The sequence below is a fragment of the Nicotiana tabacum genome, chromosome 16 (assembly GCF_000715075.1).
Source record: "Nicotiana tabacum cultivar K326 chromosome 16, ASM71507v2, whole genome shotgun sequence".
In the NCBI taxonomy this organism is placed as follows: Eukaryota; Viridiplantae; Streptophyta; class Magnoliopsida; order Solanales; family Solanaceae; genus Nicotiana; species Nicotiana tabacum.
Genome location: NC_134095.1, coordinates 70,887,023 through 70,959,111, shown reverse-complemented (window position 1 = coordinate 70,959,111; position 72,089 = coordinate 70,887,023). Strand labels below are relative to the sequence as shown.

The window sequence follows — 72,089 nt, the reverse complement described above, 5'->3', positions numbered from 1 at the left end:
GCATGTAGGGAGTTGCTCTGATTGATGTGCAAACTGTAGTGCGGTATCCCAACAAAGTGAATGGTAACTTCTCATGCCATTGTTTGTGGTTCTCTACCATTTGACTTAGTATCTTCTTGATGTTTTTGTTGGTGACTTCTATGGCTTCATTCATCCGAGGTTTGTAGGTTGTGGAATTCTTGTTCTTGATTTTAAAAGCTCACATATAGCTTTCATTAGATCACTATTAAGATTGGCGGCGTTGTTAGTAATAATGGACTCCGGAACTCCGATGGCTACCAGAATAAACCTGTGTCCATTTGAAGCAGTTGGACCAATAACATCCATTCCCTAGGCGGCGAATGGACAAGGTGAGCTTGTTGCATTGAGCTCATTTGGAGGCACTTTTATCATTTCGGCATGCATTTGACATTGAAAGCATTTGCGGACATACTGAATGTAATCCGTCTCCATGGTCATCCAAAAGTAACCTGCCCTGAGTATCTTCGTGGCCAAGATGAAACCATTCATGTGTGGGCCACAAGTCCCAGCATGCACGTCCTCAAGTAGCTTAGAAGCATCCTTTGCGTCAACACATCCCAGTAAACCCAAATCAGGAGTTCTTCTGTACAAGGTCCCTCCACTATGGAAGAAGTGGTTCGACAATCTCCAGAGTGTGCATTTCTGGGTGTGATTTGCATGCTCTGGGTATTCTCCTTTTGATAAGTACTCCTTGATGTCCTGGAACCAAGGCTTTCCATTTGTTTCTTCTTCAACATGAGCACAATATACCGGCGTATTATGGATCTTCACCGGAATGGGATCAATATAATTCTTATCTGGATGTTGTATCATAGATGGCAAGGTGTCTAATGCATTGGCAAACTCATTCTGAATTCTGGGCACATGTTAGAATTCTATCTTCATGAACCTCTTTCGCAATTCCTACACATGGTGCAGATATGGCAATATCTTGGAATTCTTGGTGGCCCACTCTCCTTGTACCTGATGCACAAGCAAATCTGAATCACCGATCACCAGCAACTCCTGAACGTTCATGTAGACTGCCATGTTAAGCCCTAGTATGCAGGCTTCATATTCCGCCATGTTGTTGGTGCAGGGAAATCTGAGTTTAGCATATACCGGATAATGCTAACCCATTTCTAATACCAAACTGCTCCAATGCCCACTCCTTTGAAATTTGCGGCTCCATCAAAGAACATCCTCCAACCGTCATATGCTTCGGTAATGTCTTCCCCTACGAACAACACTTCTTCATTAGGAAAATATGTTTTCAAAGGTTCGTACGCTCCTCCCACCGGATTTTCAGCAAGGTGATCTGCCAATGCTTTCCCTTTGACCGCCTTTTGAGTTACGTAGACTATATCAAACTCACTTAGTAGTATGTGCTATTTAGCCAACTTCCTAGCAGGCATGGGTTTCTGGAATATATACTTTAGAGGGTCCATCCTGGATATGAGGTATGTAGTGTATGCACAGAAATAATGCCTCAATTTTTGGGCTGTCTAGGTCAAAGCACAGCAAGTGCAGTCAAGCAGAGAATACCATGCTTCATAAGGTGTAAACTTCTTACTCGGGTAAAATATGGCTTGCTCCTTTCTTCCTGTCTCATCATGTTATCCCAAAATACATCCAAAGGCTCCATCTAATATAGATATATAGAGTAGCAAAGGTCATCCTGGTTCTGGAAGGACCAGAACTAGTGATGTGGACAGATATTCCTTGATCTTGTCAAAAGCTTTCTGACAATCCTCTGTCCAGCTTGTTTCAGCATCTTGAAGATGGGTTCACATATGACTGTGGACTATTCTATGAATCGACTGATGTAGTTGAGTCATCCTAGGAAGCTCATTACGTCCTTTTTGCTCTTAGGTGGTGGTAACTCCTGAATAGCCTTGACTTTAGACGGATCCAGCTTGATCCCTCGATGACTGACGATGAATCCCAGTAACTTTCCTGCGGGAACCCTGAATGCACACTTTGCAGGGTTCAATTTCAAATTATACCTCCTTAGCCTGTCGAAGAACTTTCTCAAGTCTGCTATGTGATCAGCGTCCCTCTTGGATTTGATAATGACATCGTTCACATACACCTCTATTTCTTTATGATCATATCATGGAAGATGGTTTTCATGGCCCTCATGTAAGTGGTCCCAGCATTCTTCAGACCAAATGGCATCTTCTTGTAACAGTATACACCCCATGGTGTAATAAAAGCTGGCTTCTCTGCATCTTCTTCATCCATCCAAATCTGGTGATAACCCGTGAAGCAATCGACAAAGGATTGGAGTTTATGCTTGGTGCAGTTATCGATCAGGATATGTATATTCGGTAGCGGGAAGTCGTCCTTGGGACTTGCTCTATTTAAATGTCGATAGTCAACACATACTCTGACCTTCCCGTCTTTCTTCGGAACTGGCACAATGTTGGCTAACTAGGTTGGATATTAAACCACCTTGAGAACCTTGGCTTTGATCTGTTTGGTAACTTCTTCCTTGATTATTAGGCTCATGTCTGGTTTGAACTTTTTGAGTTTCTATTTTACTGGCGTACACATGGGATTAGTAGGCAACTTGTGAGCCACTATGGAAGTTCTCAAACCGGTCATGTCATCATATGACCATGCAAAAATGTCCTTATATTCTTTTAGGGAACAAATGTATTATTCCTTCTCTATTGGTGACAAGTGAATGCTGATGCGGGTCTCCTTGACGGTCTCGGTGTCTCCCAAATTTACTGCTTCGGACTCGTCTAGATTGGACTTAGGCTTATTCTCAAAATTTTCAACCCCCCTGATGATTTCCATAGGTATCTCATCTTCTTCCTCTGAATTACTATTCTCATTTTGCGTTGCCTCATTACATGTCACAATCACTGGTTCATCAGGAAAAGTAATAATAATGATGTAGAAAGGAAAAATGTAAAGATAGTAGTGAATAATAAATAGCAAATACATTTGATTAAAAATTGAAACATTGTCTAGACAAAGTATGGCTCGATGAATCGAGCATTCATTTTGAAACAAGTAAAACTTAAAACAAAATTACGAGAAATTTTAAATGCCTAGAATGTCTATAGAAGTAAATTCAGCCAAGCTACCTAAGGACTCGGCGGGCTCGGGATGGTGTGGCGGTCCAGTTCCTGAGAACAGCTCCTTTCTTCATAGTCTGAATAATAAGGTCTTCTTCCTCCTCCTCCTCAATTATGGCACTGCATTCCATGTCTTCGTCCTCCAAGAACAAATTCTTCAAACCAGCTAGTACTTTTTCCTCTACAGTTCCCTATATTGTGTCAACCTGATGAAAGGCTTATTCCAAACATGGCACTGGTTGCTCAAAGGGTACTACAGTCCGCGCCATGGAGGCGACCAATCATTGTACTCTTGCCATGTATACTGGTATCCGAGCCCAAAGGTGGTACAATGATTTTTCAACTGTATTGATTTGGTGATGCCTTGGAGGTTCTTTCCCAACCCTTTGCCGGGTTCATATCCAGACCATGCTAGTATGCCTTCTATTTTGTTACTCCACCACTTATCCTTCTCGGCGGCATTGACCCGTTTGATGTGATGATATGTTTCTCCTCCTAGCCTTCTTCTATGCCCAATGGCCAGGATGGTTTGACTAGTATAGATGGGGTTACTCCCATCTCTGTGGATGATCACCTCCTGATGGTTCCATTCGAATTTCACAGCTTGATGTAGTATAGAAGGCACGGCTCCAATAGCATGGATCTATTGTCGGGCCAACAGAAGATTATATGAGGTTGGTATGTCAAGGACTTGAAATTCAACGCCGAACCAAGTTGGCCCCATCTGCAAGCAAAAGTTGATTTCCCCGATTGTGGCCCTCTAGGACCCATCAAAAGCCTTCACATTCATGTTTCCTACCCGTATCTCATGGAAACCTTTGTCCAACCTTTTCAGAGTGTCCAATGGACAAATATTTAGGCTCGAACCTCCATCAACCAGGACCCTGGCAATGAACTCGTCTTCAAATTGCACTGTGATATGCAATGCTCGATTCTGATTCAAACCCTCGGGCGGTAGCTCATCTTTATAGAAGATAATCTTATGGCTCTCCAGTACTTGCCCAACCATATTGGCCATTTCTCCAGCAGTGATGTTAGTGGGTGCATAAGCCTCGCTCAGTACTTTTATCAAAGCGTCCTTGTGTGCCTCTGAATTCAGCAATAGTGACAGGATAGATATCTGAGCAGGGACATTGTCCAGATGGTCAACAACAGAATACTCTTTTGCCTGTACTTTCCTCCACAGGTCATCTGGCCCGGTCTCAATGATAGGCTGCCTAGTAGTGGCCGCCTTATTTGAACCTTCCAAGTGTTCAAGTGTATAGACTCTTCTGGTTCTAGTCATTCCTTGTGCAGTGTCAGATTCCTCTATCTTGGCCTTCCTTTTTCGTTGAGCCTCACCATCATAATCCCAGGGTATTGCTTTTGAGTTGAATGGGGGTGTGGTTGATATTGTCACAGTAAAAGGTGTGACCACCTCTACTTCAAATAGAGCGGAGGTGGTTGCGAGTGGAGCCATTTCTACCTCGAATGGAACTGATGCAGTTACCTCAACCTCGACTGGTGCCTGAATCTGAACCATAATAGGAGTAAGTATGACTACAACTTTAAAGTAATCGCCTTCTCGAATAAGACCAATTGACCCCTCAGGGTCCCATTCTTTATCTGTCTCTATCACATGTACATCATCACCTCTATGATCAGAGAGGGGATTATTGTGGACACTAGGTGAGGCTTCTTTTGCTTGCATGACATTGTTGTCAATTAGCGTCTGGATCTTATCCTTCAATGTTCAGCACTCAACAGTGGTGTTCCCTTTCAAACCGGAATGGTATGCACAAGTTTTGTTTGGATTGGCCCATTGGGGTGGATTTTCTAATGCCACAGCAGGAACATGAGTAACGTAACCTGCGATTTTTAACCTTTCATACAATTGGTCGATGGGCTCAGCTATGGCGGTGTATTGTTTGGGTGGCTTGCGGTCGAAGTTGGGTCTAGGTCTTGGATAATTTTGGAGTGTGGGTGGTGATTGGAAGTGGGATGGTTGGGAGTTATAGGTGTGATGGACAGTGGCTGGTTGGGAATATCTGGGAGATAAAGGCTAATATGTGGGTGGTGATGCTTGGTATATAGGCGGAGGTGTTTGATATGTGGGTGGAGGTGTTTGATAGGTAAGTGGAGATTTAGGGCCCTGAGCCACCATTACTGTTCCAACCTCTTTCTTCTTTAATATGTTGCTTGATTTTAACGCCTTATTTGTGGCTTGTCGTGCCTCGAAATTTGTTGCCATCCCGTTTTTGATTCCTTCTTTGATTCTTTCTCCAAGTTTGGTGATGTCAGAGAATTTGTGATTTCGATAACCATCAACCTTTCATAGTATTGAGGATCTTGTGCTCTAACGAAGAACTTGTTCATTTGTTCTTCGTCCAAAGAGGGCCTGACCTTGGCCGATTCCGACCTCCAACGACTAGGGTATTCGCGGAAAGTCTCACTAGGTTTCTTCTTAAGATTCTGAATGTAGAAGACATTCGGTGCATTCTCTGTGTTGAACTTGAATCGGTCCATGAAATCCGATTCCATGCTTACCCAATTAGACTATTTCTTGGGATTTTGGTTGATATACCAAGATAAAGCGTCCCCGGTAAGGCTCCTCATAAAGAGCTTCATCTGAATCTTTTCATCTTTCCCGACCCCGACAAGCTTATAACAATAGGTCCTTAGATGAACCCTGGGATCACCTGTACCATCAAACATTTCAAACTTGGGAGGTTTGTACCCCTCTCGCAGTTTGACATCCGGCTGTATGCACAGATCTTCATAGTTCAAACCTTCTATTCCTCTGTCGCCCTCAACACCTTGAACTCGGCTTGTTAACTTCTTGAGTTCTTCAGCCATGTTTTTAATGATTAGGTCCTTCTCGGAAGATTCTGGTGTATAGAAAATTGGTTGTATAGAGTGATGTATATTTTCCATATATAGGGTTGCTTTGATGGGTGCCGGGAACTTGGGTGTAGTGATGGTCATTGGTGGAGTTTTGTGGATCGGGAATGGGTTGTGGTATGTTTTGAGGATTATGGTAAGTGGTGGTTGGTGGGTACTAAATTGGTTGATGATAATGTTGCGATGGAGTTTGTATTGGCAACGGAATGATATTTTGGGGTGGAGTCGCATATTGATTTGGTGCGGTAGGATTTTGTGGCTATTGGTTTTGTGTGTTCTGAGGAGGTGTTGAGTTCTTTGTGTTTTGTTGGTGGATATCAGGGACATTGAGGGTGAGTGACAAGTTTGCCAAGTTGCGAACCTGCTCAAGTTCTCCTTGCAATCCCAGTATCTTTTGTTCCGGTCTCAAGACTAGATCATTTGGGGCCGGAGTACTACGGCCATTTGAAGTCTCTGCATTCTCAATATTCTCCTTTCGGGTCCCACTTAAGTCGTCCATTTTTGCTTTTCCTCTGCCTTTTGTTTTGCTTGGAGGAGGAGGAGGAGGAGGGCCTCTAGATCTGGTGTGATATGCTGATGAGGCCAGTATGAGTGAACCAACCTAAGGGGATGAAAATAACAATAAAAATAAGCAAAAACAAAAAGGTAACAAGTTAGTGAGGATCCTGAAATGTTTGCAGTATTTAAACACATATTGCGGAAATGTAAATTCGCGTCTTAATTTGGGAACCCCGTTGTGCCCGAGGTAGGTCTAGCAAAAAATAGATTTGGAGAACTTTAAATGCCAATAAATGCTTTGTTTCATAATATAAAAATATACGAATTCCAAAACGACACTAAGATAACAATAAAATAAGTCACTACTAGCACTTGGCCTTATTACATTTTTAGGAAAAAGCAAATAAATCTAGCCTATTTGGTCCCAGAAGGACCTTCCTCAGGTTGAAAGTTCTCGTTGATCAAATCCTCCAGTTTGCGTAGGTTCATCATTAAGAACGCCTTTGCTAAATGTCTTCCTTCATTTTCCTTGGCGTTCTGGCAGTCGGTGACTCTCTTCTTCACTTTTTCTTCCAATTCCAACAGGCTATATTCCAGATATTCCAACTTCTCACTAGATCTGGCGGCTCTCCCTTTCCATTCATTGATTTGGTCATCTGATGGAAGATTCTTCCACCACTCCAGCAAGAGTGAGGGTGTGCTAACTATACCGAATTTGGGGACCTTGTGCCTCATTTTTTGCAAAATAAAAGGGGTAGGCCTTGCCCCCACCAGACTCGACTATTTATACATTTATGATCATTATATCGGCATTTAGTTCTCCAAATTAATACACAGAACATGGTTGTGTCCGTTGGGATTATGGAAAACCCGATAGACTTTTGGATAAGGCTTATCTTAAAGGATCATTACGTGGACACCATAATTGATCCGACTAGGTTTGACCATGATGCATACACAATTTCGATCAGAGTAAGGTTACTATGGGGTTTTAGACTCGTACCCTCAAGCAGACAACTTGAGGGGGAAGGCATGAAACCATCGAATGCACTGCTGATCGACTGGTTTTACCGCAAATAAGCCCTTCTGAATTTAAGGGTAGTAAATAGGAAGAGCGTAACCACTCATTAAAGTGTTGCTATAGGAATTGATACGTACGAGTGGAATATGATGCGGAGCATGATTTATGTAGCAATTAATAACATGTAGTCAAGTATTTGCACGTAGGGAAAAATAAATATAGCATTTAAATAATTGAAAGACAGTTACAGGGAAAAAGAAAACAAAGAGACAAGTCAGTTTCAGGGATAAAGAACCATAAACGCTTAAAAATGGACAGTTAAATTCAAATAAGGGAGAAGGGTACGGGATAAAGCATGCTTGGACTAATTTGAAAAAAGATAAGTTTGTTATGGTAAGAACCTAAAGGTATCCCCAGCGGAGTCGCTATGCTGTCGCTCCCACTTTTTTCCTCCACGGAGAAAGTCCGGGTTCCGACGTTCATGGGGGTAATAACTCATTTCCTTTTGGGAATTCGGTATTAGAAGAGTCACCACCTAACGGATTATGGTGCGTTAGGGCACCTAGAGTGATTAACTCATGGACTAGTTTGCATTACCAGAGATTAGGGTAAGGGCTCGAAATGACCTCGAGGGGAAGGTGTTAGGCACCCCTCTTTGTCCACAACTATGGGTCCCGGCCGAACATATATTTACGAATTAGTCCATTAACAAATAAATAGTTGAATTAAATAATTTTCAAGTAAAGCACGTTCTATAACTCAAATAATAAGGCAAAGATTTTGAACAAATTGTATAAATATAAAACAAAGTTTTAAACAAAAGGAATTTTTGGAAAGGAGGAGTCCTAGGTTGGATAGCCTATAGGATCACCCCACACAATGTCTGGTAAACACTCCTCAATGAGGGGCTACACGTGATATTAGCGTGTAGTCATTATATCCCATATCTACCCTTCCCACCCCTTAGTGGTCATTAAAGCGCGTGTTGGTCAACGATCTCTATTGCGTGTTGTTACCCGTCCCTTCTTAATGATCCTGGAGGAAATATAGGACCCCTACCTATATGTAGTTCTAGATAGACCCCTAAGGTTTAAAAAAGAAAATACTAAGGTGACAGACAAGAACAATTAGGACCTTAGCACATAAGGCAGGAAAGAAGCAATTAGAGGCTCAAGTTTACCTCCACAAACCATGCACATAAGCAGCATGACTCAAACACAAATAAGGGCCTTTTATTAAACACTATCCTAAGACATGATGTATAAATGAATATCAAGACAAAGAATATAGGTAGTTTATTTATTTTATAAACTCAGAAGTAATGGACCTATCAGTTTGCCTACTAATTTTTAAGCCTGTTAAAATCAGAACGACATTAAGTAACAGAAACAGTTTCAGAGTTACAGGATTTCAAAACGCCCTATAGTCTTGCCTACGCGCGGACTAATGATAACTACGTTTTTATATAGTAAAACAAGGCAGATTTTAAAATAGACTCTCGAATCACTATAGGCATGCTGTCTAATGATAGACTAAGGCAGTTTTTGAAAGAACTCATTTCAGGGAAAATAAACCACTAATTAAACTAGTTTCGAAGTGAACTAACCGTGGACTGGATTGATTTATTTAAACTAAACTGGTTTAAATCTATAGGCAGAATTTCTGATTTTGTTTACTATAGGCATGACATCTAATCGTTTAAGAACTGATGTTAGAAACTTGTAGGTGTGGTAACAAATGAAAGCACATATAAATACTCGTTACAACAGAAGTTGAACTGCACCATATCCTATAGGCATGGTATCTATTTGTGACACTGATTTTAAGACCTATAAACATGATTTCTATTATTAGAACAACTTGAAACCTATAGGCATGATTTTTAACATGGTAAGGCAAAACATAGCAAAATGTAAAGTCCTATAGGTATGGTTTCTACCCGTATTACCCCACAAATATGTAACTACCCACCCTTTTTTTCACTAGTTACCCCAATATTCGTTTACAAATTATTACAGACCATATGAATTGAATTACATGAATAGGTAAACAGAAAAGAAGATGTTACACTATAGGGAGCCTGAAGCAGGCCCAAGTGATTTCCCAAGACCTCCAATAGCCTCAAATGCCAATTTCATATATAATATCATTGTCTAGGTGCGTCAAAGTTCCCTAAGGATATATAGGATCCCGGGCACTGCTCACACCTAAACTTTGTAACCAAATTGAGTAAGTGCAGTGTGGAAGGGCCAGCCTCAGTGTGTTAGAGTTCAGAGGGTTCTCAAGAGGATCCCAAGGCAGTACACACATTGGAGGGGGCAGAACCTAGTGGCTTAGGAGTAGAGTGAGAGCGATTGACATAGTTTGAAAGATTTTAGTGGGAAAACAGTGTTAAAGAGATTTGCTTGGAATAGTTTTGTAAATAAGAGGGTTGTTTAATAAAGCAGATTTTGGAGAACAATCATATAACTCAACAAACAACAGGTCAGTCAAGCAAGTTCAGCAAACACTCAGGGAACAAGTTTCCACACAGGGTCAATTGGGGGTTGGGGACAAATAGGGCAGGTGTGATAAACACATAACAGGCAGAAGTCATTTGCCCTTAGTGCAGGTAGTAAGACATAGATCCAGGAGTGTTAATTAGAATACAGTTACAGAACCAGAGATGTCTTGGGGGATTCATGGGAGTTGGGAGATAGTAGAGTATAGGATTTTATACTAAACATGGTTGAGCATAATATTAAAATAACTTGGGCAACAGCCCAACAAGTGCATACTAGAACTAGTAGAGAGGCATTAAATAGAGTAGAGTCAAGTTACTTGTTCATGAGAACATGTTGAAGCAAAGAGATTAATTACATGTTGAACAACAAAACTATAGGTAAAAACAAATTAGGAACATGATGAACTGAAGTATTAAAAGAAACATATTATTTTTGGAGCTTGAATTGAAATCAGAACATACCAGTATAGAGATAGTAAACACAAGGTGAAGAATAGGAGAGCACAATAATTAGCCTTGGCTTACAGCCGGCTAATTCAAATGGTAGCAAGTAACAAAGAAAGAAAACAGAAAGCTTTTAGGGTGAGAGAGAGAGAGTTTTGAACCAATGTGTTCGTGTGTTTGTGTTAATGAGAGAGTGTGTATATATAGTAGTCCAAAACTAGATAAAATAAAGTAAGAATCATAATAGTGCAGTAATTATGGAACTCAGAATCAATTAGAGCAAAATCAGTACTAGCAATCCCATAAGTTAAGGGAATTAGTTTAAACGGTAAGAACAAATGACAAATAAAGAAAGAAATCATTGTATGACCAATAAGGAAAGATTTCAAATTCATTAAGTATAGGGTAAACAATTAGGGCTAAGTTCAGAAAACTCTAATTAAGGAGATAATCAGTGGGAATAAAATACTAATGTAGACAAGGTAGCAAATCAATCAATTTAAATAGAAAGAGTAGGAATCGAAGGTTTAAAGGAAGGTCTTCCAATCAAACCATGAAATAGGGAATCTAGAATCAATCAAAGAGAAAGTCATGATTCAATGTTCAGCACATAAATAGAGTAAGATAAGAACAACCAGACATAGCAAACATGAAGGTTAAACAACACTGATAGAAAGAATCAAGTCTTGAACAGTCAAGATGGACACAAGCACATAGAAGTGATATAAGTTAGGCTAAAACTCAGTAAGAACATATTCGAGGCAAGATAGTCACAGAAACTCAAACAATCAGTCATGCTAATACACAGAACCAAACGAAGAAATCTAGAAAATTAGGGCTTTCAACATAGGCGAGTTGAGAAGGTAGTAAAATCATAGAATCAGTCGAAATATGTGAGAAATAGAAGTTTAAACATAAAGAATCAGTTTAAACAAAGTTTTAAAAGAAATTCTGAAACCCTAATTTTTAGAAGAAGACAAAAACACTTGAAATTACATGATTCTTGTAAAGAGTTCAAAGGACAGTGAAAAATATTAAAGAAACAAACTCAAATCGTTCTTGATCTGTACAGATCTAGGAGATATAGGCAGAAATTAGGGTTTCAAAATAAACCCATATAGAGATGAAAGAACTTGTCTAGAACCCCAAGGATCGTAACAAATACAACATGATTTTTCTCGAAATCATACTGGAGTATCCAAGAACAGACAAGTGACAACCCCTAGATGCAAGTCGGCGTGGCCCTGGGCCCTTGAAGACCTTAGAGAAGGCAAGCATGGCATGAGAGAAGCCATTGGACGCTTAGGAGTCGATGAGAGATCACCGGAGAAGACCAGAGAAGAGAGGTTCGCGGTTGAAGGGCTAGGGTTTGATTGAGTTATTGAGAGAGGAGAGAAGATGAGAGAATACATAGGCGGCGGGTTTGGGAGAATGAGTTAGAGTTAGGGGTCGTTTAGAGTTAAAAAATGCAAGAACGAACGAGGGCCGCTGATTTTTTAGATCAACGGCCATGATTTAGTAGGTTTTGGGTCGGGTAGGGGTAATTAAGGCCTGGGTCGGATAATTTCGATTAGGAATTGGGTTGGGGTGTTGGGTTCAATTAAGGCTAAAATTGAAATACAATCTAGCTATTTTTAAATAGCCAATTTAACCCCATATAATTTATAATAAATAGTAAATAATTTATAAAAAATAATTCCATGTACTAAAATAATTTAAAATAGATATTTAATATTTTAAAAATATGGAAGATCAATTTTATGCATATAAATATAAGTATATATTAATAGGGCTAATATTGCAATTATATGCAAATTAGCTTTAAATATACAAAATGCAATTACAAAAATGCATTAAAAATATTTTAATAATATTTTGGCATAAATATAGAATTTATATGACTAAATTACCATAATAATTAATTTGAAGGATAATTATTGGGGATTTTATGAGTAAAATGGGAGGAAATAAATCAATTTCAAATCTTTAAAATTATAGAAAAATTATAAAAACCTTGTGCATGCTTATATATGTTATTTTGAAAGTATTTATGCATATTAAAAATATAAAAAAAAAATTGGGTATCAACAACAACAATAAGCGATGAATCGCCCCTGACTATCCGATACTCAACCCAAACATACGTCCAATTCCGAAATCACCTTACGAACCTATAGGAACCTTCAAATCTCGATTCCGAGACCATTTATTCAAAAATAAATCCTTGATCAACTCCTTCAACTTAAGGTTTCACTACAAAAAAAACTGGATTTAGCTACGAACGTCGTCGCTAATCTGTCGCTAAAATGCTCGTTGCTAGAAGAATCTTTTGATAATCCGTCGCTAATCCATCGCTAAATGAGATTAGCGACGAATTTTTCTGTTTAGCTACAGATTTTGTCCGTCGCTAAACCCTGGTTTTTTAGTAGTGTTTTCGAATTAAGAATATTCTTCCAAATCATCTGCGAACTTCTCGAAAATCAAAACCAACAGCACATGCAAGTCATTATACTTAAAATGAAACTACTCAAAGTCTCAAATCATCGAACAATATGCTAGATCTGAAAACGACCGGCCGAGTCGTTACATTTAGACGTCATAAATGTGGATCAAATTTTAGATCTCTTAATTAGCTTAATCCACATAAGTATGTGAAAGCTATTCATTTCAGGATATTAATATTAAAATAGGTAGAACATCATTTCGCCAATTAAATATGCAATTTATCTTTAATAAAAAAGCTGGTCTCAATTGCAAAATCATTTCTTTATAAAAGGCACCTGTATTAATTTTAGAACATCAAAATAGGTGTAAACTTTATATACTTATTTTTTCCTTCGTTTGCGTATCTGATATAAGTGACAGAATAGGAGAGTTACTTACATCTCATTTTCACTAGCTAGATATGCAATTTAGGTAATTAAAAAAAGTCTAAATTAGCAATGTCCTTTCCTTATAATTTTAATTAACTTTGAGATCTCTTTTTTAGTTTAATCCAAGTAAATATGTGTAAAAGCTGATCATCTTAGAAAACTAAATAGGTATAAAGTTTATGTACTTATATCTTTTCTTTGTTTGCTCATCTAATAAGAGAGGTATAATTAAATCCCAATCGCCAGTTAGGTAGGCAATTTAGGTAAAAAAAAAAGGATCTCAACTGGAAAAATCTTTTCTTTACAAATTTGAAATAAATTTGAGATCTCATTACTAGTTTAATCCATGAATATATGTGTAAATGGTATTCATTTTAGAATATTAAAATAGTTATAAAATTTATGAGCCTACCATCAGTGACAGAATAGGTCTCTGGTGGCAAGTATATGTTAATTTCTTTACAAATTTGACATAATTTGAGATCTCTACATTAGTATAACCCACGTAATTATGGGTAAATGGTATTCATGTTAATCTATTATAATAGGTATAGTGTTTAATACACTTGTATTCTTAAAATGCCAAGTAATATGAACTTACCATTTAGTAGAATCAAAGCCAGATAGCACAAGTTTTTATGATTAGTATAAATAGAAGTGGAAGATATGAGAAAGATAAATTGCTTTAAAATTACAAAATGAAGATGAGTCAAACATTTTTCGCTGTGTTCGCTTTTTTAGTTCTTGCATCAGGTATCTTCTTGCTAAACTAATTTTTCTTGTTTTTTATTCCAACATGTAAATAATAATTGTCAGGTAAGAATTTAAAAATGATGATACATGAGAAAAAAGAAGTTTTTCTACCGTTTCTTATGCTAGGTTTGTTATCCAAAAAGGTGGCAAGTCTTTCCTATTAATTAATCAAATGAAAATGGATTTGACTAAGGCCATATTAACTGTGTTGAAGTCAAATATTATTTACACATTTTAACTTTAATAACAAGTTATTTTGGGTATGTGCAGTTGAAGGTATTGAAACAGGGATTTGTGAACGATTTGTCCTAGGGGTTATTTGTCCACCAGAAGAAGATTCAAGGATATGCCTAACGGAGTGCACTAATATATCCAAAGGTCATAAACCCATTAATCATCCTTGTTTACAAGGCAAAGATTCATCTTTCTGCTTTTGTCAGTGGCTATCAGATTTATGTTAATGGAGATCTTCTACATCCATCAAACGTTCATTATTCTCGATCAACACTTACACCAATCAATTCTAGAAGAAATCTTTGATTGTAATAAGAGATATATAACAGTTGTACTTACTGATTCTTCATCAAGTTTTGTTTAGTATAAGAATTTCGTAAAGTATGATTCAGTATTCAATATTTTCGAATAGCTTTCTTAACATATATCTAGATTTAAACTAACAAAAAATTGTCAAGGGTTACACTGTCTTTTTGAATAACAATTATTCATAAAGAGTATATATCATCAGCCATCTCTTAAAATTTGAAAAAAATTCTTTAAAGAAAATATGTCATTCAATACATTTCATAATTTAAAGAATCATAGTCATTTAAAGATTCACTAAAAGGCATATATAAATTATAATTATACATGTATTGAAGCTCATCTTTGCACATAACTGCCCTTATTAAATCAGGTTGAGTTTGCTCCATTAATTTTCAAAAATTATTTCAGATCGTCACAACTCATCAAAATAATATTTAAAGGCTGTAATTTATTTCAATATACTTCGATAAATCAGAAAAGAAAGAAAGAATATGATCTCACTCCTACTTCTAAGTTAAAATGATTGTCAAGAACATCATTCCCCTTAATATATCTTTCTCAGTTCTCTTTTTGTTTTCATTCCATGTTTTATCCTATACAACCATATACATTCTCCTCCTCCATCCCTTTCCATTTTCTCAATGGAACTTTAAACTATTTTTTAAGCTTTTGCCACTCTTTTCTTTGATGTAGAATGATGGTCATCGATTTCAATTTCTAAAAGGCTTCTCTCTTTATATTCCAAATTTATTAGTAAAGTGAAAAAAAGAAATAGAAAGAGTGGTCCTTTTAAATTCTCTTATAGTTCACTTCCAAAATATTCAACTTTAATTTGTTGGTTATATATGAAAAGCAATTTGCTCCAACTTTATTCACCCACAGGGCAATTATCAAATCAGATTCGATCCAAAGGGGAAATGCGTGATTCCACACTATATGGATTTGATGGAGTTGTGGGCTAGCTTGAACTACATATTTTTTGTTTTCTTGTGCTTTTCAAGAGGGCACTTTGGATGGAACTTGAAAAGGTTTAATATCATCTTTTACCTTCATATTTAATTAAGTAAATAAATAAAAGGCACAGTGATGTTCCACCTAATTTACGCACGCCTCAATTATTTCAGGAGATATAATAACTTTGATCACCAAAACATAGACAAATGGAGAGATATCACCAGATCTAATACCTTTAGTCTAAAGGTGTATAAAGGAAACCAACAAATCGTATTAACCCAATAATTCGAGTCAAATCGAGAAAAAAAATCCGACTATGATTTAGTTTGGTGTTGGAAACCATAATTGGTTTAGTTTGGTATTAACTAAAGAAAGTCAAACCGAAACCAAACCAACCTGACATTACATATATAGAAATTTTAGATATATTTAATATATAAATATACTTATTGTGATGTAATTTATAAATATTTCTAAAAAAATCATAATTTTATCTTTTAAAGTATTATTTCAATGTTTGACTTAGAACTTTTGAATGTTCCAATAAGTTTTATAGCCATTAATATTAATACATTAAATAATGCCAACAAAAACCGAAACGAAAATCAAATCAATAATAATGCTAACAAAAGACATTCAGTTCAATACTACGAACGAGAATGTATTGAATATCTATTTTTTGTTTTGCAATAATTTAAATAAAAATTCATAACTTGTTTTATTTCTTCTTTAGCGTTTAGTCATGTAATTAATAATCCCTAATTAGTCTACTTATTTTAGCATAACTTAGTACTTTTAGATTATGTTTATTTTTATTATGGCTTTTTAATTAGCAATTATTTATATTACATAATTTTATTGTCTTTATTGTTCAATATTTTAGGATAATGCCATGACACATCTCTTATTTTTTATTATTTTCTTGAAAAATACTTTATATAGTTGTATCTTACTAGGATTAAAATAATATTTTGAGCACAAATTATATGTTTTGTTCTACGAAGATTTTACTGGAAAAAACCCGAATAACCCGAGAAAAACCGAGATTGAAAAACCCGAGTTTTATTGGTTTGGTTTGGTATTTAGATTTAATAACCCGACACAATTGGTTTGGTTTGGTAATTGTAAAATCCGAACCAACCCGACCTATGTACACCCTACTTACAACTTATTTGGATGGTTGTTACCTATTGTATTGTATAGTATTGTTACTTTAATTACAATGTTTGTTTTGATTGTTACTTAAATTTTATTATATCGTATCGTTAAATCTGTCGTTACGTAGCAATGAAATGTGCTACGTTATGTAACGACCGATTTGGTGTGGTCGTATCGTTACCTTGTCTTTTTCTCTCAATCTCACTCTTCATTATTATTAAATAATTTTATTTTATTATTTACACTACCTTTTTATATATCGTATCATAATCTTTCTTTATAATATTACAAGTTATTCATCATATTAAATGACGGTAAAACGACAAAATCCATCCAAACATTGTATACATCAAACGATACAGTATAATACAATACAGTACGATACGATACATTATGAAACGATACGTAAAAATCATCCAAACAAGCAGTTAGATTTGGTCTGTAAGTGATTTCCTCATTCAAAATTTATTTATGTTTCTTACTTAAATGATCTGATTTCTCTTTAATTGCAAGATTATTATGAATATTTCACAAAGTATATTGACTATTATGGGATGTGGGAGTAAATTGCTTGGACGATTACCCAACTTATGAAAAATATCCTATCAAAGTCACGTTTGTTTTTTTTTAAGATAACAAAGTTACCCAACTATTTTTGACTTAGAAAATAAATTCTACACATTTAATATGCCATGTCATATTAAAACTCTATTTTTTAATAATAAAACAGGTTTAATCCATGACTCTTCAAGTCATTTTAACAGAAAAAGAGCTTATCAGCACTTTTTTATCAAATATTGCAACAACTTATCATCAATTTCAGCACTTGTACCCAAACACATAACTGCTTATTTATTAAATCAATTTCAGCACTTATTGCTTATCAGCTACTTCTAATCAGCTAATCCAAACGGGCTCTATATATCATGTATTAACATCTTTTAGTTCTTACTATTGGATTACGTTAATATGCTCTGGAGTTTTGCTTCATAAGTCAGTCAATCTTGATTTGGTACAGCGAATTCTGAGAATCTTCCGTTTACGCAGACCTTAATTATTCACATATATGATTTGTTAAAATTGTTAGGATGTGAGATAGTTCTTACAAGCATGCCAAGTATGCTTAGCGGCTCTTAGAGTATGTATAGTTTGTTAAATAAATTTGAAGGAGGAGTTGAATAAATTGAGACATTGGCTTCATTTCCGATTTCAAACTTTTAGTGCAACATGATTACAATTCACAGTTGATATACTACGACTTTATTTGCCCTTTCAAACATCCTAACATAAATACATAGAAGGACTGCCTTTTTGTTATGGTTACTAAAAAGGAACTACAAACCGAAAAAAACAACTTATTGCTAGTCAAGGCCTTCTTTGGCCTTGTTTTGGTTATGAACATCAACAACAATTGAAGCCTTTCCATAATGTTGACAATCAAATTCAGTATCATCAAGTCGTCTTAAAAGGCTTGTAAACTTGTAGATCAGATACAACGCCAGCAAAAGAACCAGCAGCTGCAGCAATTGAGATAATAAGGCAAGCAACACTAAGCATTTGAAGGCAAATCCATTTTGTGCTCCATTTTGTTATCTTCTTTTGCACAATGTACATTTCCACCGGGAAATAGACTGTTAGCGGCCAAAACCCAAAGGCTCCAAGAATTCCAACTATGTCATTGAAGAATGGCAATAGCATAGATATGACCGTGGTGATGATGACGAAAATAGTCCTCCAAATTATGCGGAAAAGGTTGAGTTTAAAGGATTTATAGCCTATAATCGGGACACTAATCTCTTTGGCAATGAATTTACTCTCGGGGTACCATTCTGCTGCTGTTTTTTCAATGAAGGCGAAAAGGGGCTGGCAGTAAACCTGGTATGCACCAACAAGGTGGACGACAATGGCTATGTTCGCTATATCGAGTAGCCAATAAGGATTGTAGAATCCAAAACCAGTTAGTAAGTTTCCAGGAGCAAGATCTCCAAATGCTGCATAGCCAAAGCAGCCACAGAGCATGTAGAAAACTGTTGTTACTGCTACACTAATTAGAGTTGCATTTTTCATTGTCTTGGATTCTGACGGTGGAGATTTGAGTGTATCCTGTAATGTTTAGAAATTAATATAACATCAAGCTAAATTAAAATGCTCTTTGAGTAAAAAGAAAAGTGATAAAGGCCCTGTGGTATTACCTGAATCTCAATAAGGATGAGAGAGTAAGAATAGGCAAAAGCGATAGCTCCAAGGGCTTGGAAGCTTTTCCAAATCTTTTGCATTTCAGTCACAGTTCCGATGCTAATTCCAGTGAGACTTCCTCCGATTTTTCCAGTTTCTGTTATTACAAGGGTATCGGGAAAAAAAAGTGAAGCAGAATATTAACCGAAAATGAAATATTTTGAAGGAAAATATGGAAATTTTTAACAAACCTGCCACTTTAGCAACTCCTAATCCTAGTCCAATAGTAGAGTAAGTGAAAGACATAACGGCAGCCACAATTGAAAGCCACCAAATCTGATCAAAATCTGGAATTTGGGAGAAGATGATTTCTATTATTCCAAACATGATCATGTATGGAGTGCTGGATACTTGACAAGGAGCTTGATCACCATGTTTGTGGAAACAATTAGACCTTTTAATAGCTCTGTTCATTTTTACATCGAAAATAATATAAACAAACAAAAATGAGCTCAGTATTTGAACACCCCCCTAAAAAAAATTAAGAGAAAAAAGATCAAATCACAAATGTAACAACTATACTTACATCATGCTAATTGAAGATGCAATGGTGTATCCGATAGCAACTCCAAAAAGATTCGCATACTGAATCCATCCACAAATCTTGACTTGGAGCCCACCTGAAATCATTTTTAAAAAATACCCAAATTTGAGTAAATTAGTAAAAAAGAAAGAAAAAGAAACAGACCTCTCTACTATACAAAATATATCTTAATTTTATCATTATCGCTAGTAAATTGTCCCCTATTTTCGATTGTCCTTAATGTCGCTCTAACTTAGAAGTATAATCAAGAGTAATTTTAAATCATAGTCAAAATATATGTATGTATTCCGGAATCAGTCTTTCTGCCCTTCTAGAATAGGGTAAGGATGCGTACATCCTACTCTCCCAAGAAACTCGATGTTGTTGTTGTTGTATTCAGAATAGATGTATAAATTTTGCACCTTTTTAAAAAGGGTTTCGTCATGTGGAACCCATTTAATTTTATGTTGGAGTTTCGTTAAAGGTTAAGACAAATACAAAACTTGCTAACGATAAGGCTATGTGTGACCCAGAATATAAGAGGATAAAATTAAGTTATTTCGGCGTAAGAAACAAAAGAATTATATGCATACCAAGATTGGCTTGGACAGCATCCATGTAAGTATAGTTTCTCTTGCCGGAAACAGAGTCGCCGGAGCGGTAACAATCGGCAAGAAGAGCGGAAGTGTAATAAGTAACAAAAGAGAACAAAATCATAACAATAGGACCAGCAATCCAACCAAGTTGAGCTACTGCCCATGCTAAAGACAAAACTCCCGAACCAATTACAGCTGTTATGATATGAGCACTTGCCGTCCAAACGCTCTGCTGTAAAAATGGGGGGGGGGGGGGGGAACGTCCCAAGATTTATCAGAAAGTTTAATACCAAAATTCAAGAATTGAAATGGGGTTGAGTTAAAGAACCACAAAATATGAGGGAAAAAAAAAGGATTACCGGTTCTTTTGAGACGGCCATCATCGTCAAAGCACTTGGATTCAGTCACATTAATGGAAACATCGAACACTTGGTGTTTTGAAGCAACGTTGTTGTTTTCTCCCATCTTTGTGATTTTAACAGAAATCAAAGAAGAAGAAAACACAGAAATGATGAGTTTTTGCTTCTACTACTGTTCTATAAAAGATTAGCTTCGTTCAAAAAATAAATTTTCAATGACTAGGTAGCTAAAGTAGAGGCAGAGAGAAGCAGCAGTGAGTCTATTCACTCAGTTTCTGAGTTCAATGGACCACACTATTCACTATTACTCCTTTAACTCAGTTTGAGCTGAAATAAGTAGAGGTGCTTGAAAGATGGCATAGAGAGAGAGAGAGTATATAAATAATAGGGAAAGCCATCTGTCGTCCCTTTTATTTCGATAATTGTATACTCCATATTTATTTGCTTATTTATTACGGTCCCTAAGAAATTGTAATGGGAATAATTCTAAATGAAAATTGAAGTGGAAATTGTATATGCACTTTTATTGTTTCCCTCATTGTAAGGGGAAAAGAGAAAGAAAATATTATAAAAGGCACGTGATAAAATAAGAAAGAAAACAGAAGAACGAAAGAAATACGCGGTTGACGACCACCAAAGAGCAATTGGACTCACTCCAAGTAGTTTGACTTTGACATGAGAGTGATGGCTCTTTTGTATATTGTGCCCAACTTCTAGTCTATTTTGTCTAATGCTCCCCCTTCCGGTTTATGTTAATACGTTTGATTGAGCACGAAATTTAAAAAAACTAAAGATTTTTGGAATTTGTAGTCCTAAACAAGTCAAAAAAGGAGCTAGAATATGTGTGATTATAAAAGCTTTTCATTAATGGTAAAATTGTAAGTTCAAACTAAATTATTTCCAAATTTAGAAATGGGTCATTCTTTTTGAAGCACCATAAAGGAAATAGGTTCACATAAACTGGAGCGGAGGGAGTAGTATGTTTGGCAAGTGTTTTTTCTCAAAAGTACTTTTCTTAAAAATACTTTTGATGAGAAGCAGTTTGAATTTCGCTAATTAATTTGAAAAGCACTTCTGAGCAGCAATTAGTGTTTGGTGAAGCTTTTAAAAATTATTTCTAAGTGTATTTTTCTCAAAAGTGCTTTTGGAGATAAACTATTTTTTTCTGCTTCTTATCAAAGTACTTTTTTTCCTTTCAAAAGCTTGACCAAATACTTTAATTTTCTTCTTTCTAGTAAAAATAAGATTGTTAGGAAAATATAAAAAACATATTTTTTATTTTACTTTATTTATATTTATTCTGGGCATGTAATTTGATATGGTCCACAATTATATGTAATAATGAATATGCCGCTATCATCATCAAAATTCAAATATTTATTGGAGAAGTAGGGATAATTTTAAAATATAATTAATTCTTTCTTAGTTTTCTAAAATGATAAATTTTTTGGAACAAAACTAAAAAGTTACAAATAAATATAACCGGATGAAATAGTTGGATTCCCACTAAGCTTTTGCATTTTAGGCAAATATTCTTTTCTGATTTTTTTCTTATTCCAATTAACTTTTTCTTGCATTTCACTTATTTCTTTTTGGTGCTCGGGGGAAGGTCCAGAGGAAGAGCAGTTGAGTGTTGAACTTGTTCTGTATTTATTGTGGATATGGTTAATTTTGTAAGCTAGTATATGGGAGCCAGACTGGCTAACTGTTTGAGTTATTGCAACTTCTGACTTTTGTGAGAACATTTTCTTCTTCATTGCTGTCTTTTTAAGCAATGTTTTCTACCTGGACTTTTTATTTCCAAGAAGCAAATATATAATACTAAAATTTTTTAGAATACTTCTACACGTCAAATCATGCATGCAAAACACGATATTAATTACAGGATATGTTTTTTAAGTGAAGCACAAATCTGTCGAATCATTCATATCACGATCTTTTATATTGTGGATCTTCTCATTTCGTCATCTAGCTTATGTTTTACAAATAGTATTCAGACTGTACGACTCAATAAAATTACTTTTTTGTGCAATTTTTTTAGTCTACTTATAGTCTATCTTAAGTGGCTTATAGCCTGTTTGGCCAAGCTTATTTTTGGCCAAAAGTGCTTTTTTTTTTGCCAAAAGCACTTCGCCTCAATTTAAGGTGTTTGGTCAAGTTTCTGGAAGGAAAAAAAAAGTGTTTTTGAGGAGGAGCAGAAGCAGTTTTGGAGAAGCTGAAAAAAGTAGTTTCTCTCCAAAAGCAGTTTTTTGAAAAGCACTTTTGAGAAAAATACACTTTGAAGCAGTTTTTTAAAGTTTGGTCAAACACTAATTGCTGCTCAGAAGTGTTTTTCAAACTAATTAGCCAAACACAAACTGCTTCTCACCAAAAGTACTTTTGAGAAAAGCACTTTTGAAAAAAAAACACTTCTCAAAATAAGCTGATTTTTGCAGCTTGGCCAAACGGGCTATAAACTGTCATCTATGTATGCTTTCAGAATATACAAATGTATTGAAAGTTATGAGATACAGTTGACATTATAATTGGTTCATAAGCTTCGACGGCACTCAGGATCCAGTTACCCTGAGTATACTTTCCCAATCATAATTGTTTGACGAACAAAATATGTCTAAATATATATATATATATATACATACATACATACATACATACATACATACAAATAGTCAAATTCTTCGCAATTTTAAAAAAAAAAAAAAAAAAGGAAGAACAAGTTGAGGACTTGGTATCTAACCTTCATTATATCTTTCCTCCTTTAGAATGTTATCCCAAATTGATGAAACAATTGCAAATATTGTACAATCACAAGGGAAGGAAAGGAGTGTTAGAGAGTAATGATGAGTTGTGTTGCTCACTTAATTTGAGCAATGACCTAACATATTTATACTAGTTGAAACAATGTATTAAATTAATATTCAAAGTTTGTCTCTTTAAAAGAGAACCTTTGAATCAAAAAGTGGGAAGAAAAAAATTCTTCATTTATTGCTTCAATTTCATCCATTGTTGCTGACAGAGAATTAGGTTCTTTTGATATTAATCATTCCCATAAATAATTGAAGCCAAAGATTATATATCTTTTGTGTCGCAATTGAGAGCCAGTCGATTTTTATTAATTAGTCAAACATCTCCTTATAATGGTCTTTGGAATAATTTTAAGAAAAGGGTGCTACCTCTTTCCCTTTCTTAATCACATATACAAGACCTAATTACCATTAATGGAAGGACAAAGTATCCTATTCTAAACATAAGGCTCCCCGAAGCCTTAGGAAAGAAAGGTTGTAAGAGAAATATTTTGTTTAGTTTGATGAGTGGATTAACCTTAGCTTATTTCAAAGGGTTTTTGACAAAGAAAATCTTGGCATCTTTGAGTTGCACAACAAATTAGCTTTAACTATCAACCACCCCTTAAGGATCTATAAGAGTGCTGCATGTTGATTTGTTTTATTTGAGAAGAGAAGAAAACAAAGAGATCTTAAAAGATATTGTTGTCGATCGCATTTTAGTTTGCCCTCTTTGAAAATAGGTTTGACATAAAGAATTAGAATTATACCTATACAGACCCACAAATATTACATATTCTTTATTTATTTTCTCTTGGTTTTTGAGTTGTTAATATGATTACATTAACTTGCGGTTAGCGAGCTTTGCATTAATATTTAATACAATGTCACATATTTAAGGGAAAAATCCAGAAGTTACTTACATTATGGAAACAATAGGCTATTTTAGATACGCTTCACAATGTAGGGCTTTTCTAGTGTTGGGAATGTTTTATATGCCTTGCCTTTGCAAATAATACATGAAATATTCAGTGAAGATATATATATATTATTATTATTATTATTATTATTATAAAAGCATGAATAAAATGTTGGTTTACAAAAATAACCTTTTAATATTAAGAATAATAACTCACAATAAAAGGACATAATCGGAATTCTAGACATTAGCCTTGTAATCCTATTAGTTTTAGGACATAATACTACACATTGTATATAGGATTATGTTGCCTCGCACATATATATGAAATATCATTCTTCTACAGGTAATTTATGTAATAAAGTATGCATTTCCTTCTTGATACTTTTATTTTCATATTCGCAAAATTGTCAATGATGACTTGCTTTCAGGTGACTAGGGTCTTGTTGCGGTTCTAGGTAGGGTCTTCTCTTCGTAAATATAAGTTCGTAAAATAATAAACATGTGGTGTTTTTTGTGCTCTAATTTGAGGTAATGAGACTTATTTGTTGTGATTTTTGTCTTCGAGTTGCATAATTAATTCAACTGTAATATCTTTAGGCTAATTATATTATTGCATTGTTTAATTATATGTTTTGTATCAACGGATATTGCTGCACATATGGGATATCAATTCTGTTCGAGGTAATTTATTTTCTTAATCATGTGTACATCTCAATTCTCAATCGATAAACAGAAAATACGCCAATATATTTGTACAATATTCTTATTTTTTAATTGTTGAGTAATCTTTAGGGAAGTTAATATTTCCCAACAATAAATTAAATACTAAGAAAAAATCGAATAATACTCAAGGTTTGGTGAAAAAAGGTGCATGTCAAATTTCTGATGTTTCTTTTCCATTCTATCGTAGTGAAAGTTTCTTAGTATTTACCATCATATTTGGTAAACAATAGATGTTTGGTGAATTAAAAATAAATAGCAGAGAGGATGAGAGTTGACGTTCAATCTGATTTTCACGCTAATTTAAAATGATGAAACACTTATGGCTGAAACTGTTCCCATAAATCATCGAACCACTTATCTAATATCCCACAGTGGTACTAATTGATAGGGATCGACTATCTGGAAGACCTATTGTACTAAAACTAGATTACATACTTTAAAAATCGTTACCACTAATAATATGGAATATAGGCAATAACTTTATATTCATGTGTTACTTTTATTTGAGGATATATGGTTGTAATAAACAGGCAGATTTCTTAATTGCCAACCATTCGATGGCACTTTTTGAGATTGCGTACATTAGGTAGTTCATGTTTTCTTTAATTAGAATTGGACAAAAATATGTTTTGAAATATAAATTTAGTTTCTTGTTGGATCAATTAAATCACCGACATTAATATGCAACAATATGTTTAGGATAACAAAAGAAATATGAATGCAATTCGTTTGTTCCTCTTACTCTATGTGATTTTGATCATAGACAAGTTGATTAAAAATTATATTTATTGGATAAATGTTCACCCACAAAGTTTAGGACCAAAAAAAAAAAAGAACTTAGAGATACTGGTATAACATTTTTATAGAATTATGCATGCATTCAATTAAAAAAATTGGTAGTTTCTTATAGCTAAACCCATAATAGATAAAATCGTAGCATTATGAATCTTATTTTTTACCTAACATTTTAGGACTTTAAAATTAACTAAAATTAATCATCAAGTTAGTTAATTCTAATAATGATTCTCATACTTTGGAAGAATAGCTTCCCAAGTGAGTACTCAAGGACTTCTCCTCAATATAAGCACGTCTTCTTTTGATAATTTTCATGTAAAGGAAGGAAGCCAAGAATATAATCAATGGATCCATCTGAGAGTCCTGGGCTACCGTGAATTGATTATGCAAATTAAAAATTAAAAATTCTGCATTTTTGTGCTTATACATAATCTATATATTAATCTATAGAACTATAAAATAAAATAAAAAACCAATATGAAATGTTGAACGACTCTTTCATATTTTACATATATTTTGTGTTTGCAAAGAAAACTCTTTACTAAATATGTTTCAATTTGAATAGAAGTAGCGTATACGTGTACGTGTAAATAGATGAAACAAACGTATACGTGTTCCTTTGATATGTGGATTATTGATGGAATCCTTTTTAAAGTATTAGGAAGGAAGAATCCTTTTTTATTTAGAGAAATTACTAAGGCCTAGGGGCTACTAAAAAGTGACGGGAGAAATTCAAAAATAGCCAGATTTACAACTGGTCGTTCAAAAATAGCTTAGTTTCAAAAGTAATCGAAATTTAGCCACTTTTCATGTAAAGATAAATTTGAGCGAAAACACTGTTCAAAATCCGAAAAATACGTCAGTATATTATACTGGAGTTCCAGCATAAGTATGCTTGAACTCCAGCATATTATACTGGAGTTCTAAGATAAGTATGCTGGAACTCCAGCATAATATGATGGAGTTCCAGCATAAGTACACTAGAACTCCATCATAATATACTGGAGTTCCAGCAAGTATAATTGTCGAGTATAATATACTGGAGTTTGGAGCACCGGTGCTCCAGTCTCCTAGTATATTATACTGGAGTCATCAAAGTATACCGGTCCAGCATAATATGCTGGAGTTCATACACAGGTGCACCGAACTCCAGTATATTATGCTGGACCGGTCTCTGTTGCAGCAAAATAGTGGCTATTTTTCATTGACTTCGTAAACGCTGACTATTTTTGGATGATCAGTTCGAAAACTGGCTATACCGTGCTATTTTTACATAGAAGATAATTATTGGTAAATCTCACAATGCTCGAAATATGTTTGTAATTTTTTATATGGTAATTCTTCTAACAATATTTTTTGTTTGTGTTTTTGTTTTAAAATTATGGAGAAGTATCTAAAAATTTGGAATTTTGCAACGATTTTAAGAACAAAAACTTTTTATAATTTAGTGGTTGGTTAATATGCAAATTTTCTTTAGGTTACTATCTAACTATTCTTTCTAATGCTTTGCAACATGTCTTTTGATTCAAAAAATCATTAAAATAATAACGCCCATTTATGTTTTACAACAATCTTTATTCTTCTATATAAGTTTGCAATAATTAATATGGTATTAACGTGCAACGCAATATTATTGTAAAAACATGAATATAATGTTGGTTTACCAAAATATCCTTAGGATATTAATTGACAAATAATACCATGTAGGGTAAAACTGATATTTTAAACTATGCTTAATACTATGGTTTTCATGGACTTCTAATATTAATCAAATTCGATTTCTCGGCTATTTGAGATACTTTATGTATACCGACTTTTGCACCCTTTAACTAAACATATTAGAATTCTTTCAAATATCCACAAGAATAAAATATAACTAACATTATGATGCAGTATTTTACAAGACGAGAGAAACAAAAGAGAATTTTTTTCTTCTAAAGATTAAAACATGACACGCATTATGATGCTCCTGGAATTTTTATTTTTAGCTTAATGTTTTCTCTAAAATTAAGTTGATTCCTTCACACGGAGTAGTCCATAGGCAAAAATCGCTCATACCCGCTCACTTTATCTTTGCACGAAAACTCTTCGTGTTTCCGAACAAAGAGGGGCAGCTGTGAGCACGTGATTTTTGTTTCGCGCGACAATCGCTCCAAAAGAAATAAAAAATATGACAAATGGTCCTGCTGTACAGGTTTTGGATTTTGTGTGGCATATTCGTTAGTTATCTGTAATCTCGTCCGTGTTTATTTTTAAAATAAATAAATAAAAAATGTGCATCTTTCATTTTTATTTCTGTCATTAAGTGATGTTAGTATAATTAATGTCAATTGTATGTAAAATGTTGTTTATGGTTTTATATGGTATTATTTGGTAAATTAATTCAAAAGAAAAAAAAATAATAAAAGAGAAGAAAGAATTCTCGGACTTGGGCCGGTCCAATTTTAAATAAATTGGCCCAAACAACTCAGCCCAAAACCCGTGCTTACCCCGGTCCAGACCATCCTACTTTAAGAACGTCCAAACGACGCCATTTTAATCCAGTCTGATCTGGGCCGTTGATCTCAGATTGATCAACGGCCAAGATCACTTCCCCATAACCCACTGATGAACCCGACCCGTTTCCACCCGGACCGACCCAAACCCCTTTAGGATGAAACGACACCGTCCCCCATCAGCCAAGAGATCCTGACCCTTCATCGCACCCCATCCAACGGCTAGGAATCAACCCCTCACTAACTATATAAACCCATAACCTTTACCCTGCCCCCTTATCCGAACCCCCAACCTTAGGTCACCGTCGTCCTTATCCCCTTCCCCTCCAAACCCTAGCCGCCCCTGTATTCTTCACCATGAAAGCCGGCGGCATGAACGCCGGTGGCCTTCACCTTAACACCATAGGACCATCTCACCCCCCTGAACATGGATCTGTGGACCGTTTAGTTCGAATCATCCTCTAGGTTTCGAGCAAAACTCGATCTACACCGATCTGCCCTAGATTCATACCAGACAATCACCGGACCCCCCTCGTGACCAAATCATGCTTGGTTTGGTCCGAATCTAACCAAGAAAGCCCAAAACCCAAATCTGCCCTCTAGAACCCTAGGTTTCCTCGTGCCTGTTCCGTGCCTGTTCGAACCAAGAGATTAGGGTCTAATGGACCTTAATCAAAGTGTTTCTCATTTGAGAAACATTTCGATTAAAGTCCGTTCAACCTTGAGAAAGGGTCTGTACAACACAAGCTGATTTTTTCTGTTTCTGCTTTCAAAGTTTAAGGTAAGTTTGTTTTCTCTTTGTTATTCAGTACGTGTGTGGTTTAAAGGTCTGTTCGTATTGGCCGAATGTCTTGTGTAATTTGTTGTCTTTGAATTTTTTACCAAATGTATCCTGTCCACCTTTCCTGAACCTATGTGTTTGATTAAAGGCCTTCTTCTATTCACTGATAACATGTATGTATGTATGTGTTGTGCAATTAGCTGAATTTCAAATTTGAACTGATTAACTGATTCCTCGAGTACAATTATGTTGGGTCAGTATGACTCGAGTCATGTGTTCGATACTATTAAACATCTGATTTTTGGTTACGATTGTACATGTTATGATTAATATAGTCGAGTCGACATGTGTCGTCAATTAGTTTCAGCTGCCTGAACAATAACAAATCGATTTGCTTCTGCTAAGCATTGCCTGAATCAATTAGGAACTGAGTTTAGTACTTATAATTGTTAATTTGAATCAGAAATGTAAAATCAATGTTTTGTTCAGTTACAGTTCTGAAATTGGAGGGCATGTGCACTTGTGCACCACATGTGCATTTGTGCACAGCCTGTGTCCTGCATAAGGGCTTTTTGAATTAAATAGTTTGACAGCATATGCTGTCAGACTACATTCTGCTGCCCATACTCTACTTTAGTTTCAGAAATAATAAACATTACTCAAAAGTGAGTCTACCAGGGAATATCATGGGGTTTTGTTTATACTTAATTAACTAAGTGGAATCTGAAATAGGAGAGCACATGGGAGGGGTGTTCTAATTGTCTGAACAGGCTGTTAAAGGTTTTAGGTTTATAAAAGAGGGGACTTCTATCAGTTTTGGGGGACATCAGATAGATCAGATAAGAGGGAGGAGCTGAAGACATACACATATAGACATAGGTACACACACAGAGACAGGGACAAAGAGAATACATACAGAAAACTTAGTTTGGAGATTGAGAGTTGAAGTTCTAAAAAGCAGAAAACTGGAAAAGAACTCTGTTTGATAACACAGACAGACAAAACTAGAAATTGCATCCTTTTTTGCTGTCTTGATTTCACTGGTCTTGACTTGTTTGTCCGATACTGTTTTCTTCTAAATCCAACTGAGTCTGTTGGTTGTTTGTTTGGTTTACTCTGGGATTTGGTCTAGCTGGGCTCTTGATTCTACTCCAATTATTTTGCTTGTTGCTGCTGCTGCTATTCTGTTTCTTGCTGCTGCTGATTTCCCCATCTTCTTCCTCTTATCCTTTGCATTTTCAGTATTTCCAGGTACACATCTCGAGTCTCACATTGGTGTAGCTGATTGTAACATTGAAAAGCATGAATCGAAAGATCTGAAGAATTTTAATCATCTGTTGCCTTACTTATAGCTTTGCTAATATTGTTAAAGTTGTATAGATCCTTTAACTTGTAGCCTAATAGAGAATACATTAGTAAGCTTGTACTTAATTAATGTTTATGTTGATTTGAAACTGCGGTGTTTGATTCGTTTAGTAGTATACAGGATGTAAATATAACTCATGAAATGTGGAACTATTTAGTGCGATTGTTAAAATTAAATTCACTCTTTCAGCATGCTTTGAATAAGTAGGGGCAAATGGCTGTTAAATCTAGCCAAATATAATACAGTTTTTGAATCACCCAGTTTCGATTTCTTTAGGCAGTTTATAGGACTAGTTTTGAATATCATCGGTAGTATTCTTTAATAAGGAATCCTATTAACCCTGTTTAAGCAAGTTAATCTAAATTCGACTTAAAGATGTTTGTTCGGGTTAAGTGTTGTATTTTGTTAGAATAAACGGATTTCTTTGTCAAATTAAAGCATTTTTCCATTGAAGTATAATGTCTTCTCAACTTTGTAAATGATTAACCATAAGAATCCGGATAGGGCCAAAGCATATAATTAAATTAGCATGTACCTTCTTTCTTCTAGTTTTAGGAACAAACGCATTAGAAATATAGCCACTTTAGGATATCCTTTCTAAAAATAGAGACGAGCCTCGCCAAATAAAACGCAAAATTGTGGGGCCCTCAATAAATAACCACAATAATTTTTTTAGAATTCGGGATAGGCCGTTTAGTGAATTTCATGGCCTTCTACAAAAAATAATAACGCGTTAGACTCTTTAGGCGCGGCTTAATAATTTAACCTTCTTAAACACGGGTGCACATTGATGTGACCCAAATCCAAATCTCAACGGAGTCAAAATGTGTCGACAACCACGGGTGCATTGATTGTGACGCGGTTCGAGATGCATTTTCACGACGTTGCAATTCTATAAAAATAAATGATAATAATAAAAGCGATTTAAACTTAATAAAAGCACATAAGTCACAACATGTATTTGAACCAGATATTTAGCCATTATAACAATTTAAGCGACCGTGCTAGAACCACGGGATTCGAGGGTGCCTAACACCTTCCCTCGGGTCAACAGAATTCCTTACTTAGAATTTCTGGTTCGCAGACTTCATTTGGAAAAGTCGAAAATTTCCTCGATTTGGGATTCGAGATAAACCGGTGACTTGGGACACCAAAAGCCAAACCTTTCCCAAGTGGCGACTCTGAATTAAATAAATAATCTCATTTCGAATATCGTCACTTAAATTGGAAAAACTCCCTCGCGCATTTAACCCTTCGGGGCGGGCGCGCAAAAAGGAGGTGTGACAGCTCTGGCGACTCTGCTGGGGAAGATTAACCCAGAACCACTGGTTCAGGGTTCAAGAATTCGAGCTTAGAATAATTGTTATATTTGGCTTTATTATCTGATATTTATTACATGTTTTGACATAACGTGCTAAATGTTGTTGTTTACCGCTTTGATATTATCTTAACTATATATAAACTGTGCTGAACCATTCTCTCTTCACCTCCGGGGAGAAGCTCGCTGGCCGAGGCTCCTTATTCTGTTAGTGTCGATACCTGAAATAAGAAAGAGGACGGATAAGTTACGAAGCCGGACGACCTTTTGGTTCCCGGTAAGTTGCCCCTCCTCGACCCGAGTTGTCCGCTCGGGTACACAGTCTAGAACATCTACCCAGGTTATAAACTTAGTATAACGAAACCTCATGCCGGATCCCTAGTAGGAACGCTTATCTGCATCATGTTGCATTTGACATAGGGGACTCAACACAGGGGTTGGGTCCGTCTAGGACAGGCAACCTGGAACGAAAAGACCATCCTGCTGCATCCCGTTTGTTTTGCGCATCTATTTGCTTCAGATCTGCGTGTTGACCGGTTTCCGAAAAATTTTCAAAAATAGCAGGGTAGGGAGATAATTACTTATTCTTTTGAAAAAAAAAACCATGTCCGAGCAATGTTAAACCTAACCGGAATTTTCTAAAATATATAAAAAATGATAAAAAAAAAAAGCTTGCCTTCCAGTTCGACTATTCCTTTTAATCACTTTCAAAATCCAAAAAATATATAAATAAAAAATCAATTTTTTTTTATTGTTTCATTTGTAGCACCTCTTTAAAAGATTTTCAAAATTTCAAAAAAAGAGGAAGTTTTAAATGTGTAAATATTTCCTTGGTCTCTTTTCAAAAATAAATAGTAAAATGAAAAACAAAACATATAACAAAATTTCAAAAAAAAAGGGTTATTCTTCTTTAAAGGATTTTATTTTTTGTTTACCCTATTTTGATCCGACCGAACTACGCCGGTTTGATTCTCGCACGGGGTGAGATACGTAGCCAACCCTCGTCGGGTCCATCCTCCCTTTTTTTTTTTTACAAAAGAAAAAAGAAAAATCTAGATAATTTTAATTTTTGAGTCTAATAAAGTTTATCACCCTAAATAAATGTGCAGGATGAGCACGATACAAAATGAATCGTTTTCAATAATGACCAAGATCCTTTTTGAGTTGCGATTATGGTGGAACGACTTAGGCAAAGAGGGGCAAGGCAAAGTGAGGAAATATCTGAAAAATCTCCCGGATTTACTAGACATTCAGCCTCGGGGTGATATTATCATATCATTGGTCACTTACTGGGATTCGGCGCACAATGTATTCCATTTTTCAGACTTCGAACTCACCCCGACGTTGGAGGAAATAGCGGGATACATTGGGGGTGATGAAGCTCCGTTAAGGTTCAAGTACTTGATTGCACCTAGGGCCATCACGGTACACCGATTTTTGGATTTTCTGAAAATACCCCAAACATTTCACCATCCAGATCTTGCCAAAGGTTTCTACAGTCTCCATCTCATGTATGCTAGATACGATCATGAAGGCGGGTTCAATAAGCCGGATTTCAAACTATGTAGTAAAGGCAATCGACAAAAGTGGGACGAACACAGGCAGTTGGCTTTCATGACGGCCTTCTTAGGTCTTATAGTGTTCCCGAGGAAGGACGGCAACATCGATCTAAAAATAACTGGGGTTGTCAGTACTTTGCTCACCCAAGATAAGAGTACTCTAGCGCCTATGATTATGGCTGACATTTTCCGGGCTCTCACTGCTTGTCGAGCCAGGGGCGACTTTTTCGAAGGATGTAACCTACTGTTGCAAATATGGATGACCGATCACTTATGCCGCCGCTCTCCGCTCTTGGGTTACGGTTCGCCTGAGAAGACTTGCATTGGAGAATTCTACACTAGAGTCAAAGGTTTCAATCTACCTGAGGGTGTCACATCATGGACCTCATTTTTCCGAACTCTCACTGCTAGCCAAATCCAGTGGACGCTTGGATGGTCGCCTGTTGAGGAAATCATATACATGCCAGCAACCAGGCCACACTTTCTGTTGATGGGACTTAAAAGAATCCAACCCTACGCACCATATCGGGTTTTGAGGCAACTTGGGAGGTATCAAGTGGTGCCGAAAGATGAAGATCTGAGTACCCAAGTGATTGAGATCAGTCCAGATGGTCTTTTCCCCGAAGAAGAAGTTCGCCAAATCTGGAGTGAGTGCCAACATCTGACGACAAGCACTTGTGTAATGGATATAGCAAAAGGGGAAGTTGCCCCAGGATATCACGCTTGGTTCAGGGGCGACCTGTCTTGTGAAAGACCGGCTAAAAGACCACATCTCAAAGATTTTGTGGAATCATCCCAAGGGCAATGGAACTGGTTAGCAAAAGAAAAGGGGTATCGAGCCGAGATCGGTGATTTGAAGCTACAAATTGACAGTCTGAAATTCAGTAACAGCATGCAAATCGCGACGGATCGAAGCGAAAAGAATAAATTGGTCTGAGAGAATGAAGAACTTAAGGCCCAAATCCAAAAATTGAGATTGTCTCTTGATGAACAGCCCAGAAGTCGATCAGACCAACAGTTGATTAAGGGTTTGAGAAGAGAAGTCGCGGAATGGAGAGATGGTTTAGAAGAATCGGGAAAGATTATGGCGAAGCTCAAGGCACAGTGGGCAGTAAAAGTAGAGAAGCATCGCCGATACTTGAACCAATCGAAACGCGACCACGAGAAAACTGTTGCCAAAATGAAGAGAGAGATGGCTATACTTGAGACCAAAGCAGTTAATCAGGCTAAGGATTTCCAAATTGAGAGCAGATACTGGTACGACTTATTGGCCCAGATGAAGTTAGAAGTACGGCAACTGAAGAATCAACATACACAGGATGCTCAGGTATTCAAGACGTGTAGTGATCAGATAAAACGCCTACTCATAGAGAAAAAGCAAACCAGAGATAAGATCAGGGCCATTGCCCATGCCATCACCAGACGGTGTCTACGATGTGAGAACATGACCAGCGTTACCGTCCTCTCGGCAGTGATGAGTTATGTCAAACAGACCATGCATGAGCTAGAGCAACTTGAGAGGGATCTCACACCTAGGACCGTAGCGAGGCCGAACGATGCCCCGCGGACACCAATTTTCAAAACCATAATGCACTCATAAGTCAAGTCTGTATCTTAGCATCTTCTGCCTGTTTTCCCATCAGGGTGATTTTTAGTCTAGGTTTATTTTCAAAATTTGCTCTTTCTTTTGCAAAATGTAGTTTGTAATAGACCATTTCAATAATAAAAGGTGTGTTTCTTTCATTTGTGTTTCGAACTACGTAATGATCTGATTCACGTAGGCTTCGTGATACGTAGGCAGTCCTCATCGGATCCGGTCGCATTTCTTTTACTGCAAAATAAAAAAAAATAATAAAAGAAAAACAAAAAGAAAAGGAAAAAATAATAAGAGGAAAAATGCCGGAATGACGCATGCTCTCGTAGCAAACATGTAGTAATCCACTCAACTGTATAGGTGCATCATGCCCAACGTGAGATTGACTATCTGTTATTTGCTGCAAATTAACCGTGCGTTTGTCGTTGAGTACCTCCAGGTTTTTTGGAAAGACGGTTGGTTTGGTGAAAGTCTGGCCTCGCACTCATACTTCACGAGGTCAAAGAGAAGTGTTCAACTACCTGTTGTTAGGACCAGAAGCAGTACTCACACTTACTTCACCAGGTCAAAAGGAAGTGTGGAAATGTCTTCAGAAATTCCGTTGCAAACAATCCCTGTTTCCGAGGAGAGCTCGATCTCAACCGTCCTCACACCTGAATCCGCAACTGCGGAGGAAAATAGAATCCTACGGCTCCGCATGTTGGAAATGCTGGACGACTGGAATAATGGGAAAGAGCCGCCAAGTGTCGTTCCCGGATTCCCTGAATTATTCTCCAGGTCAAGTGGGACTTCTAATGTCCCCATAAATTATCCTGCTACCCTATTCGGGTACCCAGCCACCTCAGCCTTCTCTGCTGGATCGCCTTCTGAGCCTCATCCCCGAATGTCAGCCACCGATGCAAGCATGAACATCTTTACTGCACCGCCTTGCCCGATTACGGCACAGCCTGCCACATACAAGCCGAGCTTTGACTCATCCTCTTTTACATTCCAAGCACCATCGTTCTCAATGGAACCAACTAGGTTTGCTACCAGCACTAATCCTCCACCGCCTCAGTGCGAGCTTGCACCCGGGCAGGATCAGAACCCCAGAATTGCAGAACAAAATGAGATTGCCAAGAGAATGAGAAGCCTTGAACAAAGTTTGAAGAATATGCAAGGATTGAGCGGGCAGAAGAGCGTCTCTTACGCCGACCTATGCATGTTCCCTCACGTGCACCTGCCAGCGGGTTTCAAGACCCCAAAGTTCGAGAAATACGATGGGCACGGTGACCCCATTGCACATCTTAAGAAATACTGCAACCAATTGCGGGGAGCCGGCAGAAAAGAAGAACTGCTAATGGCATATTTTGGGGAAAGTCTAGTAGGGATAGCCTCGGAATGGTATATGGACCAGGAAATGTCCCGATGGCATATATGGGATGATCTCGCCAGAGATTTTGTAAAACAATTCCAGTATAACATCGACATTGCACCAGACCGAAATTCTCTGTCAAATTTAAAGAAGAAACCTTCATAAAGCTTCAGAGAATATGCTATTAAGTGGCGTGAGCAGGCGTCAAGGGTGAAGCCTCCCATGGATGAAGTGGAAATGGTCACTACCTTTCTCCAGGCTCAAGAGTCTGACTATTTCCAAAACATGATGTCAGCCATGGGAAAGCCATTCGCGGAAGCGATTAAGATTGGAGAGATGGTGGAAAATGGTCTGAAAACAGGTAGGATTCTGAGTCAAGCAGCCATAAGGGTGACCTCCCAAGCCGTCCAAAGCGGGTCCGGAGGAATGACAAGAGGGAAGAAGAAGGAAGAAACGACCATGGCAGCCTCGGAAGCAAGGGAGTATCGTCATCCTAGGCCCCGTTTTCCGGAAAGAACCCCACAACACTACTACCCCCACTCAAATTTGGCATATGCTCATCAACCTTATATGGTCATGAATGCCCAGCCTTATGCCCATCCACCACAACAAGCCAACCGAGGCCCAGCTCCACCAATCAGCCTCCTTACCGCAACCACTATAACCCACAACCCCCGCAGAATAACTTTCGCCCTCAGGAGCCACCTCGAAGGCGGACTTTCACGCCCATCGGTGAACAATACTCTACTTTATTCCCGAAGCTAGTCCAGTTGGGTTTCTTACAACCAATCCCTCAAACGAGGCAAAACCCAACGTCACCTTCTTACAAAGCTGGAGTCAGATGCGCCTATCATTCAGGGGCCGAGGGACATGATACAAATGACTGCTGGTCATTGAAAAGAGTGGTCGAGAATTTGATAGAGCAAGGGAAAATAGTTCTAAGGGACGAAGAGATCCCAAATGTGACTAACAATCCATTTCCTGCTCACAATAATGGGCCGCTGATCGGAATGATTTGCGAAGACAAAGAATTCGACCCTGCTCTGAAAGCTGTAATCACCATTGTCGACATGGGGAAAAGGCCTGAGACAGACCAGAAACCAGAAAAGGGGGAGGAGGCCAAGGCTATAAAGAGCGAGCCTGAAAAGAAGGTGGAGAAGAAAGTGGTACCGGTAAAGGATGGAGTTCTTTACATACCACGAGGTCGAGCTGAGAAGACGCAGAACTTCGGGATCAAAAAGACAAAACCTATGTACGTGCCAAAAGGGGCCTATGTGGCCCGGGGGACGATTCAACCACCTCGGCTGAATGAGCAAGTGGTTATCGGACGCGTGCCACAAAAGCCGATGACCAACTCGTCCACAGTACCATGGAATTATCAGAAGACTTTGGTAATGTACAAAGGTAAAGAGGTCATGGGAGAACTTCCAGAAAATACTTTCATTGGAAGGTATTCAAATACCCAAGAGCTGAACAACGCCACACAAAGGCGCTTCCCACCAAAGAAGCCTGTAAGCGTTGAAGAAGCGGAAGTGTTCTTCCAACAAATGAAAATGCCGGATTACGAAGTGATAGATCAACTGCGCAAGTACCCCGAGCAAGTGTCTATGCTATCATTGTTGATGAGGTCGGCCGAGCATCAAAAAATCTTACTGAAGACCCTGAATGAAGCACATGTGCCAGTTGAAACCTCGGTTGAACAACTAGAGCGGATGACGGAAAGATTCTTCGCCGTCAACCAAATCTCTTTTAGCAAAAACGATTTACCCCCAGAAGGAGCAGCACACAACAAGGCCTTGCATCTAACAGTTAAATGCGAGGACTACTATGTCAAGCGGGTAATGTTGGATGGGGGATCAGGTGTTGACATTTGCCCGCTCTCCACGCTACAAAGAATGGAAATTGGGACCGGAAGAATCCGACCCAACAATGTCTGCGTAAGGGCTTTCGACGGCATCAAGAGAGATACCATGGGGGAAATAGACCTGTTGTTGGTCATAGGACCAGTCGAGTTTGAAGTAACCTTTCAGGTGCTCGACATGGATACATCCTACAATTTCCTCCTCGGCAGACCTTGGATCCATGCGGCAGGAGCTGTGCCTTCCACTCTTCACCAGATGGTGAAGTTCGAGTACGAAGACCGAGAGATCGTGGTCCATGGGGAAGACGAGCATGCTATCTATCGGGACCCATCCATCCCATATCTTGAACCGAGAGAAGGGAGCGAACATACGGTCTATCAAGCTTTCGAGATTGTACTGGCAGAGCAGCACGAAGAGGGAATACCCTGCCCCCAGCCTTTCTTGTCTAACGCCTCGGTTATGGTGGCCAAAGAGATGATCCGGCACGGATTTAGGCTAGGGAAAGGGCTTGGACGAACCCTTCAGGGAGTAACAGAACCCATTACCTTGCCAGTCACCAAGAAACCCTTTGGACTAGGCTTCAAACCTACTCCAGCAGACGAAGAGTGGGCAAAGAAAAGGAAAAATGAGGGTTGGAAGTTACCTCGACCACTGCCGGATTTATATGCAACTTTCATCAGGCGAAGGTACGCCGAAGAAGAAGATGATAAGGTCTTCACAGCAGAGGAAATCGAAGAGATATGTGGGGCGATGAGAGAAATGCTCTACGAGGTCCACATGGTTCAACCAGGTGAAGGCACAAGCACTGCTGAGATGCTGTACGTGGGGCCGAACGCCAAACTTCAAAACTGGGAGGCCACGCCATTCCCAACTAGACGGAAGTCCGGGTAGACCTGTCCTGCCACCTTTCCTGTGTCACAAGTTGTCTCCAGGACATAACTTGAATGTTTTCTTCCTTTCAATTGTTGTTTTGAATTCCTAAGTTGTAAACATTGTTGTCTTCCAACTTTCCAAAGAAAATGAAAAAAAAATCATCATTGCTTTCCCATTCTTTCTTTTGTTCTGATTTTTGTTATTTTTCCTTTTATCTTTCCTTTCAGTTATAATAATGCGGCTTTAAATATGACATACTTGCGGACTTCACGCCCAGATCACAACGAGCTATTTAACTACGAATTAATGAACCCAGAACCAGAATATGATGAGGAAGAAGCTTTTAGGGAAATAAACCGAAAGTTGGAACATTTTGAGAATAAACCTAAGCCAAATCTGAATGACACCGAACCGGTTAATTTAGGAACTCCTGAAGAAATCCGGGAGACCAAAATAAGCATTCACACGGACAAGAAAATGCGAGAGGCGATAATTCAACTTCTTTTTGAATTTAAAGACGTGTTTGCTTGGTCATATGATGACATGCCGGGTCTAGGTGTTGATCTAGTGGTTCATAAATTGCCGATTCATCCTGATTGTCCTCCAGTTCAACAAAAGCAACGAAAGTTCAAAACTGAGGTCAGTGACAAGATTAAAGAGGAGATTACCAAACAATTGAAAACGAGAGTGATTCGGGTAGTCCAGTATACAACTTGGTTGGCAAATATGGTTCCAGTACCGAAAAAGGACGGGAAAACTCGGGTATGTGTAGATTACCGAGATCTGAACAGAGCAAGTCCTAAAGATAATTTCCCGCTGCCCAATATCCACATCCTCGTTGATAATTGCGCCAAACACGAGATACAGTCTTTCGTAGATTGTTACGCTAGGTATCATCAGGTATTGATGGATGAAGAGGACGCCGAGAAAACTGCCTTCACCACGCCTTGGGGCACCTACTGTTACCGGGTCATGCCATTTGGTTTGAAGAATGCTGGGGCTACTTACATGAGGGCCATGACTGCCATTTTTCATGACATGATGCATCAGGAAATAGAGGTGTACGTGGACGACGTGATAGTCAAGTCCAGGACGCAGGATAATCACATCCAAGACTTGAGGAAATTCTTCGAGAGATTAAGGAAGTATGACTTGAAGCTGAACCCAGCCAAATGTGCTTTCGGAGTTCCGTCGGGCAAACTTTTGGGCTTCATCGTAAGCAGGAGAGGTATCGAGCTAGATCCAACTAAGATAAAATCCATCAGAGATCTGCCTCCCCCGAGAACAAAGAAAGACGTGATGAGTCTGTTGGGCAGGTTGAACTACATCAGTCGGTTTATTGCCCAGCTGACAAGCACGTGTGAGCCCATATTCAAGCTGTTAAGGAAAGATGCGGCGATTAAATGGACAACTGAGTGTCAAGAAGCCTTTGATAAAGTCAAAGAATACCTTTCGAATCCCCCAGTCTTGGTCCCTGCAGAACCAGGGAGGCCACTTTTCTTATATCTGACAGTCTTGGAGAACTCTTTCGGTTGCGTCCTCGGGCAACACGACGTAACCGGAAAGAAGGAGTAAGCAATGTACTACTTAAGCAAGAAATTCACCGGCTACGAGGCCAAATACACTCTGCTGGAAAGGACATGCTGCGCTCTCACGTGGGTTGCTCAAAAGCTGAGACATTATCTCCAAGCCCACACTACGTTCCTCATAAGCAGGTTGGATCCTTTGAAGTATATATTTTAGAAAACAATGCCTACTGGGAGACTGGCTAAATGGAAAATCTTGCTTACGGAATTCGACATAGTCTATGTCACTCGCACGGCAATGAAAGCCCATGCGCTAGCAGATCATTTGGCCGAAAATCCGGTCGATGAGGAATACCAGCCATTGAGTACCTACTTTCCAGATGAAGAAGTAAACACCGTAGAAGTGGTCTCGGAGGACGCTCATGTTTGTAAGATGTTCTTTGATGGAGCCGTGAACGCCAAGGGTGTAGGGATTGGGGCAATTTTGATCTCGCCTTCTGTTCAGCATTATCCCGCCACAGCTAGACTTCGTTTCTTTTGCACAAATAATACAGCTGAGTATGAAGCCTGCATCATGGGCATGCATATGGCAATCGATCAGGATGTCGAAGACTTACTGATTATGGGAGATTCTGACCTGATTATCCGGCAAGCTCAAGGCGAATGGGAAACTCGGGATGTCAAACTTATCCCTTACCAACAGCATGTGGAGGACCTCAGCAAGCGCTTTACATCAATAGAGTTCAGGTATATCCCGAGGTGTCACAATGAACTGGCAGATGCACTTGCTACTTTGGCTTCAATGTTACCCTACCCCGGCAACGCCCACGTCGATTCTTTTGGAAATCCAAATCAAGGAAAGACACGGTTACTGCAATGTAATCGAGGCGGGATCAAATACGCAGCCTTGGTACCATGACATCAAGAGGTTCCTGAAGACACAAGAATACCCCGAGCACGCTACTGGAGATCAAAAGAGGACCATTAGGTGACATGCAAGTGGTTTCTTTCTGAGCGGTGAATTGTTATATAAGAGGACCCCGGACCTCAATCTCCTAAGATGTGTCGATATCGAGGAAGCGAGAAAGATCATGCACGAAGTACACGCAGGTGTGTGCGGACCTCACATGAACGGGTATGTCTTAGCGAAGAAAATCCTTCGAGCAGGTTATTACTGGATGACCATGGAAAAGGATTGCTTTAGCTTCGTTCGGAAGTGTCATCAGTGTCAGGTGCACGGTGATTTGATTCATGCACCTCCCACGGAGCTGCATCCCATGTCTGCACCTTGGCCATTTGTCGCCTGGGGCATGGACGTCATTGGACCAATCGAACCAAAGGCTTCGAATGGACATAGGTTTATACTGGTTGCCATCGATTACTTCATAAAATGGGTAGACGCTGTCACTCTCAAGTCGGTCACTAAAAAAGCTGTAGTGGATTTTGTACACTCAAATCTTATCTGTCGTTTCGGTATTCCTGTGACTATCATTACAGATAACGCAGCAAACTTGAACAGTCACTTGATGGGAGATGTATGCGAGCAATTCAAGATAACGCATAGGAATTCTACTCCTTATCGGCCGAAAGCCAATGGTGCTGTGGAAGCGGCGAACAAAAACATCAAGAAGATTTTGAGGAAAACGATCCAAAGTTCCCGACAGTGGCATGAGCAGTTACCATTTGCATTGTTGGGGTATCTTACTACGGTACGCACATCAGTAGGAACGACTCCTTATCTTTTGGTTTATGGGACCGAGGCTGTAATACCGGCAGAGGTAGAAATTCCTTCGCTTCGAACCATTGTCGAAGCAGAAATCGAAGACAGCGAGTGGGTCAAGACTCGGTTAGAGCAATTGACTTTGATTGATGAAAAGCGAATGGCCGCGGTTTGTCACGGACAGTTGTACCAACGAAGAATGGCCCGCGCTTACAATAAGAAAGTCCGACCCAGGAATTTCGAAGTAGGTCAGCTGGTACTGAGGCGTATTCTGCCGCATCATGAGGAAGCAAAAGGGAAGTTTGCTCCAAATTGGAAAGGCCCATACATCATAAGGAAGATATTGCCGAGAGGAGCATTGTATTTAGGTGATATCGAAGGAAATGACCCCGACACAGCAGTAAATGCGGATGCAGTCAAGAGATACTACGTCTGAATTATACTCCAGTAGTCTTGACGAATTTGAAATGACGAAGGTTTTATTCCCCACTACTCCCCAAACACTACCCAATTATCTCTACAAACCTTTGAGCCGCTTACAAAAAAACAACAAAACAAAAGAAAACAAAACAAAACATTGATTGAGGCCTGAACTACGTTTGACTTGATTCCGAAAGGATACGTAGGCAGCCTCTCCCTGAGGTTCAGTCACACCAACAATAAAATCCCATTCACCCTGAAATTGAAATCGGGGCACGTCGAGCAGTTTAGAAGTTAGTATCATCTACCTCTCTTTACCAAGCACAAGCTTTCAAATCAATTACCAAAGATAGTGGGAAGCCAATAAGCGTCACAAATGGAGACCGACACACTCTGAATTGAGAGAGATAAAATGAGAGAGTCTCGTCGGTGAAAACCTTCGGGCACCGCGAGGCGACGGGAGTAGAGAAACCAAAATGAGAGAGCTTGTTTAGTAAAAACTCACAGTGCTATCAAGCGATGACAGGAAGAGAAATGAGAGAGGTCAGCCAGCGAAAACCCGCAAAGGGCGCTGTTGGCCGAAAAGAATGACTCCACCCCAAGGAGGTCTCGGCAAAGCTCCACCGGTTTGGAATCACAGATCCGTTCTGGTTCAGGGAAACGCAAGTTCATGGAAGGTCAGGCGTCCATTCCAAAGAGCATGTCATGTCATTTAAAGCCAGCGTTATCTTCCTCAGATAAGTCTTTCTCATCCCAAAAGGGACACTCCCTTCCTGAAATTTGTTTTCTCCTTTCTTTGTTTCTCTTCGAATCCCTTTTATGTTTTAACCCCAAGTTCAGGATACACCGGAAAGGGCAGGTGGCAGGTTTGTTTTCATGGAATTCCGTTTCATGAAGGAAAACACCCCGTTTCGTGTACGTCTGTCCAAACTTGATGAATCATGATGTTTAATGGCGTTCGAAGTAAAGAGGAAAAAGAGAAATTCCCCCCAGCAAGTCCGCCTTCGGACGAATCCCCACAGAGTCTCCCCTTGTACAATCCCCCACAGAGTATCCCCAATATATATAAAAAAAATCCCCTTTGGAATTTCCCCAGCACATCCCCAGCGAGTTCCTTTGAAAAAATTCCCCAACCAGCTTACCCCAACAAATCCTAGAAAGCTCGCTTTGAAACAAATCCCCAGCATGCCCCGTTGTACAAAAATCCACACAAAGAATCCACTTTCTAAATATTCCCCCCACAGAGCTTCCTTTTGTACAAATCCCCACAGAGTATCCCCAATAAAATCCCCGTTGAGAATCTCCAAGCAAGATGGGACAAAAAAAAAGAAAAGAAAAAAGAGCCTTACGAGGCAAATCATCACAGAATCTGGAAATACAAGCCTGAGTAGTCTAAAGGGTTTCGACATATGAATCAAATCAATGGTGGGACTTCGCAACAGAAATGAAGACGCAACAAAGCAACCGGGAACGATCAAGGTCACCAAACCGACCGTCATTTCCGAACTAACAATTGTTCTTTGTCTGAAAAGTTGAAACAGGTATAATCCAAGACAACCGTGCAAGAAGCAGGTGTCGCCCAAAGAAGAAGGTACATGGGTACAAGAAATATTTTGGCAATAAGGAATTCACTCGAAAGGTAAGTTTCCACGAAACTCCCTTTTATCTTCTACTAAAACAAGAAAATTCAAAAAAAAGAGGTCAGTTGTTGTTCTCGAATTTTGTCCCCATTCAATCAGCATTAGGGTTTTAAACCCTAAACTGAATTTTTCCTTTAGTCAGCATTAGGGTTTTAAACCATAAACTGAACTTTTTCCATTCAGCCAGCATTAGGGTTTTAAACCCTAAACTGAGCTCTTCCATGCAGTCAGCATTAGGGTTTTAAACCCTAAACTAAATTTTTCCTTTAGTCAGCATTAGGGTTTTAAACCCTAAACTGAACTTTTTCCATTCAGCTAGTATTAGGGTTTTAAACCCTAAACTGAGCTTTTCCATGCAGTCAGCATTAGGGTTTTAAACCCTAAACTGAACTTTTCCTTTCAGCCAGCATTAGGGTTTTAAACCCTAAACTGAGCTTTTCCATGCAGTCAGCATTAGGGTTTTAAACCCTAAACTGAATTTTTCCTTTCAGCCGGCATTAGGGTTTTAAACCCTAAACTGAGCTCTTCCATGCAGTCAGCATTAGGGTTTTAAACCCTAAACTGAATTTTTCCTTTAGTCAGCATTAGGGTTTTAAACCCTAAACTGAACTTTTTCCTTTAGTCAGCATTAGGGTTTTAAACCCTAAACTTAACTTTTTCCATTCAGCCAGTATTAGGGTTTTAAACCATAAACTAAGCTTTTCCATACAGTCAGCATTAGGGTTTTAAACCCTAAACTGAATTTTTCTTTTCAACCGGCATTAAGGTTTTAAACCCTAAACTGAGCTCTTCCATGCAGTCAACATTAGGGTTTTAAACCCTAAACTGAATTTTTCCTTTAGTCAGCAGTAGGGTTTTAAACCCTAAACTGAATTTTTTCCATTCAGCCAGCATTAGGGTTTTAAACCCTAAACTGAGTTTTTCGATGCAATCAGCATTAGGGTTTTAAAACCCTAAACTGAATTTTTCCTTTGGTCAGCATTAGGGTTTTAAACCCTAAACTGAATTTTTCCATTCAGCCAGCATTAGGGTTCTAAACCCTAAACTGAGCTTTTCCATGCAATCAGCATTAGGGTTTTAAACCCTAAGCTGAATTTTTCCTTTGGTCAGCATTAGGGTTTTAAACCCTAAACTGAATTTTTCCTTTGGTCAGCATTAGGGTTTTAAAACCCTAAACTGAACTTTTCCCCAGTTGGTCAGTATTAGAGTTTCAACTCTAAAAACTGAACTTCTCCCCAGCTATTCGGTATTAGGGCTCCAACCCTGAACTGAGCATTTTTATCTCCCTTCCTCAATTTTATGAACTTCCTGGCGAATAATTAACGAAATTTTCCTAGTGAAACTGGGGCAGAAAATTTCGTTCGTTTGTTTGTTTTCTCCCGCAGGTCTAACCTCGAGCCACACGGATCGAAATGACCCACGAGATGAGTCTCAACTTAGAATCAAAAAAAAGAAAAGACAAAAAGAAGATGTCCCGAGATACCGGAGAAAATGGAAGGCGGATCGTTTTAAGATTTGATTAAGGTCTAGAACTCTGCCAGTCACGTCTCACTGAGTATCCCAGAGATTAAACAAGCACCTACAACTCGCAAGCATCAAGATTCGGATCGAAGTCTCCAAGCAAAATCAGCTAAGACCCATGATCAAGTCGCAAAAGAATCATGGATAGGGATCTTGTAACTAGCAGTTGACATGCATATAAGTATTTAGTTCAGTTTCAATGTTTCTTTGGTTGTAATAAGGCGGTCAGTAAAGCAAGTGACAACAGTAAAGCAGGTGACAACAGCAAGCATTGCGATCCCATGGTAGTCCCAGCTACCGAAGCTTCCCGAACTACATTGACCTGATTCCTGTTTAGCCCAGGATATGTAGGAAATCTTTGAAGCAAAGATTCGGTCAGATCTTTCAAAACATGCTTCACACGGAGTAGTCCATAGGCAAAAATCGCTCATACCCGCTCACTTTATCTTTGCACGAAAACTCTTCGGGTTTCCGAACAAAGAGGGGCAGCTGTGAGCACGTGATTTTTGTTTCGCGCGACAATCGCTCCAAAAGAAATAAAAAAAATGTGACAAATGGTCCTGCTGTACAGGTTTTGAATTTTGTGTGGCATATTCGTTAGTTATCTGTAATCCCGTCCGTGTTTATTTTTAAAATAAATAAATAAAAAATGTGCATCTTTCATTTTTATTTCTGTCATTAAGTGATGTTAGTATAATTAATGTCAATTGTATGTAAAATGTTGTTTATGGTTTTATATGGTATTATTTGGTAAATTAATTCAAAAGAAAAAAAATAATAAAAGAGAAGAAAGAATTCTCGGACTTGGGCCAGTCCAATTTTAAATAAATTGGCCCAAACAACTCAGCCCAAAACCCGTGTTTGCCCCGGTCCAGACCAGCCTACTTTAAGAACGTCCAAACGACGCCGTTTTAATCCAGTCTAATCTGGGCCGTTGATCTCAGATTGATCAACGGCCAAGTTCACTTCCCCATAACCCACTGATAAACCCGACCCGTTTCCACCCGGACCGATCCAAACCCCTTTAGGATGAAACGACACCGTCCCCCATCAGCCAAGAGATCCTGACCCTTCATCGCACCCCATCCAACGGCTAGGAATCAACCCCTCACTAACTATATAAACCCATAACCTTTACCCTGCCCCCTATCCGAACCCCCAACCTTAGGTCACCTTCGTCCTCATCCCCTTCCCCTCCAAACCCTAGCCGCCCCTGTATTCTTCACCATGAAAGCCGGCGGCATGAACGCCGGTGGCCTTCACCTTAACACCATAGGACCATCTCACCCCCTGAACATGGATCTGTGGACCGTTTAGTTCGAATCATCCTCTAGGTCCTCGAATCTTCATTTGAAGATTCGAGCAAAACTCGATCTACACCGATCTGCCCTAGATTCATACCAGACAGTCCCCGGACCCCCTCGTGACCAAACCATGCTTGGTTTGGTCCGAATCTAACCAAGAAAGCCCAAAACCCAAATCTGCCCTCTAGAACCCTAGGTTTCCTCGTGCCTGTTCCGTGCCTGTTCGAACCAAGAGATTAGGGTATAATGGACCTTAATCGAAGTGTTTCTCATTTGAGAAACATTTCGATTAAAGTCCGTTCAACCTTGAGAAAGGGTCTGTACAACACAAGCTGATTTTTTCTGTTTCTGCTTTCAAAGTTTAAGGTAAGTTTGTTTTCTCTTTGTTATTCAGTACGTGTGTGGTTTAAAGGTCTGTTCGTATTGGCCGAATGTCTTGTGTAATTTGTTGTCTTTGAATTTTTTACCAAATGTATCCTGTCCACCTTTCCTGAACCTATGTGTTTGATTAAAGGCCTTCTTCTATTCACTGATAACATGTATGTATGTATGTGCTGTGCAATTAGCTGAATTTCAAATTTGAACTGATTAACTGATTCCTCGAGTACAATTCTGCTGGGTCAGTATGACTCGAGTCATGTGTTCGATACTATTAAACATCTGATTTTTGGTTACGATTGTACATGTTATGATTAATATAGTCGAGTCGACATGTGTCGTCAATTAGTTTCAGCTGCCTGAACAATAACAAATCGATTTGCTTCTGCTAAGCATTGCTTGAATCAATTAGGAACTGAGTTTAGTACTTATAATTGTTAATTTGAATCAGAAATGTAAAATCAATGTTTTGTTCAGTTACAGTTCTGAAATTGGAGGGCATGTGCACTTGTGCACCACATGTGCATTTGTGCACAGCCTGTGTCCTGCATAAGGGCTTTTTGAATTAAATAGTTTGACAGCATATGCTGTCAGACTACATTCTGCTGCCCATACTCTACTTTAGTTTCAGAAATAATAAACATTACTCAAAAGTGAGTCTGCCAGGGAATATCATGGGGTTTTGTTTATACTTAATTAGCTAAGTGGAATCTGAAATAGGAGAGCACATGGGAGGGGTGTTCTAATTGTCTGAACAGGCTGTTAAAGGTTTTAGGTTTATAAAAGAGGGGACTTCCATCAGTTTTGGGGGACATCAGATAGATCAGATAAGAGGGAGGAGCTGAAGACATACACATATAGACATAGATACACACACACAGACAGGGACAAAGAGAATACATACAGAAAACTTAGTTTGGAGATTGAGAGTTGAAGTTCTGAAAAGCAGAAAACTGGAAAATAACTCTGTTTGATAACACAGACAGACAAAACTAGAAATTGCATCCTTCTTTGCTATCTTGATTTCACTGGTCTTGACTTGTTTGTTCGATACTGTTTTCTTCTAAATCCAACTGAGTCTGTTGGTTGTTTGTTTGGTTTACTCTGGGATTTGGTCTAGCTGGGATCTTGATTCTACTCCAATTATTTTGCTTGTTGCTGCTGCTGCTATTCTGTTTCTTGCTGCTGCTGATTTCCCCATCTTCTTCCTCTTCTCCTTTGCATTTTCAGTATTTCCAGGTACACATCTCGAGTCTCACATTGGTGTAGCTGATTGTAACATTGAAAAGCATGAATCGAAAGATCTGAAGAATTTTAATCATCTGTTGCCTTACTTATAGCTTTGCGAATATTGTTAAAGTTGTATAGATCCTTTAACTTGTAGCCTAATAGAGAATACATTAGTAAGCTTGTACTTAATTAATGTTTATGTTGATTTGAAACTGTGGTGTTTGATTCGTTTAGTAGCATACAGGATGTAAATATAACTCATGGAATGTGGAACTATTTAGTGCGATTGTTAAAATTAAATTCACTCTTTCAGCATGCTTTGAATAAGTAGGGGCAAATGGCTGTTAAATCTAGCCAAATATAATACAGTTTTTGAATCACCCAGTTTCGATTTCATTAGGCAGTTTATAGGACTAGTTTTGAATATCATCGGTAGTATTCTTTAATAAGGAATCCTATTAACCCTGTTTAAGTAAGTTAATCTAAATTCGACTTAAAGATGTTTGTTCGGGTTAAGTGTTGTATTTTGTTAGAATAAACGGATTTCTTTGTCAAATTAAAGCATTTTTCCATTGAAGTATAATGTCTTCTCAACTTTGTAAATGATTAACCATAAGAATCCGGATTGGGCCAAAGCATATAACTAAATTAGCATGTACCTTCTTTCTTTTAGTTTTAGGAACAAACGCATTAGAAATATAGCCACTTTAGGATATCCTTTCTAAAAATAGAGACGAGCCTCGCCAAATAAAACGCAAAATTGCGGGGCCCTAAATAAATAACCACAATAATTCTTTTAGAATTCGGGATAGGCCGTTTAGTGAATTTCATGGCCTTCTACAAAAAATAATAACGCGTTAGACTCTTTAGGCGCGGCTTAATAATTTAACCTTCTTAAACACGGGTGCACATTGATGTGACCCAAATCCAAATCTCAACGGAGTCAAAATGTGTCGACAACCACGGGTGCATTGATTGTGACGCGGTTCGAGATGCATTTTCACGACGTTGCAATTCTATAAAAATAAATGATAATAATAAAAGCGGTTTAAACTTAATAAAAGCACATAAGTCACAACATGTATTTGAACCAGATATTTAGCCATTATAACAATTTAAGCGACCGTGCTAGAACCACGGGATTCGAGGGTGCCTAACACCTTCCCTCGGGTCAACAGAATTCCTTACTTAGAATTTCTGGTTCGCAGACTTCATTTGGAAAAGTCGAAAATTTCCTCGATTTGGGATTCGAGATAAACCGGTGACTTGGGACACCAAAAGCCAAACCTTTCCCAAGTGGCGACTCTGAATTAAATAAATAATCTCATTTCGAATATTGTCACTTAAATTGGAAAAACTCCCTCGCGCATTTAACCCTTCGGGGCGGGCGCGCAAAAAGGAGGTGTGACATTTATTACACAGTAAATTTTCTCAAGAAGAGTGCCAAAAACTTTAAGTTTGTACCATATAATATGTTAGTGTCTATCGGTTTTACATGCAAAAATATTTTTTTTTTTAAGTTGGAGATTTGAATCGTGAAAATCGATAATATGATAGCGAATTCTAAAATTATCAAATTCTCACTACAGAAGGACACGAAAACCCGATTATAAAATAGCATGACGGCTAAATTTACTTACACTATTCTTAACATAAAGCTATACGATATTTTGGTAAACAAAAAAAATAGATTTCTAAATAAATTCTACTTTCGAATTTAAAAAAATAAACTGATCAAATTTGAATAAATTTAATGCAGTTTAAATTTTAATTTAATTTATTCCCGCTTTCTCTAAATTTGATGAAGTACCTTCTCCTGTTGAATAATAAAATGCTTGCGGGCTATATTATAGAATATTTTGTGTCTTTCTTTTTTCTGTTGATATCGATTTGGATTATATCATTGGACAACTGATTTGGCCAGTGCTTATATCATTGATACAAATTAAATTGTGTGATATTTATGTGTTGCTTTGACTTCTTCCACCATCATATGAAAAATTTTCTGCGTCTATAAGGTAGAATATTTTTCAACATTTATAATTATAATTTTCTGCACCATGAGTGCTCTCATGTTTTGGTTTAAATTACTTTCAGCTGTACATAGTTACTTGGTATAATTTTTATTAGCACATTTATACACACCCCAAGATTCAAGTAGGATAATAACATATAGATATGCGGGAATTCATATTATTTTCTTTTCCTTTAAATATTGAACTATTTTTCTAAACATATTGGATAAAAATTATAATATTTATAACTTTTCAAACATTTAGGAATTTGAATTCAATTAGAATTTTATATTCATGGAAACTACTATCTTTTAGCTACTCAAACAAATTTCCATAAGGATTAAAAAAGCAAAGAACGTGACTTTAATTTGTTGGGGGAAAAAACTTTAATTTATTAATTTTAAGAGCCTTTTTTTTAATTGAAACTAGCGTCATGTACTAATACACAAAATAGAAAAATAAGTATTAAAATTTTTTTTAGTTCTATATATAGTTTATGAAAACATGATTTCCTTAACGCAAGCAAGTTCAAATTACAATTGTAATCAAGTTTAGAAAGATAAATAGCCTAAAAAAGGCAAAGTCATGGGACTTATTAATAGCCTTTGGCCAAAAATATTTTTTATCTAAAGTTAAAGATGTTAAAAAGTACTTTTGAGTTGAAGCAAAAATAGTTTTTAAGAAACACAAAAAGTAACTTCTCCCCAAAAATACTTTTTTGAAAAGTACTTTTGAGAAAAAAATACATTTGGAAGCACTTTTTAAATAACTGAGTCAAACATCAATTGTTGCTCAAAAGTGTTATTCAAATTAATTAGCCAAACACTAACTGTTTCTCACCAAAATTATTTTTCTTTTAGAAACTTTTCAGAATAAATTAATTTTAGAAGCTTGGTCAAACGGACTATTGTTAATGTTTTTTACCTTAAGGATTTTGAATAGGATTTAAGTCATATGTATTGGTAGTGAGTTTTTTTAATCTATTGTGAATAACCAACTAATACCATATAAATTTTAAATTAAAAAGTAAAACAAAGTCGAGAGATTCCAAATGCTTAAAGTTGCTGGACTTATGGAACATCAAGTGCTATGATCATAAGAATAACATCTATATAATTTCTCAAAGTAAAATAAATTCTTAAGATGAATTTATTAATCGAGACAAATCATTGAGCACCGATTTCATTGAGAACACAATATAGTAATATAACATGCCAAAATTCAAATCTTAAGTATCACATAAAGGAGAAAAAGTACCAAAAAAAAAGAACAACGGTCAATTAATAAGAAGAATATTAAAAGTAACACGTGTAGATAATCCAAAAAAACTTCTTTCTCCTTTGTGCAGTAAGAAGTCACAACATGAAGCAAGTATCAGAACAAATTTGAATAAAAATCGTCACATTTCAGGATCTTTCAGTAAGTTCTTATTATAGTTTGATACCATCTTCTCATATACTTCTACAAATCTTATCCATTTTGTTATTACCTAAATATTTGTCTATAATAATTGACGAGTAATAAGGTGTGATGCACGTTCATAGAGACTAGTTACTATAAAAGCATGAATGTAATATAGATGGACGGAATATCCTTAATATTTAAATATTAGTGTTATTTTAACGTTGATGTCTAAAAGCGTATAAGTGGTCAATTTGTAGGGTCCAAGTAAAAATTGCATACTGTTGTTGCTCATCTTCTGTATTCGGTGTAAGTTATTTTTTTCCTCGTGTATGTGGCCCAATAGGTTTAAGACCCATAATTAATGTAACGACTCGGCTGATCGTTTTGCTTTCTAGAACCTCGTTCCCCTAAATAAGACTTCTCATACTTGCCTTAAATGATTTACGACTTGCTGGGACGGTTGGTTCGGGATTTGGAAGAGTTTGGGTTGAAATCGGAACACCTTGGTTCCTTAAGGCCAAGTTTGACTTCGGTCAATATTTTGAGTAAACCACACCGGAATCGGGATTTGACGGTTCCAATAGGCCCGTATGATGATTTCGGACCTGGGCGTATGTCCAGATCCGGTTTTGGATGATCCGGAAGCGTTTTAGCGCACAATAGTGAAAGTCGAGTCCTTAAGAATTTTGAAGTTCTTAAATATTTAGTCTGGAGCGGGTTTTTGTGATATCGAGGTCCGAACGGAATTCCGAGGCCGGGAATAGTTCTGTAAGGTAATTTAAGACTTACACGCAAAATTTGGTGTCAATTCGAGTAGTATAAGTGTGTTTCGTCGCGTTGGAAGTAGATTGAAGAACTTGAAATTTATAAGTTTGATTCAATTAGTTTTAGGGTGATTCTTGGATTTAGCGTTGTTTCGGGCATTCCGAAGGTTCGAGTGAATCCGTTTTATGATTTAAACGTGTCTGTATGTTCGGGTCGAGCATCAATGGGACGAGGCTCGAGTTGAGTTAGAAAATTTTAGAAGGAGTTCAGCTCTAGTTCTGTCATAACCGCACCTGCGGTTGTCCAGCCGCAGGTGCGAGACCACAAAAGCGGCCTAACCATCGCAGGTGCGGCCCAAGGGGAGGAGCCCAGGAACCGCAGATATGTCCCCTCTTTCGAGCAGATCCAGGTAGAGAGCAGATATGGCCCCTCTTTCGAGCAGGAACCGCGGAGGATTAAGGGATACCGTCTGAGAGGTAGAGAGCAGATCCAGCAAGACAAGAGGGCTCGTTTCTCCGGAGAGTTTAGAGGTGCCCCGGCTACGGGCAGAGGTCAGTTCGGGAGGGGTCAGCCCAGCAGGCCCCCATATTCAGCACTACCACCTCCTCGGGGTGCTCCAGCGCGCTCATATTTCAGCGCCATACTAGAGAGTTCTTACCGCCCGCCAGATATTCAGGTTCTTCCAATGGGTATTCAGGTCCCCAGGGTTCTTATGGCTCCTACTTCAGTGCTATATCGGAGAGTTCTTACCACCCACCGGCTATTCAGGCTTCTTCCAGTGGGTCTAGAGGCCATCAAAGTCATACATCAGGGCAGCAGGTCACCACACGGAGGGGTTGTTTCGAGTGCGGAGACCTTAGTCATATGATGAGGTACTGCTCTAGACTTCGGGGCAAGGAGTGCAGCAGCATCAGCAGCCCATGATTATAGCACTGGCTACCCATCCGTCCAGAGGCGGAAGGCAGGTCGGTAGGGACCGTCTTAGAGGTGGAGGCCAGGTAGGGAGAGGTCAGCTAGCTACTTCTCAGTCAGGTGGAGGCCAGCCGCTAGTGCTCCAACCGGTTCTATACTTTTCCGGCCAGACCAGATGCATTGGCCTCAGATGTCGTTATCACATGTATTATTTCCGTTTACGTTAGGGATGCTTCAGTGCTATTTGGTCCAAGGTCTACCTATTCATATGTGTCATCTCTGTTTGCTCATTTTCTAGATATTCCTCGTGAGTCCTTGGGTACTCCTATTCATGTGTCCACTCCTGTGGGCGATTTTGTGGTTGTTGATCAGATCTACTGGTCCTGCGTGGTCACATTCTATGGTTTCGAGACTAGAGCAGACCTCTTGTTACTTGATATGACCGACTTTGAGGTCATCCTACGCATGGATTGGTTATCCCCATACCACGCCATCATAGATTGCCATGCCAAGACTATTACTTTAGCAATGCTATAGTTGCCAAGGTTGGAGTGGAAGGGTTTCTCAGTTAGTACATCTAGTCGGGTTATCTCTTTTCTGAAGGCTCGACATATGGTCGAGAAGGGGTGTTTGGCTTATCTAGCTTATGTTCGGGACACCACCACGGAGTCTTCGACGATTGATTCAGTTCTGTAGTCCGGGAGTTCACCGATGTGTTCCCTTCTGACCTTCCTAGCATGCAACCGGATCGTGATATCGATTTATGTATTGATTTGGCTCTAGGTACCCAGTCTATATCTATCCCACCGTACCTTATGGCTCCAAAAGAGTTGAAGGAGCAACTTGAGGAATTGTTAGCAAAGGGATTTGTGAGACCTAGTGTGGCACCTTGGGTGCACCAGTGTTGTTTGTGAAGAAGAAGGATGGGACTATGCGGATGTGCATTGATTACCGCCAGTTGAACAAAGCTACCATCAAGAACAAGTACCTGTTTCCGCCCATTGATGATTTGTTCGACTAGTTGCAGGGTGCTAGGGTGTTATCAAAGATCGACTTGAGATCAGGGTATCATCAGCTGAAGATTCGAGATTCAGATGTCCCGAAAACTGCTTTTCGCACTAGATATGGCCATTATGAGTTTCTGGTGATATCCTTTGGCTTGACTAATGCCCCAGCGGCATTTACGGACTTGATGAATAGGGTGTTTAGGCCTTATATTGATTCTTTTGCTATTGTCTTCATTGATGACATCTTGATATACTCACGTAGCCTGGAGGAGCACGAGCAGCATTTGAGAGTAGTGCTTCAGACATTATGAGAGCAGAAGCTATATGCCAAGTTCTCCAAGTGTGAGTTTTGGCTTGAGCACGAGCAATATTCTTGGGGCATGTTGTATTAGGAAAGGGAATTAAGGTGGATCCCAAGAAGATTGAGGTGGTTTAGAGTCGGCCACGTCCTACTTCAGTGACTGAGATCAGGAGTTTCCTGGGGTTGGCAGGTTATTATCGCCGATTCGTGCAGGGCTTTTCATCCATTGCAACACCTTTGACTAGATTGACCCAGAAAGGTGCTCCTTTCCGTTTGTACGATGATTATGAGGCCAACTTTCCGAAGCTCAAGACGGCTTTAACCCCAACACCGGTTCTAGTGTCGCCTTCCGGATCGGGGATGTATACGGTATATTGCGATGCTTTACACGTTGGCTTGGGTTGTGTATTGATGTATGAGGGGCGAGTTATTGTATATGCTTCACGTTAGTTGAAGATTCATGAGAAAAATTACCCCGTGCATGATCTGGAGTTAACAACGATTGTTCATGCTCTTAAGATATGGAGGCATTATTTGTATGGGGTGTCATGTGAGGTTATACTGATCATCGCAACTTACAGCATTTGTTCTAGTAGAGGGATCTCAATTTGAGGCAGCGTAGATGGCTTGAGTTACTGAAGGATTATGACATCACCATTCTTTATCATCCGGGCAAGGCAAATGTGGTCACGGATGATTAAGTAGGAAAGCAGAGAGAATGGGTAGTTTGGCATTCATTTTAGTAGAGGAGAGGCCACTAGCTTTGGACATTTAGTCCTTGGCTAACAGGCTTGTGAGGTTGGATATTTTAGAGCCCAGCCGAGTCCTTGCATGTGTCGTTGCTCAGTCTTCATTATTGGGTCAGATCAAGGCTCGGTAGTTCGATGATCCGCATTTGGCAGTTCGTAAAGAGACGGTGCTGCATGGTAGTGCCAAGGAGGTTTCTATTGGCGAGGATGGTGTTCTACGACTCCAGGGTTGCCTATGTGTTCCTAATGTCGATGGCTTGAGGGAGAGGATTCTAGAGGAGGCACATAGTTCACGGTATTCTATTCATCCAGGTGCTACGAAGATGTATCATGACCTGAGGCAGCATTGTTGGTGGCGGCGGATGAAGAAAGACATAGTGGAGTATGTGGCTAGGTTTTTGAATTTCCAGAAGGTTAAGTATGAGCACCAGAGGCCAGGTGGCCTACTTCAGCAGATGCCTATACCAGAGTGGAAGTGGGAGCACATTACTATGAACTTCGTAGTTAGGTTGCTGCAGACATTGCGAAAGTTTGGCAGTTTGGGTCATTGCCGACAATTGACCAAGTCGGCACAGAGAGGTTGGCTCAGATCTACATCCGAGAGATAGTTCGGTTGCATGGTGTGCCTATTTCCATCATATCAAATAGAGGCCCTCAGTTCACTTCCCACCGTACAGAGTAAGTTGGGGATCCGTGTAGAGCTCAGCATAGCATTTCACCCGCAGACCGACGGGCAGTCAGATCGGACAATTCAGATTCTAGAGGACATGCTTAGAGCATGTGTGATCGACTTTGGAGGGCAGTGGGATCAGTTCTTGCCTTTGACCGAGTTTGCTTACAACAATAGTTATCAGTCTAGCATCGATATGGCTCCATTTGAGGCTTTATATGGTCGGCGATGTCGTTCCCCTATTGGGTGATTTGAGCCTGGTGAGGATAAGTTGTATGGTACAGACTTGGTGAAAGATGCCTTGGAAAAGGTAAAGTTGATTCAGGAAAGACTTCGCACTTCACAGTCCAGACAGAAGAGTTACACGGATAAGAAGGAGCATGACATATCATTCATGGCCGGTGAGAAGGTTCTCTTGAAAGTTTCGCCAATGAAGGGTATTATGAGATTCGGGAAGAAGGGCAAGTTGAGCCCAAGGTTTATAGGCTCACTTGAGGTATTGAGGCGAGTTGGGGAGGTTGCTTATGAGCTTGATTTACCTCCCAGCCTATCAGGGGTTCATCCAGTTTTTCACGTGTCTATGCTTTGGGGGTATCACGTCGACTTGTCTCATGTGTTATACTTAGTACTGTTCAGCTAGAAGAGAGCTTGGGCTATGAGGAGGAGCCAGTTGCCATTATTGATAGACAGGATAGCCAGTTGAGATCCAAGAGGATTTCTGTGGTAAGGGTCCAGTGGAGGGGCCAACCAGTCGAGGAGGCAACCTGGGAGTCCGAGGAGGACATACAGAGCAAATACCCACACTTGCTTAGCACTTCAGGTATGAATCTAAACCCATTTGAGGGCGAACATTTGTTTAAGAGGTGGAGAATGTAATAACCCGACTGGTCGTTTTGCTTTCTAGAACCCCGTTCCCCTAAATAAGACTTCTCGTACTTGCTTTAACTGATTTACAACTTGCGGGGATGGTTGGTTTGTGATTTGGAAGAGTTTGGGTTGAAATCGGAACACATGGTTCCTTAAGGTTGGCTTAAAAGGCCAAGTTTGACTATGGTCAATATTTTGAGTAAACAACCTCGGAATCGAGATTTAACGGTTCCAATAGGCCCGTATGATGATTTCAGACCTAGACGTATGTCCGGATCAGGTTTTGTATGACCCGGGAGCGTTTTGGCACACAATAGTGAAAGTTGTTTCCTTAAGGATTTTGAAGTTCTTAAATATTTGGTTTGGAACCGGTTTTTGTGATATCGAGATCCGAACGGAATTCCGAAACTGGGAATAGTTCCGTAATATCATTTAAGACTTGCACGCAAAATTTGGTATCAATCCGAGTAGCGTAAGTGCTTTTCGTCACGTTGGAAGTAGATTGAAAAACTTGAAGTTTATAAGTTTGATTCAATTGATTTTAGGGTGTGATTCTTGGATTCAGCATTGTTTATGGCATTCTGAGGGTTCGAGCGAGTCCGTTTTGTAATTCAAACCTGTTGGTATGTTCGGGCGGGGCCTCGGGGGCCCTGAGCATCAATTGGATGAGGCTCGAGTTGAGTTAGAAAATTTTAAAAAAAACTGAAGCTCCAGTTCTATCATAACTGTACCTGCGTTGTCCAGCCACAGGTGCGAGACCGCAGAAGTGGCCTAACCAATGCAGGTGAGGCCCAAGGGGAGGAGCCCAAGAATCGCAGATGCGGCCCCTCTTTCAAAGAAGCAGAACTACAAAAGCAGTCCTCAGACCGCAGATGTGGACCCTGCTAGCCCGGCCCAGTTTCGCAGATGCGGACCTTTCCTCACAGAAGCGAGACCGTAGATGCGGTCCGCTAACCGCAAGTGCGGTAATCGCTAAAGGCAGTGCCTTCATTTAATAGGGGAAATGTGTCAAAAGTTTCTTGGGCGATTTGGGAGCTTCCAAAGAGGGAATTTCAGCCTAGCATTGTGAGGTAAGTTATTTGTACTTAATGTGAGTTTAATACTTGATTTGTGGGTAGATTAACACATAAATATTGGTGAAAATTATAAGATTAGAGTAAAACCTAGGGTTTTGAAAAAAACAAGATTTAAGCACGAAATTCGTTATGGAATGAAGTAAAAATCATATATTTTTTATCCTTAGGGTATGGGTAACAACTTTATTCAACAATTTCCAAAATTCGGGCACGTGGGCCCGGGGGTGGATTTTAGGAACCTTGCATTTAGGGATGGAAAATTAGTTTAATAGTTAGAATATGAACTCTTGAGCATGTATTGACTAGTTCTTACCCCGTTTGAATAGTTTTGGATCGTTCGGCTCCGAATTTGAGGGTTTGAGCGCACTCTTGAATTTGAAGTAAGCTTTGGGACGAGGTAAGTCTCCTTTATAACCTTGTAAGAGAGAATTAACCCCATAGGTGAATTAAATAAATATGTGTGACTATTTGTGGGGGATACATACGTATGTGGTGCCGAGAGTCCGTACATAGCTACTATTATGATAACTGTCCGGGTAGTTTAGGACCGTATCATGATGTACTTGCAAATGCTTGCGTCCTTGCTTACTATTAAGATCACTTAGGTCATGCTAGATATTGGTAAACAAATATAGACGATTATAGTCAGTTACTTAAGAACTTGTATGAATTATTTGACTATAACTGAGCAATGTGTGCTTACTTGATAATAAATTTCTATTTGTGGATCGGGTCGATCGCCTCGGTAGTAAATAGATGCATCTATGGTTCGCACCATTCGACCCTCTGGCAGTGCACAGTTTAATATTATGTTGGACCAGACCGTACGACCTCGGTATAATATGCGCATGTTACATAATTGGAATTCTTCCGTGATTTACACTGCCCAAATGCTTGAAATGTAAGTGTTACATGATATGACTGAACTTGACATGTTATTTATGAAAGAATATCGTACTTCTCCATGATCTTAAACTGTAATTATTATTCATACTATCCATGCTTAGTGTAACACTTAAATATTATTATTGTTGACCCTAGTAAGTGTCAAGTCAACCCCTCGTCACTACTTCTTTGAGGTTAGACGAGATACTTACTGGGTACATATTTTTTATGTACTCATACTATGCTTTTGTACTTAACTGTACAGGATCTGAGGTAGGTGAATCTAGCTACCCGTCTGGTGCGCGTTCCTGATTCTTGATCGAGATCTCACGGTGGGCTGCCCCTTCTGAGCCGTTTAGCAGCATGCCAGAGTCTCATCTTTTGTTTATCGTTATTTACTGTCTATTCTATTTCAGGCAGTAGGATAGTGGTATTTTTGTACATTCTACTAGTTGCCCTAGTAATTGTGATACTAGTTCCTGGCACACACATTGTAGACTATTATTTTGGGGATGTATTTCCATTATTATAAACTTGTTAATTATCGGTTGTTTAAAAGTTTAAAATTTAAAAATATTGGGATTTGTTTTGTAAAATAAATAAGAACTCACGAGTTGATTAGAGTTAATTTGCCTAACAACGGTGTTGGGCGCCATCACGACCTTTAATAAAATTTGGGTCGTGACAATTAATATTTAATTAATGAGCAAATCTCATCCGTTCGGTCGATTACTTGATGGACGTACCAGATTAAATGAGAACCACTGTAAATTGGTCCTCTCCCTACCCATTAGGGTTAGCGTATTTTATTTTCTCTCTTCCATCACTAAAGTCGGTGGTGACGAAAGCTAGTGCAAGGGGTGAGAAACCAATTTGAATTAATGCTTCTGCTTCACGATGATGGCTTACGATTCAGGTATGTTTTGTGTAACGATTTTGTGTAAAATTATCATGTTCAAGATCCTGGTATGCAATTAAAGTTTATGTCTACATGTGGTATCATGAGCATGGAAATTTGAACTGATAATCTTCGATGAAAGAGATTAATTTCAAAACATACCGAGAGAAAGAATCTAGCCGAATATTCTCCGCTATTGCTACTCTTCTGATTTTTATCCCTGTAATTATTTCTTGGGTGTTTGTTCAATATATGCTTTGCTATCCGTCCCATGAGTTCTTACCCGTTGGCAAACAAAATAGTGGAAGGGCTAGAATCATGCGAGTCAGTCATCCATTAGGAAGAACAGAAATTTTGTCACTTCCCTTTGGGCTGAAGGCCGAACAGTTTGTGGTCCATGGCTCTAGTTTGTGATAACCTAAAATCTTGTGTTTTTTATTTTATTTATGTGATTGTGGCTGTTTCCTTTGGGAGAATGAGGAACCAAAAGTTGTAACATACATTTTTAATGTTTAATCTTATAGAAGATAATCCTGGTATAATGTCATTAGAAGGTATTATATTGGTTATCTTTTGGAGGGTTAGTCATCATTAATTTTAACTCAGTTACCAAGCAAGTGCCAAAAGGAAAAGATGAACTTATATTGATTTAAAACTATTATTTCTTGGGCAGTATAGTAATATGTTTTGGGCTATTAGGTTGGTGAAACTATTTATTGTTTATTTTATGTATGTGATTAATGTGTATATAGTTTGTTAGTCACCAAAGTGACCAAACTAGATTGTTTAAAGTATTCATATGCATAAAATCTTATGATCTCTATTTTATGTGTGCACTTATGTCATATAGTTTATTAGTCACCAAAGTGGCCAAACTAGTTTGTTTATGAAAATATGCATACATAAAATTATAGTTTGTCCATGAAATTAATGAAATGCCTATATTTAAAATTAGTGGATAAATTAATTTTCACTATTGCTAGAACTTAAGAATTTATCCAAAGGTGAATCAATTATTCTATGAATAGTGAATATGATGAGGTAAATTAATATTCTTAGTCAAATAAATATTGTCTGTCCAAAGATGGCATATATATTTGGTTAAAAATATTTAATTACCTATTAAAGACTAAATAGCATTTAAATTATGATAGTGTGTCGTAGTATTTACTCAAAAGAGAATTGCGATATGCTTTAACTGTTTTGTTGAATCCACCATATTGATTTGTGAGCATGTATTATATATTTTGCAGCTATTCCTTTTCATTCGCTTGCTTCGTCTGTTACTGTGTTCAACAGATTGAACTTCTCTGGATAGAGTGAACAAGTCCAATTCCACTTAAATGTGATGGATCTTAACTTGGCTCTGTTGAAAAATAAGCTCGCTGCTATTACTGATTCGAGCAGTGCGGATGAGAAGTCTTTCCATAAAGCATGGGAACGCTCTAACAGGCTAAGCCCTATGTTTATGCGAATGAATATTACCAACAACATTAATAATACTATTACACAAACAGAAAGTGCCAGGGAATACCTAAAGTTTGTGGAAGAACATCTTTGTTTTGCAGATAAGTCTCCCGCTGGTACACTAATGACTGAACTCACGACCATGAAGTTTGATAGGTCGAGTAGTATGTAAAACCATTGTAACGATCCGGCCGATCGTTTCATGAGTTATCATTCCGTTTCTCCCATTTTTGTTTCTTATTTTCTTGTTCAGCTGTATTATGTGATATCAGGTTAGTTGGTTCGGGTTCGGAGAGGTTTTGGAAAGGAATGATACACTTAGTCTCATTTGGGTAAGCTTAGGTTGGAAAAGTCAACCGATGTTGACTTATGTAAAAAAGGGCTTGAATGTGAATTCTGATGGTTCAGGTAGCTTCGGGAGGTGATTTGGGACATAGGAGCGTGATCGGAATGTGTTTTGGAGGCCCGGAGTAGATTTAGGCTTGAATTGGCAAAATTGGACTTTTGGCATTTTCCGGTTGATAGGTGAGATTTTGATATAAGGATAGGAATGGAATTCTAGAAGTTGGAGTAGATCTGTTGTGTCATTTGTGACGTGTGTGTAAAATTTTAGGTCATTCAGACGAGGTTTGATAGACTTTTTGATCGAAAGCGGAATTTGGAAGTTTTTGGAATTCTTAGGCTTGAATCCGATGTCAATTTGGTGTTTTGATGTTGTTTTAAGCATTTCGAAGGTTGGAACAAGTTTGAATGAGGTTATGGGATATGATGGCATATTTGGTTGAGGTCTATAGGGCCTTGGGTGAGTTTCGGGTGGTTGAACGGATCAAATTCATGTTGGAAAAGTTGCAGAAAATCTGCTGTTGGTGTTGCAGATATTTGGCCTTCGCGTTCGCGAAGGGTTAGGGTGTGAGGCAGGAAGTTTGGCCTTCACGTTCTTGATGGGTGTCCCGCATTCGAAAAGGGTTAGGTGCAGTGTTCATCATGAATGCGATGAGTTTCCCGCGTTCCCGTAGAGTAAATGGGAGCAGTTGGGTCCAGGTTCATTGTGCTTCGCGTTCGTGAGCTAGGTGTCGCGTTCGCGATGGGTTGAGGAGCTGAAACTTCGCGTTTGTGTTCAGGATGTCACGTTTGTGATGAAAGATTTAAGTGGTCAACGGATTTCGTGCTTAATGAACACGAGGCGTTGACCGCATTCGCGAAGAATGAAAGGGTCACCTGGGCAGAATGTTTAAATAGCCATTGTCCGCGATTTTGGGTCCAACTTTCACCATTTTTGAGCGATTTTGGAGCTTTTGAGAAGAATTGAAGAGGAAATAAAAGGGAAACACTTGAAGGTAAGATTTATGGACTTAATACTCGATCCTATTGTGATTTGTACCAAATTAAACATGAAATTTGTGGAATCTAAAGCCTAAAATTGGAGAGTTAGGGCTTGGAATTGGAGACTTTGATTTAAGGATTTTAGGGGTCATTTGTGGTCGGATTTTGATGTATTTGATATGTATAAACTCGTTAGAGTGTAAGGATTCTAGTTTTGTGATTTTTGTCGGAATCCGAGACGTGGGACCGGGGATCGGGTTTGGCCAATTTCGGGATTTGGATGTAAATTGGTTATTTTCGAGTGGGCTTTGTTGCCTTAGCATATTTTGATGGTATAAATCTGTTTTTGGTTAGATTTGGAGCATCCGGAGGCCGATTCGAGAGGCAAAGGCATCGCAGGATAGAGTTTGGACCGGATAGAGGTAAGTAATGATTGTAAATGTTGTCCTAAGGGTATGAAACCCCGGATTTCACATTGTTGTGCTACTTTGAGGTGACGCACACGCTAGATGACAAGCGTGGGGTTGTGCACCGTTGGGGATTGTGATTTAGTCCGTCCCGTATGACTGTTAAACCGCGTATTTGATTGAAAATTGTTTGCTATCATTGTGTTTTGGAAAGTATTATCATGTTTTGTGCTGAATGCCATATTTAGGCCTCGTGCCAACTGTTTTGGTCCCTTAGGGGATTTTAATACTATTCCTCACTGTTTTGACTTCATATTTGTACTCAGTCATGTTGTATTCTACTGTTTTCATAACTCAGCCATATTTACTCAATTTTGACATTTTAAATGATATTTTGGGCTGAGTGTCATGTTTTACTATTGCCTGAGTGGCTTGAGAGAATTATGACTGAGTGAGGCCGAGGGCCTGTGTTGTGAGGATATTATGGGATCGGGCTGCGCGCCGCAGTAGTGTTGTACTGATTCATGATTATGAGGCCGAGGGCCTGATTTGTTACGCCATAAGGTGGCTTGTTATGAGGCTGAAGGCAACTTTGATTATGCCATGAGATGGCTTGATATAGCACTTGGGCTATAGGAGCCCCTCCGGAGTCTGTACACCCCCAGTGAGCGCGGGTACCCAGTGTGAGATGTGATATTGCCCGAGGGACTGATACGAGCGATTGTGAGGTAGCCCGAGGGGCTGGTTCTATTGGTATTTTGCCTAAAGGGCGGTTATGGTACTTGTTTTGCTCGAGGGGCTAATTTATGTTACTACCCTTTTTCCTCCCTATTTTTCATCACTCGTTTGAACTACTAAAAGATGTTTTAAAAAGGTTTTTTTTACTGAGCTGAGATGTTTTCACGAGTTCTACTATTTTACTGCATTGTTCTGGATTTATACTATTTTGTTGTAGCATTATGCTGTATTTTATGTGTTTTCTTAATGCTCAGCTGCCTTTACTTTTATTACTTATAGAGTTGGCGTACTCACACTACTCCTTGTACCCTATGTGCAGATCCAGGAGTCTCGGTCACACTAGCGAGTGCTGATTTGCCTTCCAGCAGGCTTGTTCGGAGTTGACTAGATAGCTGCTCGGCGTTCGCATCCTAGTGCTTCTCCTTCCTATATTTATTTCGCTTTGTACTCGCTTTGTATCAGATGATATTGTCTTTTCACATACCTAAACGAGTTGTAGATGCTCATGACTGGTGACACCCCAATGTCGGGCTATGTTTGTTTCCGCACTGTTCTATTCTACTCTATATTTTTGGGATTTTTAGATTATTAATGACTTTTCAATGGCTTATTACACTTGTTTTGGTTGGTTTGGGGTTTGCGTCGGCTGGCATAGTTTCACGATAAGTGCCATCACGACCGGGTCCATTTTAGGGTCGTGACAAGTTGGTATCAGAGCCTAGGTTACATAGGTCTCACGAGTCATGAGCAGGTTTAGTAGACCCTCGCGGATCAGTATGGAGACATCTGCATTTTTCCTCGGGAGGCTGCAGAGCCTTTAGGAAAAATTCATATTCTTGAATTCTTGTCGTGCGAGTCCGTTAATCCGAGTACTAAACTTCTATTATTTTATTCTCTCATAGATGGTGCGGACATGTGCTACCGGTCAGGATGGAAGACCACCAGTACCACCAGCTGGGGCCACTAGAGGCCGAGGATGCGGTCGAGGCCATGGTAGGGGCAGGGGTATAGCCCGCACAATAGCTAGGACAACACATGCCGATCTACCAGCCACCCTAATTCATGATCAAGTCTCAGTTGTGGACGCTCCAGCAGCACCAACTCAAGCACCAGCGTTGCCCATTATGATTCCAAGCCTTCAGGAGGCCCTGACCCAGATTCTATCAGTATGCACTGGCCTAGCTCAGGCGGTCTCAGTTACTACCATCGCAGCTACTTCTCAGGCCGGGGGAGGCACTCAGACTCCCGCCGCTCGCATGACTGAGCAGGTCGTGCAGGTACTTCAGACACCGGGGGTTCCTCCAGCCTAGCCAGTTATAGCTGCTCAGGACTATGTAGCTCATGTTATGCTAGAGGATGAGAAGCGCAAGTTGGAGAGGTTTGTCAAACTTTAGCCTCCGACTTTCAGTGGTATAGAGGGCAAGGATGCCCAGGGTTTCTTGGACAAGTGTCAGAGGATTCTTCGTACAGTGGGTATTCTAGAGACTAGCAGGGTCGCATTTACTACTTTACAGTTTTCTGGAGCTGCCTTCACTTGGTGGGAGGCTTATGAGAGGCGTAGGCTTGTTGGTGTAGCACCCCTTACCTGGCACCACTTCTCCGTTCTCTTTTTGGAGAAGCATGTGCCATAGTCTCGCAGAGAGGAGCTGCGTAGGCAGTTCGAGCAGTTGCGTCAGGGAGATATGATTGTGACGCAGTATCAGATGAGGTTCATAGAGTTAGCTCGTCATGCTGTTTGGTTGGTTCCTACGGATAGAGAGAGGATCAGGAGGTTCGTTAATGGCCTCACATATCAGCTTCAGATTCTCATGACTAGGGAGAGGGTGTCTAGTAGGGGTGTGCATAGGCCGGGTTGGTTCGGATTTTACAATTATAAAACCAAACCAATTGTGTTGGGTTATTAAATCTAAAGACCAAACCAAACCAATAAAACTCGGGTTTTTCAATCTCGGATTTTCGGGTTATTCGGGGTTTTTTTCCGGTAAAATCTTCGTAGAACAAAACATATAATGTATGCTCAAAATATTTCTTTAATCCTAGTAAGATACAACTATATAAAGTATTTTTCAAGAAAATAATACAAAATATGAGATGTGTCAAGGCATTACCCTAAAATATTCAACAATAAAGACAATAAAATTATGTAATATAAATATTGCTAATTAAAAAGTCATAATAAAAATAAACATAATCTAAAAGTACTAAGTCATGCTAAAATAAATAGACTAAGAAGGGATATTAATTACATGAATAAATGCTAGCTAAAGAAAAATAAAAATAGGTTATGCATTTTTATCTAAATTATTGCAAACAAAAAATAAATATTCAATAAATTCTCATTCATAATATTGAATTGAATGTCTTTTGTTAGCATTAGTATTTTTGATTTTGGTTTGGACTTTTATTAGCATTATTTAATTTACTAATATTAATGTCTATAAAACTTATTGGAGCATTCAAAAGTTCTAAGTCCAACCTTGAAATAATACCTTAAAAGATAAAATTATGAAATTTTTTAAGAAATATTTATAAATTACATCACAATAAGTATATTTATATATTAAATATATCTAAAATTTCTATATATGTAATGTCGGGTTGGTTTGGTTTCGGTGTGACTTTCTTTAGTTAAAACCAAACTAAACCAACTATGGTCGGGTTTTTTTTCCCAACACCAAACCAAATCAAACCAAACTATAGTCGGGTTTTTTTTCTTGACTCGAATTATCGGGTTGGTGCGGTTTGTCGGTTTTCTTTGTACACCCATAGTGTCTGATGATACTTTTGAGGAGGTTGTTGACATTGCTTGCGAGATTGAGTCAGTTCGTCACCAGGAGCGAGATGAGAGGGAGGCCAAGAGGCCTCAGGGATCTAGTAGTTTTGGTGGTGCTCCTTTGAGGGGTCAATTTCAGTACAACAAAGGTCGTCCATTCAGACATGCTCAGTCAGCTCGCCTAGGTTATCGTGGGGCATCATCGGGTCATGATTCTCACAGTTCTAATCAGGGCCATTCCTCACTCAGTGCCCTTCCAGCCGAGAGTTCATCCCGTGCTCCATCAGTCCAGGGCTCTTTTATGCCAGGTGCATCTGCTAGTCATTCCGGTGGTAGGGGTTCCCTTAAGTTCCCATTTCCAGCACCAGTGAGTTGCTATGAGTATGGAGAGTTGGGTCACATATGGAGGCAATGTCCTAGTCGTATTGGGGGTTCGTCTCAGTAGAGGAGTCAGCCATCGGCTTCAGCGCCAGTTACTTCACCACCACCACCCACCCAGCTAGGGGTGGAGGTGAGTCAGCTAGGGGTCGCCCCAGAGGGGGAGGTCGATCAGGTGGTAGTCAGGCCCGTTTCTATGCACTCCTAGCTAGACCCGATGTTATTCCTTAAGATGCTATGATCACAGGTATTGTCTCAGTCTGACAAAGATGCCTCTGTGTTATTTGATCCCGGTTCCACTTTTTCATATGTGTCATCATATTTTGCTTGTTATTTGGATACGCCCCGTGAGTCTCTTGTTTCATCTATTCATGTATCTACTCTGGTGGGCGATACTATTGTTGTAGACCATGTGTACCGGTCATGTGTGGTGACTATTGGGGGTCTGGAGACCCGAGTGGACCTGTTATTACTTTGTATGGTGGACTTTGATGTGATATTGGGCATGTATTGGCTATCTTCGTGTCGTGCTATTTTGGACTGTCATGCTAAGACAATAACGTTGGCTATGCCGGGTGTGCCACAGATTGAGTGGCGAGGTTTGACTGATTTTGTCCCTAGTAGGGTGATTTCTTTCTTGAAGGCCCAACGGATGGTTGGGAAGGGTTGTCTTTCATACTTATCCTTTATGAGGGATGTCGGTGCAGAGACTCCTAGTATTGATTCTGTTCCTATTGTGAGGGATTTTCCCGATGTGTTTCCTGCAAACCTTCCGGACATGCCACCAGATATGGATATTGATTTTGGTATTGATCTGGTGCCGGACATTCAGCCCATTTCTATTCCACCATATCATATGGCACCCGTGGAGTTGAAGGAGCAGCTTCAGGAACTTCTTGATAAGGGGTTTATTCGGCCTAGTACGTCGCCTTGGGGTGCGCCTATTCTATTTGTGAAGAAGAAGGATGGCACGATGAGGATGTTCACTAATTACAGGCAATTGAACAAAGTAACAATCAAGAACAAGTATCTTTTGCCTCGTATCGATGATTTGTTTGACCAGCTTCAGGGAGCGAGAGTGTTCTCCAAGATTGATCTTCGTTCAGGGTATCACCAACTAAAGATCAGGGACTTGGATATTCTTAAGACAATTTTCAGGACCCGATATGGTCATTATGAGTTCTTGGTGATGTCTTTTGGGCTGACCAATGCCCCAGCAACGTTCATGCATTTGATGAACAACGTGTTTCAGCCTTATCTCGACTGATTCATGATTGTCTTCATTGATGATATTCTAGGTATACTAGCATAGTCAGGAGGAGCACACAGAGCATTTGAGAGTTATATTGCATAGATTGAGGGAGGAGAAACTTTATGCAAAGTTCTCAAAGTGTGAGTTTTGGCTCAGTTCAGTGGCATTCTTTGGGCACGTAGTGTCCAGTGAGGGTATTTAGGTTGATCCGAAGAAGATAGAAGTTTCAGAGATGGCCCAGACCTTCCTCAGCCACAGAGATTCACAGCTTTCTTGGTCTGGTGGGTTATTACCGTCGGTTTGTGCAGGGATTTTGATCTATAGTATCTCCCTTGACCAAGTTGACTCAAAAGGGTTCTACATTCAGGGTGGTCGGATGAGTGTGAGGAGAGCTTTCAAAAGCTCAAGACTGCCTTGACCACAGCTCCAGTGTTAGTTTTACCATCAGCTTCAGGTTCATATACAGTATATTGTGATGCTTCGAGAGTTGGTATTGGGTGTGTGTTGATGCATGAGGGTAGAGTTATTGCTTATGCTTCTCGTGAAGCCACATGAGAAGAACTACCTTGTTCATGATTTGGAGTTGGTTGTCATTGTTCACGCGTTGAGTTGGTGGCTGTATTATCCAGGATCAAAACTGAAGCCGAGATGCTTATATCTTTGCATGGAGAGGATGCTATTGCGACAAGCGCTTAAGCCGAAGGGGCGCCCGAGGGGGCCGAGCCGAGATTGACTCGGGCAGTGGAGCGTTCTCGATTAGGATCTCGGGGGAAGACTTTTAGGGACATGCATGCAGTAGATATTATTTTGCCTACGGGGTTCTAGATGGTGGAGACCCTAGAGAAGAGAGATGTTGCCTTGATTGCTTTCGGAGGTGCGCCCAGCAGTGGCTTAGGATGTGATAAAAATGAAGGCGGAGCCCCCGGAGGGAAAGAGGCCATCGAAGAGGGGCCGCTGAAGGACCCGTAGTTGTCGGGGTGCAACCTTTGGTGGAGACATCAAAGATGTAGGTTCAATGGTAGATTAGGATTCTGTCTGGTTCCCTCTTTGTAAGGGTTTTTTCAAGACTTGTAAACATCCCCCTAAGGTTATAAGAAGGCTTTTTATTTCCTATTCCTTCCTTCCTTTTTGTTTTTCGGAAGTATTATGTGATGTACTTTGACTTTCGACACAAGGTCCCGAACTTCGGGTTAGATCCTCGGGCTTCGCTATCATCGAGTGACTTGGCTTTTATGTATCCGGCCGACACGACCTTGGATCTTAGCACTGGTGATAGTGACTCATACACATTGGGTCGGTTCCTCCTTTTAGAGTAAGCTGGCATTTGAGCTCTTATGCTTTTGCTTTCAAGCATTTTTATTAGATTGAGCTTAGTCTCCGAGTCGGATCTCCACTCGAGTTCATCTGACCCTCAAGTTTTTAGAATTTTGAGCTGTCCTTTAGGCTCTTACCCGTTGGGTTGGAGCGACCTTATGTGTGGGCTGGCGACTATGTCTCTTACGCCTTGGGTCGAAACGACCTTTTATGCGGGCTGGCGACAATGGCTCTTAAGCCTTGGGGCTGAGCGACCTTTTATATGGGTGGCCCTGGGGCTTATTAGGCTGGCGACAACGGCTCTTACACTATGCTCTTAGGCATATTTAGTTAACTATTTTGGATTCAGTCTCCGAGTCGGGTTTCGACTAGAGCTCAATCGACCCTCAAGTTTTGTGTGGGCTGGCGACAATGGCTCTTACGCCTTGGGTCGAAGCGACCTTTTATGTGTGTGGTCCTGAGGCTCATTAGGCTGGCGACAATGGCTCTTATGCTTTGGGTCGAAGCAACCTTTTATGTGGGCTTTATTTTTCCCTCGATAAGGATTTTTAAAATAGTGTTTGACTGAATCTTCGACGACTTAATAAGAATCCTCGATTGTGAGTTGTTATATGGCGATGATCGAGCACCTCAGAAGGTTTGGCTCGAAGGTTGAGTATCTCGAAGCCGATGTTTAGGAGCTGACATGGTCGAAGCTCTTTTGCCTGTATCGAGGATAGCCTGTTTAACCGGTTCTTTTCGAAGTAGATTCGAAGTAATTGAAGGCCTGTGATTTTGTAGCGACAGTCGGAAATCCTCGAGTCGCGTTAGTTTGGCTGATACAACCTTGTGACCAGAGTCATTTGTGTTTGGTCGGAGCCTTTAAGTCCTGGGTGAAGTAATTTCGACATCTATATCGAGGATATGCCTTTTTAGGGTTCTTACAAGTTCGAAATATTGCCGAAATTTTGGGATTGGGTTGATGCCTTTAGTAAGGTCTTACAAGTTTCTCATGCCTTTGAGGTCTTATAGTTTTGGATACTTGGTACTAGTATGGTTCATGCCTTGCTATAGGTCTTACAGATATTGTTATTGCCTTATATAGGTCTTACAAGACCGAGGCTACCTGCGTGTGGTCTTACGACCTCGGGTTTTGATAAGTCGATGGAGATGGCGCTTGACGGCTTCCCCGAGTTGTTGAGGGTTTCTTGACTCAGGAGCCATTACTTGCGAACTTGGTATTTGCCTCATTGAGGGCTTACGATTTTGGCGATTCCGACCCTGAGGTCATGCGATTTTTGATATTTGGTGTCAGTCTCCGATTTTTCGGGACACCTTCAGTTTTGGAGACGTTTTATGATCTTGATGTTGCCTCGTTGAGGGATTATGAGTTTGGAGTTTCGACCCGGGGGTCGTTCAGGTGTCGAATTTTTGACGCTAGTCTCCGGGTGTTCGGGACATTTTTAATAGAGGAGTCCTCTTTGCTAAAATGTCGAGTTTCCTTTGAAGCGTGAAATGCTTTGATAAAAAGTGTTCTTCGATTTCTTGGTACAAGTATACATATTTTCGCCGTTGAAAGCTTGGTTGCTCTATATGGGCACAATTTATTCGACCATTTTGCCTGGTACATTACTTTTCTTATCGAGGTCCCATTTGGGGTGTCTTGGCTTTCCCGAGCAGGCAACCTTCCGGGGGGGATGCTCCCCAGTATTTGAGGTGGATTGCAAAAAGGAACCTTGAATACTTGTTGACTCTTCCTTAGGTAGCATGTGGATGTTGCCTCGTTAAAAACCTTGCCGGTAAAACCCTTCTAGGGACAAAATCTGGTCGAAGGAAAAGAGTGTAATGCGTGCTCGAGGATGTTCTCGGAATTTTCAATCGGATGCCCTAGCAATAATATTGTTTTAGCATTGATATGCTCTAGTTGCTTGGAAGTTGTTCGCCCTCCATGGTACCGAGCTTGTAAGACCCTTTGCCGACTACTCCAAGGATGCGATACGGTCCTTCCCAATTTTTGCCTAGCTTTCCTTCATTAGGGTTTCGGGTGTTAAGGGTGACTTTCCTTAGAACCAAGTCCCCAACTCCGAAATGTCAGAGGTTTGTTCTCCTATTATAATATCTTGTGATCATTTTCTTTTGGGCGGCCATTTGGACCAGCAAGGCTTCTCGTTTTTCATCTAGTAGTTTGAGGGCCGTTGTCATGGCCTCATTGTTCGGGCTTTCAGTGGTGTGTTGGAATCTGACGCTCAGCTCCCCGACCTCCACTTGTATCAAGGCCTCGGCACCGTACACTAGAGAGAAAGGTGTTTCCCCTGT

The 72,089-nt window shown here is 39.2% G+C and overlaps 1 protein-coding gene across 2 annotated transcripts; it reads right to left on the bottom strand.

The window, feature by feature from the left end:
* Window positions 1-17,890: 17,890 nt before the first annotated feature.
* Window positions 17,891-23,287, bottom strand: LOC107788618 (amino acid permease 3). Of its 2 annotated transcripts, XM_075232927.1 has the most exons (7): window positions 23,167-23,287; window positions 20,429-20,535; window positions 20,068-20,300; window positions 19,478-19,571; window positions 19,143-19,357; window positions 18,909-19,048; window positions 17,891-18,819 (listed from the first exon to the last, which is right to left on the bottom strand). In XM_075232927.1, exons 1-7 carry the CDS (start codon window positions 23,170-23,172, stop codon window positions 18,169-18,171), a joined length of 1,446 nt encoding a protein of 481 aa, XP_075089028.1. In that variant the 5' UTR covers window positions 23,173-23,287; the 3' UTR covers window positions 17,891-18,168. The 2 variants fall into 2 exon arrangements, with proteins under 2 accessions (XP_075089028.1, XP_075089027.1); XM_075232926.1 differs by lacking the exon at window positions 23,167-23,287 and having other exon boundaries at window positions 20,068-20,302; window positions 20,430-20,853.
* Window positions 23,288-72,089: the final 48,802 nt, after the last annotated feature.

What these genes read in the sequence shown, in the direction of transcription:
- LOC107788618 (XM_075232927.1), bottom strand. An exon ending in GCATCTTCAATTAGCATGAT is followed by an intron (nt 19,358 to 19,477) that starts GTAAGTATAGTT and finishes AAAAATGAACAG; the next exon opens with AGCTATTAAAAGGTCTAATT. An exon ending in AGGAGTTGCTAAAGTGGCAG is followed by an intron (nt 19,049 to 19,142) that starts GTTTGTTAAAAA and finishes TTGTAATAACAG; the next exon opens with AAACTGGAAAAATCGGAGGA.